This window comes from Jaculus jaculus, chromosome 15 (assembly GCF_020740685.1).
Source record: "Jaculus jaculus isolate mJacJac1 chromosome 15, mJacJac1.mat.Y.cur, whole genome shotgun sequence".
Taxonomy (NCBI): domain Eukaryota; kingdom Metazoa; phylum Chordata; class Mammalia; order Rodentia; family Dipodidae; genus Jaculus; species Jaculus jaculus.
This window is the reverse complement of record NC_059116.1, coordinates 10,827,352-10,899,440: the sequence shown is the minus strand read 5'-3', so window position 1 is coordinate 10,899,440 and position 72,089 is coordinate 10,827,352. Positions and strand designations below refer to the sequence as shown.

Genomic DNA, 72,089 nt, shown 5'->3' with positions numbered 1-72,089 from the left:
GTGCAAGTTATAAATCTTATTTTATAATTAAATTACCTTTTATGGAAGATAACTGGTTATAATTAGTTATATTTTTATTTGGTTCTAATCCTATAGTACATTGTATTTCATTTTCTTCACATTGAATTGGAAAACATTTTGAAACTCACAGGTTGAAAAATATACATAAAGAACTATCTAGTTTTTAATATATATATATATATATATATACATATATATATATATATATATATTTTTTTTTTTTTTGAGCGGGAGAAAGAAAGAGGAAAAGAGAAAGAGAGAGAGAGAGGATGTGCCATGGCCTCCAGCCACAGTAAACAAACTCCAGATGCATGCACCTCCTTGTGCATCTGGCTTATATGGTTCCTGGGGAATTAAACCAGGGTCCTTTGGCTTTGCAGGCAAACACATTAACTGTTAAACCATCTTCTTCAGCCTAAGAACTATCTAGTTTTGAAAATCTTAAATATACCCTTTGCAACATAATCTCAGCTGCCTTTATGACCTTTAATACAGACTCATGTATGACTTTTGAAAATCACAAAATCATAGTATTATTATAACTCAGTCCAATGATAGGAAACCAAAAGTCAGTTTATCTTCTGGAAAAAATAACTTTATATTAAATATTATATTAATAACTTTATATTAAAATAACTACTTATTAGACAATGTAAAAATAATACATAGCATTTTACAAGATTAATTGCAGGTTTTAAAATCAATATATGGAGCTGGGTGTGGTGGCGCATGCCTTTAATCCCAGAACTTGGGAGGCAGAGGTAGGAGGATCACCTTGAGTTTGAGGCCACCCTGAGACTACACTGTGAATTCCAGGTCAGCCTGGACTAGAGTGAGACCCTACCTCTAGAAACTAAAATAAACAAATAAATAAATAAATAAAATATTAATAATAGGGACATGCTGTAAATGAGTTGAGATATTCCTTATCTGGGTATTAGAAGCAGTACAATCAAAACCGACCTATTAATTTTAGTTGATTCCATTGCAACACAGGGCACATGCATGTAAACAGCAGTTACTGCTGGAGTTGCCTTCTGCTTATAACCAAATGCAACACCCCATACCTTGTGTTGTAAAAGACACACATCATTTCATCGGTTGCTGCCATAAGGAAGGCAGGTTTGGTTTCGTTGGGTCCCTGCTTTACAGCAGGCATCTCACAATCTGCTGGTGAGGTTTGGGTGAGCAAGAGAAATGTATACAAATCCATGATCCACATGTCAACAGGTTGATTGCTTGTAAGCAGAAAGCTGCTCTCTGCTTACAACATGGTGCCTGGCAGCTACGTCTCCTGAAGGAAGATACTTTTTCCTCCATGGCAAGATGGAGAGGTTAATTTGGCCCTCACATCCCTTTATATAATACAGTTTTTATTTCATGAAGGGATAGCCTTTTTATACTTAGTCAATCTCTGTAAGGCTTACGTCTTCATACGACTGCTGTAGCAAGTACCTTTCCACATGAAGTTTTGAGAGAGCACCCATAGGTTTTATCTGAAGGGTTGTAAAGGGAAGTCCCCTATCAAAGGCTACTTCTAGGTAATTTAACAACAAACTTAGGGAAAAATGCTAATTGCCATCATGATTGCAGCACATGATTGTAGGTGGGCTTCCTGTTCTCTAGGAGCACTGGCTGAAGACAGTCAACCTTGCTTATTGGTCATGGATTTGTACGTTCCTAAATTTTTATAACTGATTTTAAGATCCTAGGCTTCACGGTTCACGTCAGTGGATTAAGGCTGTGACAGTAGCTAATGAGGTAGGAACCACCCCCAAGGATGAGACTCCTTTTGAGATCTCAGAGAACATCTGCAGGCGAGTAAACCTAAGAACAGTTATAATAGTTGAATTAAGTAAGAATTTAAATCTGAGTTAACATACACCACTCTGTAATCTTGGTTATGCAACTTGTTAAAAGTGGATAAATATATATCTGTGACATGACAGGGTTTGTACATTTATTGAAACAAAAAGTCAACACTGAGTGTGTGCAGATAGGCATATGTTAAGTGCTTGACAATTGATTATTATTAGCATTGTTCCATTGGTCTGTTTTTAAATTACCTAGAGTTTGGAGATTAATGCCCACCCCTGTGAAACTGAGCAAGGCTTGATTACACAGGTGTGATGTGGCTACAACTGGTTCTAGTTAAGAAGAAACAACATAAGAAATTCAGATAAATAAATAAATATATGTGTGTGTGTGTGTGTGTGTGTGTGTGTGTGTCAGTAAGAGATGGGCAGAGAAAGGGGCGGGGAAAAGAATGACTGGGTGTGCTAGGGTCCCCAGCTACTTCAAATGAACTACAGCTGCAGGCGCCTCTTTGTGCCTTGGGTTTTACATGGTACTGAAGAATCGAACCTGGTTTGTTAGACTTTACTAGCAAGTGCCTTAATGGCTGGGCCATTTCTCCAACATCCTCTTCCATTTCAAAAATAAATCTAAGCCCCGTTTTTTTAAGCCTCTCTCTTATGAACAGAAGACTAATTTGGTCTGAAAATACTGTGAAACTTACAAAGCCAATTAGCATAAAAGGAGAGTGAGACCACTGTGACCATTGTTTAGTAATAGAGCTTCAAGTTTATATTGATTTTCTCATTTATCAAGTTAGACCCTGAGTACTTTTGAGTCATGTTTTAGTAGAATTTCTTGGCATGCACTGCCATCTTGGATTACTCTACAGGGAACAGTCTGTTTTGGATCTATTTCAGCTGTCATAAAGCAAGAAGGGAGGCACTTGGCAGGTTCCCTGTTAGCGACCCAAAGGTGTGAATGGGTGACCCTTTATCGAATCCTGGTGTCTCTTCTGTGGAGCACTTCTTGTTTGCACGTGCCTTAAATCAAAATGTCTGCGCTGTGCTTCCTTCAACTTGTTTATTGGTTTGTGAATTGGATGGCTTTTGCTAGGTTTTCTCTCTGTAAGGTTCGGGAGTGATTTGGACTACGCAAACCACTCTGAGGCACCAATGAAAGCTTTTATTCAGGAAAAGCACCACGCAGGGCTGACTCATGAGAGAGGAGCACAACCCCCCTGAGAGTTCAGGCAGTGGACAATATAGCTATACAGGTTTTTTTGTTTGCTTTTTGTTGTTGTTGTTGTTGTTTTCAGTTTGAGAAAGGTGAGGAAGGGGAAAATAAAAACTCATTTGCTAAGTTGCATAGAAAAGTTACTTTAGGGGAGATCATTACACTGACCATTTAAAATATCTAAGGCATAACAGCCAAACACTTACCAGGTGACTGTCCCTTGCCCATCAGGGGACAGGAAACCATGACCTGGGGCACTGTTAAGCACGGAGGGGATAATGACTGGGTGGCCTTTTGAAGAAGGTGGGCAGTACATTTCCCCATGCCTCTGTCAGCATGCTGCTGACCATGATGACTCCATCTTGGGAGCCTGTCCTAACTGCCTAACATACTCTCTCTCTATTTCTGTTTTAACCTCCAAAGGTCACACTCACGATCGTTTACCACCAACATAAGACAGTACATTTTCCCCTACCTTTGCTTTGTGATTCTTTTGTATGAAAAATATTTTTCGTGATAGCAAACAAGAAAATATGAAGATGCCTTTTAGGGGTAAAGCAGATTAATTTGGGGATAGGTAGATGGGCTAAAAATTACTGATGGAAGCCACTTATTGACTATAAAAACTACTTTTCAAACTGTGAGGGTTTGAGGCTGGAGCAATGGCTTAGTGGTTAAGGCATTTGCCTGCAAAGCCAAATGACCCAGTTTTGAATCCCCAGGACCCATGTAAGCCAGATGCATGAGGCGCTCACATGCATCTGGAGTTCATTTGCAATGGCTAGAGACCCTGGCACACCGAGTCTCTCTCTGTCTCTCTCTCTCTCTCTCTGCTTCTCTCTCTCTCTCTTTCTCTACCTGCCTCTCTCTCTCTCTCTTTCTCAAATAAATAAACATAAAATATATATTTTTAAAAAACATGAGGTTTTAGGGCCTGGCTATGATTTCACACATAAATGTGTTTGCAGAAAGCATGAAAGCCTGAGAGAGCCTGAACTCACCTCAGTTCATTTTCCCAGAACCCATGTAAATAGGGGTATGTGGCCACATTGTGGGGAGCAGAGTCCAGAGACTCAGTAAGGCAGCATTAAGAGAAACTCTTTCTTGAAGAACTGTGTGGATGAGGGATAGAATAAGGCACCTGATTTTGTCTTTGTACCTCTGCTCACCTGTGAGTGAAACTGCATATGACCACAACACACACCCACACACTCATCACACCACACACAAAGAAACTATGTGTGACTAAAATTAAAGATTCCAAAATCTTAGTAGCACTAGTTGAAGTAAATGTGTCTGTCTGTAAGTTGTTTACACATGAGTGTTGAATTTCAGGGTATAGTTTGTTTAGGAACATTTTATTTTATTTTATTTTTTTAATTTATTTATTTAAGAGCGACAGACACAGAGAGAAAGGCAGATAGAGGGAGAGAGAGGGAATGGGCGCGCCAGGGCTTCCAGCCTCTGCAAACGAACTCCAGATGCGTGCGCCCCCTTGTGCGGCTGGCTAATGTGGGACCTGAGTCCCGGGCCTCGAACCGGGGTCCTTAGGCTTCACAGGCAAGCGCTTAACCGCTAAGCCATCTCTCCAGCCCTCCTTTCTCTATTTTATTTTTCTTTTCAAGGTAGGGTCTAACTCTAGCCCAGGCTGGCCTGAAATTCACAATGTAGTCTCAGGGTGGCCTTGAACTCACAGTAATTCTCCTGAGTGCTGGGATTAAAGGTGTGGACCCACCACGCCTGTCTCCTTTCTCTATTTAATGGAAACAAAAGTATGCTTTAATATGAGAAAAATAAAAGAAACAATAAGCTATAAAATAAAATCTGTGATTTTAATCTTGTTTACGTTAAAATTCTTTGTTGACTGCTGAAGTCCATTTTGACCATCATGTGTTTTGAATGTCTCAAGTCTTAAGAAATTCTATAATATTTATATGCACTTCAGAATTAGTAAGATGAGTTAGTTTAATAATACAGGGTGTTTTAAACTAATTATATACATGTTTCCTAGATTAAAATTTCCATTATTAAACCACTAGGGGACTATTCCATATGCTTAGGTAACCTTAAGCAATCCATTGTTAAGAAAACAAAGAAAAGAGAAACAGGAATTCTTACCTTTTTCCATTATGTTAGTCAGATAATATTTAATTCTCTCTCTCTTTTTTTTTCCAACTGCTACTCTTGGTAAGTTGCGTGAAGTGGAAAAATGCAAACCGTTAAAGACAAACAAATTAAAATACAAATAGTTCTTCCATCCATACTCTATTATTCACAAAAGTGGTGTGTTTGAACATATGATTTGTCAACATGAAATATATATGTATATATACCTGTTCAGAGTAATCATGCTTTGAGCATTCTTACCATTTTCTGAGCCCTGATAAGTGAAGCTTTTTATTCATTTTTATTTATTGCTCTTGTACAAATATTGAATATCCGCCTGAGCTACTTGTATTGGCCCTTCTATTTGCCCTAAGGACAAAAAGGGGGATGTACATTAGGAAATATCATACAATGGCAATTGTAGAATCTTCATGCTCTGTTATTTATTTTTTTCTTTTCTTTTGGCATAGCCCTTTCTCTCAAACAGTTGTAAATGATATGTTCATAGACCAAAGAGTTAAAATAAATAAACATTGCATTCATGCATATATGCATATGAATATTAGAGCTGCCTCCCAGTGACCGGCAGCCCAGGAGCTCTAATCTTAGAGCTCTTGTGCTGAGGGCATAGACAGAGAAACCCTACAACAGCCTGTCTCTCACCATTAGCACACAGGGTGAGGGTTGTTATTTAAAGCCAAAGATGGCATTCAGATCCGAGTGTAGCCTGGAAGAGCACTTATTACCATTACTTTTATGAATATTACATAAACTCCATGTGGCACAGATATGTGTATCTTGATTTATGTTCATCTCATGATTTAAGAAAGTAATTAATTGAAGGTGTAACACCTGTGCCTATCTCCACTCACATTTCTGACTACTTTTTACCACTTCCTGAAATTTACACACATACACAATTCATGTCTGTGTGTGTACTCATGTATAATGCAATTATGAAGTATAAGAACCAGTGCTATTTTCTTTAGTCCTGTTAATTAGTTCAATGACTCACTACCGGCATGGGGGTGTAGATATTTCTTCCTTCAATATATTTAAGACACTAATTTCATTACTTTTAAATAATACCCAGTATTGGGTCTGTAAGATACCATGGTAGCTATATTTAAATTTTAAAACGTATTTTTGAGATACCACCATACTGTTATCCATAATGGCTCTGCTAACTCATACTGCATCCACTGGTGCCCAGACATCTCCCTTCCTCACCCTTCTTTCCTACAGTCTTTTTCCTTGTTTATTTATTTATTTATTTATTTATTTATTTATTTATTTATTTATTTATTTTAGAACGACAGAGAGAGAAAGAGGCAGAAAGAGAGAGAGAGAGAATGGGTGTGAGGGCCCCCAGCCACTGCAAATGAACTCCAGATGTGTACTCCCCCTTGTGCACCTGGCTAACGTGGGTCCTGGGGAATCAAGCCTCGAACCAGAGTCCTTAGGCTTTACAGACAAGTGCTTAACAGCTAAGCCATCTCTCCAGCCTCTCCTATAGGCTTTTTGATAATAGCATTCATATAGACATCAGGTGATATATCATTTTCGCTTTGCTTAGCAATTTATTGATGATCACTGATGTTGTGTGTGGTAGTTTGAATGTATGGCCCCATAGTCAGGCTCTTAATTAAAATTAGCCCCTACCAGCTGTATCACTGCTGCTTGGGGTGGCTCCTTGAATCCTGCTCTAAGTTGCCTTAGGGGGCAGATCCTGAGCCCACCCCTAAGGGGCTGGACAGCAGTTGAAGCTGCAGCTGTTCACGTTTGCGGTGTTTGCTGATTGAGGGATCACCAGCTTCTCCCAGCATTGACAGCATTGCCCCGGATGTGGAAGCCTGAAATAAACTCCCTTTTTCCCCATAACCTGTTTCTGGTGCATGCTCATCCCAGCAATGAAGAGCTAATTATGACACCGAGAAATTCTTTTTTTTTTTTTCTGTCCTTTTGGTTGAACACATATTCATGAATTAGCATTGTTAAAATGTGTTTATTACCCAAAGTATCTCAAACACTTAATGTCAATTCAGTAAAAAAAAAACCTCAATAATATTTCTAAGAGAAGAAGAAGAGATTCTAAAATCTACACAGATTCTTAGGAGGCTTCAAACAGTGAAAACATGAGCCAAAGACCAGTGCTGGGGGAGTCATACTACTACCTGACGTTTATGTCTATCCCAAAGCTATACTTATAAAATCTGTATGAGGCTGGCTTAAAGGCTGTCTCAAAAGGTGGCATTTAAACCAATGGAACAAAATACAATCCAGAGACAAATCCATGTATGTATAGTCCATTGATTTTTGATAAAGAGGCCAACATCACAAACCGTAGAATGAAAATGCCACGTACAAATGTTGTTGTGAAAATTAGACATTTGTTTAAAGAACAAATATATTAGACTTTCATTTTATAAAAATATAAATGTAAAGTATAATTTATTTCTGGATCATGGACTGAATAATAGTTGAAAATATATTTTGGCATATCTAGTTGTACATTGGATCTAAATATATATTTATTTGTTTAAGATATGCTCTTCGCTTTTCTACCTGGTGCTATTGTCAACAAGAATCATTGGAAATTATTATTTGGTAGTGACAGTAATTGTTAAGTAAATTCTGGGAAAATAGACATGGGTGAAGTATAACATACTTTTATAAGAATTTAAGTATTTTTAAAATTCTTAGAATCATGTCCATTACATGCTTTACAACAGGGGCATTTATTCTATTAATTTATGTATTGTCAGTAGAATTATATCTTGCTTAAGTCAAACAACATGATCCCTTAAATGCTGTTTCCCAGGACAATATCTCTTCACAGAACAGAAATTACATATATATATATATATATATATATATATGTGTGTGTGTGTGTGTGTGTGTGTGTGTGTGTGTGTGTGTGTGCGTGTGTGTGTGTGTGTGTGTGTAACTGCTACAGCTAGATAGGAAATATAAGTATATAAATACAATATGAAATATTGCCATAATTGACAGACTATTTTTCACCATGAGTCCATATTTTGTGATTTTGAGGAAAAAAGTGTTTTGCCTTTGTTGGAATTATATGTCTGTTCTGGTGTTTGTTGTTTATACTATTGTTATAAATTTCATTGAATTTCCACTATTTATAGTTGTGATGAATGTTTATAGGTGAAAAACAAGATAATACAGTAAGCTCAACAATTAGAAAATAATAAGATCTAAATGTATACCAAAAATATATTATTCTGCCACTCTTTTATAAACTCTTTTTGAAACATCTATTTTCCTATAAGTTGAATAAATTCATTTTCCATACTGCTGGCTAGAATTTCATTGCCTATATATACCACATTTCTATCTGACAAGGGAAATAAGCTGACTCAAATTCTTACATATTATAGTTAGAAAAGCAATACAGTTAGATGTACAGCTATCTCTGTAGAAGAATGTGGAGCACTGAAGATATATATCCTGGAGTGATACAGCTGTATCTTAAGGCAGCTCTATTTCTAATCCATTGAGAACCCAATGAATGGATTAGGGCATTTGCTACTGAGGCATGGGTAGAACTTTATTAAGTAAAGTGACACAAACTCAGAAAGATCAAAAAACTCTATGTACCCAACTTCTCATAGCTTGTGATATGTTTATGTATTTATGTAAAGGGGATAAATATGAGTAGAACAGGACTGTCTTGAATGGTAACTGTCACAGTCAGCTACATGTTGCTGAGATGAGCTTCCAAACCAGACAGAGTTTATATGAGAAAGGGTTTGCTCAAAGCCTACAGATCCAGGGGAAGTCTCATAATGGCAGAAGAAGCTTGTCCCTTTACACAGATCCAAGCAGAGAGAAAGACCATCACCAGCACCCCAAGCAACCACACTCCAGGAAGCTCAGACAGAGCTCAAGCACTGTGCTTTCTTTAAGCTGGAATTCACATCCACTCCTAGTAACACTTCAAGGAAGAATCCCTGCATTTGCCCATAGAGACATGTCCTCCAGTGAGGTCTGCAGATCGAAGTTATAAGCTTTAATAAACTCCTCAGTCTATTGGGGGACATCCATTCAAAGTAGCACAGCAACCAAGAGTGTTATGAATGATGACTAGGGAGAGGATGAGGGTGTACAGAAGGGGGGGGGGTACACTGGGACCAGACTGGGGAGGAAGGGTAGGTGCAAGTAGGATAATTAAATAAAACAAACTGAACTGGAAAATGCCAAAAGAGTTTTAAAACTGTGTAATAACTAAAACACAGTGTAACACAATAAAAATAATAATAATAATATAAATTAAAAGTAAAAACTATTTTGTAAATATGTATAGAAAGCTGTGTTAGTTAACAAAAATTTTTACCTTCTTCATCATGACTCAGGGGTAAGAGTATGTTTCTCTACTAACTAATTCTTACCCCAAGATTCAAGGATGGATTAGAGTTTACAATGACAGCTTTATAGCTAGAACTTGCTAATACAAAAGCGAATAGTCATTTTAATCAATAAGTCAAAAACAAAATGGGTCTTAATTTTGATGGGGAGAAAGTCACTCACTTAAAAAGAATAGGAAGAGGGATAAGAGAGGTGGCTTAGCCAATAAGGTGCTTGCCTGTGAAACCTAAGGACTCATGCTCAATTCTCCAGGTCTTGTATAAGCCAGATGCACAGTGAATGAAACAAGTGTACAATGCCGCACATGCACCAAAGGGGGCACATGTGTCTGGAGTTTGCTTGCAATGGCTGAAGGCCCTGGCATCATGCCCATTCTCTCTCTGTCTCTCAGTTTCTCTCTCTCTCTCTCTCTCTCTCACACACACACACACACACACTCATTCTCTCTCAAATTAACAATTAAAAAAGAGAACCTGTAACACTGTTTACCTGATGAAGAATGATGCCCCTTATCAGTTGATTTCCTGATGAAGTAATATCAGACAGCTATTATATCTTTAAAATTACTATACTACTGTGAACTCCAAGCTAAGACCTTAGATCTTAGATTCCATCAACTTGATCAATGCTGACTAGGGCATGTCTCAGTATGTGATTGAAGGCATCCAGACTATGTGTGTAAGGAAGTGTGTACATGCGAGATTAGGCTTTCAAGGCATGTGCTAGAAACTGGAATGACTTTTCTCTCTCCACTGTGCATGCTAGAACAGTTCTGAACTGTTTGTCAACTTTGCCACTAGATGTACATTCCTTAATTACCTGTTTTGCAAAACAAATTGGTCCTGCTTTGGGGTGTTGATTCATTGTGAAATGTTAATCCAATTTTTAAAATTAGATTAGCTTGAAATCTTGGCTACTGAGGCATGAAGGCGCTCCCTCCATCTGCTGGTGAGTAATATTTGTGCAATTCCCAACTCCACGTGAAAGCTGCAGCATTTGCTAGAATGCTCTCTGTGGTTACGAAACACTGCTCAGGAAGTGTCTAACCTGTCTCGTGTATATTCCATGGTGCAGTGGCCCGCAATCTCCTCCGAGGTGTAGTTATGGTTCTCATATGGACAGTTAGTCACACGCTCTCCATTGAAACATCCTCAAATTCTATTATTCAGTTATATTTCCTCACTAACTAGGAAAAACATACATCTTCTTATTCTCTTGATTTGAGCTAGAGACATCCAATGTCCATGCCGTTGTTCCACTCCAGTAAAACCATCTGCATTTTAGCCTACTGACCACTTATCTTTGGTCCTCTTTTAGGAAAGGAAATATTGATTAAATCTCTTAATGCTAAGTTAAAATTTCTTTAATCTTCATATTTAATACTACAGTCCTGATCACATTTCTATGTGATATTACAATAGCTAGTGCAGGAAATGCTGACCCTAACTGTTCCCTTATACCTTAACATAAGCCTTGGAGACATGTTGAATGTGTTCTGGAAAGTCATAATTGTAATCTAAGGTCAACTGGGTGGTGCATCCATATCAAGGTAAAATACAGCATTTGTTACATTTTTTTTATATTTCTACTTAAACTCTGTAATACATAATAAAGCTTCAAAAATATTTAAAGAGATTCTGCACACAGGGATTCCAGTGTTTATTCCTGCTTTAAAAATGTAAATGATGAAGAAAATATCTAATCTTTCCTTTGGCATTGTTAATAAAATGTCTTGTCCTTTCCTATTCACGGATGTCCTTAACCTTGAATGAAAATCCTCTAGCATGAGCTTTTTCTACAATATCACGTTGTTGTTTCAGGATCTCTTCCTCCATATCTTCTCTCCGAGTTGCTGTACAAAGTTTTGCATCTTCATCTTCATAATACTCATAGCCTCCTAGGACCTGCAGTTCCAAGTGAATTTGTATTTGTGTGCATGTGGTGGTGGGGCGGGGGGGCGGATGGAGGCAGTCTGCTGACTAAGTAAGTTTTATTCCTTTTGTCTTCAACAAATAAAAGTGCAAGAAGAAGATGGAATGGACTGACCATATTACCAATATTTGGAAGACAGAAAAGTGGTTTGATTCCTACCTTAATAAAACCATTTATTACACAGGTAAAATGATAAATAGAGTTTCCATGAAAACAAAGGTGTGGATACGAACCAAAATAAACAAATAGAAAATGTCATCAGACAAATATTCAAGTTAAAAGTAAGACAAAAATTGCAGTTTTTTTTTTTTAACACTCCAAAGTTAATTAAGGGCCTATTTTCAGATAAAAAACAAATTACACTGAATTTGTTCTGGATTACAACCATCTGTAGAAGTCATATTTGTTAATCAGTGTGGTTGGTGAATGTAGTCTCAATAAGAAAAAAAAAAAAAAAAACCAGACACTGAAATAGATGAAGTTTTAAGTAAATGTCAAAATTAATAAATTTCTGCCTCTGTATTAGGTGTTTTCTACCTGCCTCATAATACACAAACACATATATTATAACCATGGATTATTCTCTCATCCCATACCAGAAAAAGAAAAATTCTCTTTTCTCCATTTGATAGTCAATACAGAAAATCATAACAGGTCAAGTGCTGAAAATAATTGATGAGTGTTTGAGCTTGAATTAGGTCGCCCATCATCCTGTGCAGCTCTCAGGGATCTTTCCAGAAGATGGGCTGCTAAGCAAAGCTGCAGGAAGGGAAGAGGCCTGTGGAATAATCATTCAGACATGGTGAGACCCCTGCTATCTTCACCTCATGCCAGGTCTGTTTATCTTCACAACACATCCACATCGTGAAACCTAACGAGCTTTAGACAAATAGTAAGTAACAAATTTGGAATGTTTTGCATTTGTGCCTTGGATATCTATGAAGCAGTCACGTGATTTCTCTGGCTTCATAGGCTATTAGCTATAATCTATTCTTTTTGTTTTTGTCCATTTCTTGTTAATGATTTAGAAAAATAGATCTGCCTATAGCCCAAATTTTGTATGATACAAAACTATTGCAGCCTGACTTCTTAGAAAAATTTTATATTCCAATTTCAGAATAGTTTCATCATTATAATTTGTGGTTAAAATAAAGATACTGCTTACATTATTTTAGCTTTACTCTTGTTTGATTAAAAATATTTTTTTAAAAAAAAAAATAATTATTTATTTGAGAGCGATAGAGGGTGGCAGAGGATGGCGGGGGAGAGTAGGTGCTCCAGGGCTTCCAGCATGTGCGAACGAACTCCAGGTGCCTGCGTCCCCTTGTGCATCTGGCTAACGTGGGTCCTGGGGAATCGAGCCTCGAAAGGTGGTCCTTAGGCTTCACAGGCAAGGGCTTAACCGCTAAGCCATCTCTACAGCCCTGATTAAAAATAATTTTGAACTTAAAGAATTGTAGGAAACATCCTGGAGATATATTTTATAATTAAATTTAAAGGACCTTCATAAGGAAATCTAATAATGAACATAATTAACTAGTAAATATGTTTATTCAATAAATAACCAAAGGGAAATAGAATTTATTATAATTTGGACCCTGGTCTCTCATGTATTTACTTGTTTCCTGAGTAGAAATGACTGAGTTGCAAATTAAAAAGCAGCCAGGGAGTCTAGAAACAGTAAAGGTCTTTTCTCCTAGTAACATGTATGCTGTTTAAAATTGATCATTTGTTTCCTAGGGTAATTCCCAAGCAGGGAACATGTCCTATATACTTACAGAACGAATTTTCTTACATTGGTTCCTCCCTTGTCACCTCAAGTTACTATTTTCTTGTTGTTAGGAAGAAGGAAAAAACAAGGAGCAGTGTAAGGAACTACAGGGAGGAAGGAAAAAATGGGGAGAAGGAAGAGAGAAAGAGAGAGAGAGAGAGAGAGAGACAGAGAGAAGGAAAAGTAAGGGGAAAAGAAACAAAGAAAGAGAAAAGGAAAGAAGATATGGAAAGAGAAAAAGCATGGAAAGAAAAGAAAAAAGAAAAGATAGGAAAAGAAAAGAGGAAAGGACAGGAGAAAGACAAGCACCCACTCACTGCTGGCATAGCTGTCTCCATTTCAATCTCAGCCTGAAGGAGCACAGAGAGCGGTGATGATGTTCACACAAAGGCTCACTGTTCCTGCCTCCACTGCAGCACCCAAAATAGCACTGAACACGCAATGACATGCTGACCGGGTTGTGGTCCTAAACAGTGTCTGAGACTCTGAGAGATGCTGTGCATGGGGAGTTTGCTGAGGGGCCTGTGAAACAAAACGACCTTCTTCCCGCTCTTCTCAAGAGCTGGTCTGAAGTTAGAACTTCAGTTTCAGCATACGTCCTGGAATTTGAAGCTGGAAGATAAGACACATGTATGGATGTTTGCAGTAAGTCATGCCTTTTTCTTTTCTTTACTTTCTTTTCTCTCTTTCTTTCTTTCTTTCTCTCTCTCTCTCTCTCTCTCTCTCTTTCTTTCTTTACAACTTGCATTGGTTTGGTGTAAGGTGGAGAAAGAAGGAGGTTACTGTCTTTTAAATGATAGAATGTGTTTAATTGCAAAATAAGTATTTCAATGTAATAATTTATTTCCTGTTGAATGTTTTTCAGAATGGAGTCTCCCACATATCTGAAAAGTGCCATTTCCTTAAAGACAGTTACAGAATGTAGCATTTATTTTACTTCCTTCTTCCAGAACTTTTGAGCTATAACTGAATTCTACATTCCCTAAAAATTCTTAAAAGCAATAAAGACTGCAATAAAAATAAAATCTGAACATCATTTTTAATATTATGATGCACAATTATAAGTTTACATTCAGACAAGTGTATTGTTTTGATTATATATTATGAAAAGGATATTCCTTAATTTTGAATTATTTAAAATTTAAATTAAGAATACAAATGTGACATTATATTTTGCTCTAACTTATAATAATTAGTGCTCCTTGGATAGCTAATATTGATAAAATATTCTGAAGTGAGATTGCCAAAAGACATATTAAATATAGAATATAGAAAAGCACAGGATATGTTCAGCAACAAAATATTTATGTCAAATAGAAAATAGTCTCCTTATATTAATGTAGGAGTTATCTGTATAAATTCATTTTGGATACATATATATATACATACACACACACACATATACATACATATATATGCAAGGAAGACATTATTTAGATAAAATATTCCATGCAAGTGATATATTAATATTTTGTATGTATTAATAATTGCATGAAAACTTTATATAACAAATCCATTCATATTTACAAAATTCACTTACATCCATATTTAAATTATGATAAGCATGCATAATGTTTTAATTTGAAAAATATATTTTATTACATATATTTATAATTATTGAATTCAATAATAAGTGAAAGTGCATCTTAATAAGATAAACAATTTTTATCACTTGTCTATTATTATTCATAAAATTTGAGTAACTAGGCCATGTAATATAGAAATCAATGAACTCCTTGTTCCTGACATGTGTTCTCTACTAAGACAATCGTAAGAACTAAGAAAATATCATAATATGAATGATCTCTGCAATTTATGGCTCCGTATTTTGGTAATCTATTATTCTTGTTGGTTTCATTTCCAATTAAAAGAAATTTTAAAGCAAGTTTTCAGGGTTTCTTTTCGTTAATTTTCAGTTAGAAATTTCCTGTGGTCATTATCCATAGGAATACTTTAAATGAATGTGGTCATTTCATCATAAACTAAAGAAGCACGAGGATGACATGGATTTTACTGCTTTTCAACAGAGAGAAATGTTTATGGGAAGTAGATGATTGTCTCCTCATTTCCTTTAGTAGCTATGATCATCCAACATATCTGTCTTCAATTTGGCATTACGAGGTGAGGCCAGGTTAAAGTGAAGTGTAGATCATACCACTATAAGCATTGTTTTGGTGCTGCCAAGGACAGTGCATAGACCTAATGAGATAACCGTTCCACATTGGTCTAAAAGATGTTTGATGTGTTAAAACAAACAGGACATCATGCGAGATTTTCTTATCCCTGTTCTCCAGCCTCAACTGATAAGGTATACTCTTGAAAAAAATCTTTTGGAAATTTATTAGAAAACTATATTATTTTCAAATTTCACACACCCACTTAAATATGCTGAAATTGTCCCTTAAGATAATGTCAGTCTCATTTTAAATAAGGCCCTTGAATTAATGATGCATGTTTGATTTTTTTGTCATATTATCTCATAAATTATTCAATGATGGAATCATAAATCTATGTCTGAAATGAAGAGTATATATAAATTTCAGAAATTCTACTTTAGAATATGGATTTGAACTTAACAATAATACTTAAATACAATGACTCAGCATAGAAGATCACTACATCAACCTTTCTTCCATCCTTAATGCAATGAGGACATAGGATATATGAAATCTGTGCTTTTGCAGAACAGTGTAAGGGAAAGACTTCAGAACACCACTTAACTTACAACACTCAAGGCAATTTTAACTGTGAAAATTTTAAAAATGACTTGCACTTTGAAATGAGTAAACTATGCATACACGGAAGAAAAAAATGGCACCAATTTTCTGCCTTCATGTAAAATAGTAGCCAAATCAATTTGAAGATTTTGCTATATTTTCTTAAAAATTAGTTTGAGGACTTTTTAATAAAAAAAGATGACACAGCAAAAATGTGCAAACATGGAATTCAACTGAAGGATAAATTTAATATAAAGAAAACTTAAAAACACATCTATGGATGGATTTTGAGCAGAGTTTTATTATTAGTACGGAAGTATATATTTTGCAATACTTGAAACTTTTCTTGAATTGTTAATGGAAAGTTTAGACTACCATGTAGTATATAATAAGAAGAAAACAGGCAATAATATATCTCTTCTAAATTATACTTTTGGGCTACATACAATATGGGTTGTCTTTATTTTATTTGCTTTTACCTAACGAATATAAAATGCAATAATTTTACCTGTTTATAAAATTTATTGAGTAAATAGGTTAGTATATATATCTATACACACACAAACACATATATACCTATTTGTAATGTCTATATATTTGACTACAGAGCGATCATGTAAAATCTGTATTTATAATCCTTTGATGATATTTTTACATAAGCTATTATTTAAATTTATATTAAAATTCCATACTATTTATAAAATATGGATTTAACAAAGCTGCTTAAATTAAATTTAGTTTAAGTTATATTTTAAATGTATATGAAGTTATAATTCTATTGTAACTACGCATGTGCATGCACACGTGTATCTATGAAATTGTTTTCAGGGCATTGTTTAAGCAAATACTATGAAATTCGTAATGTATCATCACATTGTTACTAGAGTATATTCATTGTATAAGGCAATAGATTCCTCCCCTTCTCACTTGTCCTTTCTATATACAAAGTCAACTTTTTCTTTTCTTTTTTTTTAATTGTCTTGGTTTAATTTTATTTATTTATTTGGGAGTTACACACACAGAGAAAAAGAGGCAGATAGATACAAAGAGAATGGGCAAACCAGAGCCTCCAGCCACTGCAACAAACTCCAGATGCATGCGCCACCTTGTACATTTCGCTTATGTGGGTTCTAGGGAATCAAGCCTCGAACCAGGGTCCTTAGGCTTCATATGCAAGTGCTTAACTGCTAAACCATCTCTCCAGCACAACTTTTTCTTTTTTGAGGTAGGATAGGATTACACCTTAGCCCACGCTGATATGGAACTCACTCGGTAGTCCCAGGCTGCTCTTGAACTCACAGCGATCCTTCTAAGTATGCTTCCTCAGTATTGGGATTAAAGTCATGCACTACCACATCTAGCTCCAAGTCAGATTTTTAACTTCAGTGTCTTTATTCTGAATTCCACACATGAAAGAAAACATGTGATACTTGAATTACTGAGTGTCTTGTTTCACTTAGCATGACTTAACATGAGCTCTGCTCCATCCATTCTTCTACAAATCCTACACACACACACATACACACACACACACACACACACACACACACACACACACACACACACTCACACACATAGTCATGGCTATGGAAGCTTGTGTTGTAGGTCCCACTGAGTCTAATATAAGGGGACAGCATTTTGAATGCTGGTTTTCATGGAAGGAACTCAGTTCAATTCCCAGCACCCAAAGAAAAAAAAATGAGTTACGGGTAAATGTATGAAGTTGTGCTGATATTATTGCTCTACTTCATTCTTTTTCATTTATATTTTGAAAGCAATTATTAAATACTTCATATGTCTTAGATATGAATCATATATGTATGCATATTCTAAGGGTTCCTCCTCAGTGTCATTGTAACAGCCGTTCAAGAAAGGAAAAAGAAAATCTGCTGTTAAATTAAACATGGACAACAATCATATAGACACATGACTTAATTTTATATAATTTAATATAAATATGTAACTTAATTTTCAAAATGATTTTCAAAGCTAGCAAGCTTGTCCTATCTCTAACTCTGGTCCTGAGCTCTGTAATTACATACAAGTGCCGTCATGTATGTAAGTGGTGGCTATTTCAATTGAGGTTCTCATGTCTGCATGCCATCAGTATTACTGACTGAACCATCTCACCAGCTCCTTCCATTAGCATTGTACTACATATTATACTAAACTAAACAAAATATGGTAAACGCCAACAAGGCTTTTGGTTATTTGTTTTGTTTCTGAGGCAGCGTTTTGCTCTAGTCCAGGCTGACCTGGAATTCACTATCTAGTCTGAGAGAATTTAAACTTGTGCTAGACCTCATGGACACACTTTCATAAACACAAGTGGAACAAAGAGCAAATTGTATCGCATATTACTGCATTCACTAAGGAGTATGTTTTCATTTAACACTTATTTATATTATGCCATTAAATAACAATCTATTTCTCACCAATTGAAAGTACTTTTTAACTATTTATTTTGAGGGGAGAATAAATTTACTGATACTATGGTTATGACAATGTGTAGTGAAGAGTGAGATTTAGAGCTAGGAAAAGAAGAATTTGGATGTTGTATTTGATTTGGTATTGTACATCACAGTCATCAGCAATAAAAAGTGTTAAACACAATTGTCTATTCCTCATGTATGTCAGTTTGGCTAAAAACGTATTTATACCAATAAAAGTTGAAACAATACATTTTTAAATAGAAAGTAAGAATTTAAAAAGTAAATAATTGGGCTGGAGAGATGGCTTAGCAGGTAAACACTTGTCTGTGAAGCCTAAGGACCCCAGTTCAAAGCTCAATTACCCAGTAGCCATGGAAGCCAGATGCACAAGAGTGCACATGCATCTGGAGTTTGTTTGCACAGGCTAGAGGCCCTGGTGTATCCATTCTCTCTCTCTTTTTCTATCTCTATCTTTCTCTCTCCCTCTTTATCTCTCTGTCTGTCGCTCTCACCAAAAAAAGTAAATAATTAAAGAATTCCTTGGGACAATCAAATATATTGTTTTTAAGTAAAAATTCCATTTATATTGTTTATATAATGTGTATGCCTGTGTAAGATTTGACCAATAGTATTTATAGGATGAAAAGTTTAATTGCTCAAACTTATTTTAGATTAAACTTACTAATTTGGCTTATTCTATGATTATTAAATTTTCTATACTTTACATAGTAATGAGTGATTTGGGAAAATAACCATGATGTATTTGATGGCTTTTTAAATCTTCAAGACTATCTTATCCATCTTTCTATTTGAGATTTCTTTTTTCATTTTCAGTGGAAGTAGAGATCATTATTTATTGATTCTGCAATATGTGAAAGCTTTTAATTCATTAGGCATTGGCAGATAATTAAAGAGGAAATAAAGAGATGTAGCATTTCTGTAATTGTTGGTTCAAGAGTTTCCTGTGAGTATACCTCATTGGTCACGTGAAGCTGGATGAATGATTGCACAAGCTTACACACTGCACACAGACACACAGCACACATGTGTGTATGAACATACAGATAAACAATGTCCTTATTGATGAATATCTGTGTGTGTAATGAATATTTTCTCATATCTGTTCAGAACAGATTTTTTATTTTTTTGGTTTTTCAAGGTAGCATCTCACTCTAGTCCAGGCTGACCTGGAATTAACTCTGTAGTCTCAGGGTGGCCTTGAACTCACAGCGATCCTCCTACCTCTGCCTCCTAAGTGCTGGGATTAAAGGTGTGCACCACCATGCCCAGCAGAACAGATTTTTGATGCTTGATGTTAACCTGATGGTGATTTATTATACACTGGCCCAGCCTCACCTTCTTCTGCCTGGAAATATTTACTCTGTGCCATTATATGTTGAATGTATGCAACTTTTTTTTGTTTGTTTGTTTTGGTAATATCAGACTTAAATTTAAGAGATAGTCTTGAATCTCTGATGAGATTTGGGACTTTGGAACAGTCTTAAAGTTCGCAAAGACTAGGGAGACCTTTGGATTTGGACTGAAATGCAATTTGAAGTGTAAGATGTTTATGAGTCTTTAGAGGCCAAAGATGAAATGTGGTCATTTAAATACATGTCTGTCATAGACTCAGATACTTTATAAAAGCTTGTCACTTGGGTCTGCAGCCTCCTGGCTGGAGAAGGTGTCACTGAGGGTAGATCCTGATGTCCAGCTTAGGGGTGTGTTCAGGGAAAGGATGTGCATTCTCACCTATAGTGTGCAGAGAACTTTAGGCTCTGGGGTCCTGTTTGCTGCAGGTTCATGCTTGGTGGTAGTTTCTCTCTCTGTGGTAGTTTCTCTCTCTGCTTGGATTTATGAATGGCAGCCAGCTTCTTCTACCATTGATGTAACTTACCCTGGATCTACAAGTGTGACACAGTGCCCTTCCTCTCATAAAACTGTGTCTGGCTGGATGTTCTTCCCAGCGATGTTGCAACTATGTACTTTAATAAGAAAAAGGTGGTGGGAACCCAAAATTAATTCATACAGAATATTTCAGAAGGGAATTCAATTCCATTTACCTAATATATTTCTCTAGTATTATCATCCTGGTTTCTATGTTTAAGTGTATATATGAGAGTTTAAAAATGGGAATATAGAAAACATTTCTTTGAAATGAATATTGAAGTAATATTTATATCTTTAATAAATAGACTGAGGTTTATAATGAGACTTGCAGCCACGAGCCATCCACATGGCTGTTCATAAAAGTATTATATAGGTTGCTTGAAACAAAGGATGCATAAAAAGATGTTCCATAGCCTCTGTTTTTCTTTTTGGAAACATTTTCCCAAGTGAGAAAGAAACACTGCTGACACGTCTTGTTTCTATGACTCATGTCCATGAAAGACTTTATACTGTTTCACACAGGATGCGCAGCCTTTCCCCACAGGCCATGTTTAGATCACAACACCAGTTAGGTGCTTCTGTAAATTAGAGAAAGACTTTTCACTGCATTTTAGCACTGTTTTAGAACCCTATATTTTAAGAATTCTTCTTGTTTTACAAAGCTGTAGGATTTCCTGGTCAACATGAATTATAAGTCTTATGATCCATCATTTGACCAAGCCTACTCACTAACTTCCTAAAGATGGAGACATTACCCTAATGGCCATCTGCTTTGCTCCATGAGCTCAGTGGCATTCAGCGTTTCTGTGTTCCGCCAGCCTATATTTTTTGTAAGTTTTCACAGATGGAATAATTATCTTTATGTAACCAAGAAGAGGTCATAGAAAAGACAGTTTCTAATTAGATTCAGTATGAAATTGTGTAAGTGCATAGATGATAATATTTTTCACCCTTAAAGTCATAATTGGTCTTTTTTGCAAACATAATTGTTCTGAGTCACAGTGGGATCATTTTCAGCTAATATATGTCCAGGCAGTGCCATGGAGTGGTTCATGCCTGACAATGCTTATGTGTCATAGTCACTTAACCATGCTTAGTGAAAAGTACTGACATTCAAGCATTCTAAACTCTCTCTCTCTCTCTCTCTCTCTCTCTCTCTCTCTCTCTCTCTCTCTATTTTAGGCAAACACAAAAGTTTTTTTTTTTTTTTTTTTTTGCCAGAGGGAAAGAGAGAGAAGAAAACTGACATGTGCCTCCTTGTGAGATATGTGATCTTGCATACTTGCACTTCTGTATGTCTGGCTTACATGGGCTCCCAAGAGTCAAATATGAGTCCTTAGACTTCGTAGGCAAGCGCCTTAAGCACTAAGCCCTCTCTCCAGCCCTAAACGCCATTTTTTTTTTTTTTTCGAGGTAGGGTCGCACTCTGGTCTACGCTGGCCTAGAATTAACTATGTAGTCTCAGAGTGGCCTCAAACTCTCTGCAATCCTCCTACCTCTGCCTCCCGAGTGCTGGGATTAAAGGTGTGTGGCACCACCCCTAGCCTAAACACCATTTTTTAAGGGGAATTTATGAAGATGCTATGTGCAGTGGTTTGCAAATAAGGAACAAGATGAATAAAGGGGAAGAGTGGACAGAAAGAACATAAGAGGTGCCAAAGGCAGGGAGGAATTCTCTGGGGTACTGTCTTCCCAATAAGAACTGACTGGTACACTGGTGACCCTATAGTGGTTGCCTATACCCACAGCAGACTAACAAATATTTTGACATGAAAAATAAAGAAAGATGAAAGAAATGAGAGAAAATACAGAGGAGGTACTATGCAGAGAGAAGGGAGACCTCTGGAGGATGCAGGGATGGGGAGGTGACAAAAATCATGTGCTAGGCACAATGCTCTGTGCACCACCTCAGGTCACAGGAGCACAGTCCTCTCCTTGCTACACACGTGCCCTTTGCACTCTTAGCTCTGCAGAGCGATCTTGGGAAACGTGTTTTTACCTCAGTGTAGTTAGACAAGAATTATAATATAGAGAGCAGAACATAAAATTATATCATACTTTTCTTAGTTTCAGCTGGGGCCCTTTTGAGGTAAGAATAATTGGCGAAACAAGCAAGGGTGCTGTTTTCTTGGTGAACAGGGTACCAGCACACAGTTGAAGGAGATCAACACAGAGAATAATCAACTCTTCCCAAATCAGATATGCAGAGACACAGAGGCTCCCAAAACCTCATCATTGAAGCAGGCCCCAAATGAACCCAACTTGGCTCAGGGAAATTTTGTGGAAGAGGAGGCAGAAAGAATGTCAGAGCCACATGTTGGGTCATGATACACAGATTCATTTATCCTACCCATAGCTGTGGGCTAACTCCACAATGCATGACCCATATACGTCAACAAGGAGGGGCCAAGAGGAGGCAATAGGGCATGGGCGAGCCTAGCAATAGTACCAACTTGACTGTATTCACTGAGTACAAAACTAATTAATAATATATATATATATATATATATATATATATATATATATATATATATATAATTTGTTATGACAAATGTATAAATATATAACCTGAACATTTATTGAAACTTATAAATAGCCACAGGAAAATTTCAATCAATTTTATTTCTACAAATCAAAGATAATTTCCACTTGGATTTTAGGTTACAGTGATGCACCCCTTTCCTGAGTTTACGTACAATATTTTCTCCTAAAATCAAAACATCACTTTGTCCATACTCAACTGTTTTCATTATAGACACAAAATGACTTTCCAGTGCCTAACTTAATGACTGCTTAACATATTAATAGAAATTTTGAGTATTTTATTCATTCCCTCCCAATTATGCGACCCCTAATATCTATGTTTATAAATGTGTAGAGGAACATTTATGAATAAATGCAGGGTATTGATATACATATATATCACCGTATACATAGTATTGTGTGTATATGTGTGTGTGTGTGTGTGTAGCTTGTGAAAAGAATGAAAAAGAAATAGAATATATTTAATAAAATGAAATGTCATAAGTTTGAATTTCATCATCTGGAATCTGTCTTTTGATACTAGGCATTTTTCATGCTCAATATTGTCAAAGCTTATTGATGAAAGCATGGTGGTCATTAATCTATAGTCCTGCTCCATGTCTAAGTAACTCAGTTTTTAAATTCCAGAGCAGCAATAGAAAAGTACCTGTCAGTCCATAATGCTGAAAGGAAATAGTATTCAATGAGAAAAGGAGCATCACATCCCCAGTGAGGTTATTTTGAGCCTGCATTGTTTAGCAGAGACAAAGGCTGTTCCAGAGAAACAACTGTAAAATATATTCTTAATTAGAATTCAATAATCTGACATAAAGATTCTTCATTCTTTAGCTCTGTTGAGGAAGTGATTTTAGAGGGAGATTTGGCACACAGTTAATTACAAGTTTTGCTTGGAAAATATCATTTCCATTTCCATTATGTAAGCAAGATCTTTCAACAAGCATTTCTTCTGCCATTTCTTCCTACTGGTCCTGTCAAAACTATTTTATAGACTATGTACAGGGCCTCCATAAAGCTGCCGAGTTTCCCTTCATTTTTAAGAGGTCACAAATAGGATTGAGTTTCTATATTAAACCCATCTCTCACCCCCTGCCCCAGCTTTATCTTCCCCCACACAGCCACCAAATCCATATTTTTTTTCTTTTCTTTATTTAATTTCAATACTTCATAGCCAGAGGCAGAAAGGTATCTTAAAAGGAGATAAAAGAAAATATTTTACTATATCTGCTTTCAAGTTTTGCCCAAAGGTTAAAATTGACTTTTATAGATTTTTATTCAATGTAAACAAGGTGAGACATCCCTGGCAGAGGCTAGATAGTTAAACATCTGCCTGCCCTTACATTTGGTCAATAAAATTGAGAAATTATTTTCATACTAGGTATGATTATGAACAAAGAGTTTATTTTATTCTAGACCCCAAATTTCTGATACCAAACCCTTTCCTATGTCCTATAACACATTGGGTGTAATGACCCTTTTGATAGTAAAAAGCATATGGTTCTAGTTGAATACAATATATGATAGCACTTATGATAAATGTCCACACATAAACATAATTATTCTATTAATTAATAGTGTACCAGCATGAGTTTCATTTTATTTTTATGTGTTTTATATTATGGGATATGTTGTTCTATGAAAAGTCTTTAAGAAATAGTAGTATGTCTACACATTAACAATAAGATAATAAATTCACTAGCACTTAAATACAGTATAAGTGATGACTTCTGTAGTAGTTTTAATAGATGGCCCCTAATATATTCAGTTTTTTATTGTTTGTAGTTTGCATCTGCAGCCACCTGGCTGGAGGCAGTGTCACTGGGTGGATCTTAAGGTATGGTGGTGGGTTTCAGGTTACAATATAAAGATAGGCAAAGTGTGCCTAGCTGGATTTCCTGAAGTGTGCTGTGTGGCTTTTGGCTTTTTGACTTGTACTTCTCTCTCTCTCTGCATGGTCCTTTGAAGGTAGGCCAGCTTCTTCTGCCTGGATTTGGAACTTCCCCTGGATCTGTAAGCTTCAATAAATATCCCTTCCTCCATAACTGTGCCTGGTCTGAAAGTTCATCTCAGTGAACCTGAAGCTGTCTGCTACAGAACTTGGTACAGAGGAGTGGACTGAGATGAACCTCACCATGTGGATGTTAATCTTTTGGAACCTTTGTTTTGAAGGAGTAGGCATGGACTTGGTGCTTGCAAATGAAGATGAATTCTGAAGTGGTAAGCTAATTTTTATGGACTATTCTGATGAGAGTTTGAGAATTCTAAGTGCAGACAATACTGAACTTCAAGTCTTGGCTTATGAGCTTTCAAAGGGGAAGGAAAGACTGCAGAGGACTTTGTTGGAACTGGGCTACTGGCATAAGGGCTGGCTGTGTCCTACTGCCCAGGCCCAGAGTTTATTCAAGATTAAATTTGTAATGGACTGATATGCTTGGTTAGAGATATTGGACTGAGAGATTTAAGATTTTAAGCTGGAAAACCTCAAGCAAGTTAAAATTACAGGCACTAAGACTGGTTTTAGGTTACTGAATCTGCTATAGTCAAACACATTAGCAATCTTAAGGGAAGGTAGTCCAGTTGCTTTACCTTGGAAGGGATGCCTGAGGAAAGACTATTGTAGAAATGCAAATACTTTTGGAATGAGTTGACTGGGGAAGGAACCTGCTTTTCCAGTTTATTATTTATTTTGTCTGTGAATTAAGAATATGGCTGTGTCCTGAACTCCTGGTATTGGTTTCAGAAGAATAAAAAATGGAAGCAGTTGTTGTGAATTGCATATGGTTCCAGTAGCTGCCACTGAGATGCCACATGAGGTAGGGCCTGATGCCCTGATAGGCTGAAAGAGCCTTTGGGAGATGGACTGTGGTTTGCATGAAGAACTGAGGAAGTTTTATATATACCTGGACAATACAAGGGCTACCATACAGTGCACTGTTGGCCTAAGATGAAAGTGTTCCCTGGCTACTCTGCCCAGCTGGAGGGGCAGAATTGTAAAATCTGGAGATTGTCAGTCCCTGGTTGTATTGAACTTAAACTGCAGAAGTTTGATGGTGGTTGAGTTTGCATTGTTTTAGTCTTTCCTTGCTATGCTTTTTATGAGTTGAAAATGTTTACTCTGTGCCTTTAAATGTTAGAAATGTTTAACTTGTTTGATTTTACAGGTCTTAATATCTTAAATTGATCAAGACTGTGGGGACCTTTGAAATTGAACTGAGTACAATTTACAATGTGTAATGGTTATAAATCTATTGGGGGCCGGGGTGGAATGAGGTAGTTTGAATAGAAGGCCTCCAATATATTCAGTTCTTTAATATTTGTAGTTTGCATCTGCAGCCACCTGGCTGGAGGCAGTGTCACTGGGTGGATCTTAAGGTGTGGTGGTGGGTTTCAGATTACAATATAAAGATATGCAAATTGTGCCTAGTGGGATTTCCTGAAGTGTTCTGTGTGGCTTTTGGTTTTTTAGCTTGTACTTCTCTCTGGAATTTCCCCTGGATCTGTAAGCTTCAATAAATATCCCTTCCTCCATAACTGTGCCTGGTCTGAAAGTTCATCTCAGTGAACCTGAAGCTGTCTGCTACAACTTCCTATGTTAAAATTTATCTATATAAATGCATGCTTGATGGTCTCACCCAAATGCCCCATTGCGTGGATTCTGCCTAGAGTGTCTCTCAGTCTATCACTGGTGACAACCTTCATCATGTTCAATTACAAGTAGACTGTATTTAAAGAGATATTTTCCCTTCTTCTGAAATACATGGCAACTATAGAAAAAAATTTAACATGGTGGATGGAGCAAAGATATTTCACAACTCAAGGATAGTTTGCTATGATTACAGTCATTATTCTTACACATACATGTAAATTAAGAGGTGAAAATGGAAGACAATTCATATCTCCTTTGTTTTAATATAGAATTATAAAGTGATGTCACTTTTACTTACAATTTTAAAGTAAAAAAATATTTAACTTATAAAATTTAACTGAAGATTTGTCATGTACCAGTAATTTTTTTTCATAGTTAATGATAATTTGATATATGTTATTTATTTATATGTTTCTTTATGGTTCTTTTGAGACAGAATTTTTCTGTGTGGCACAAAATGGATTAAATCTGTGATCATTCTTTTGCCTCTAGACATATATATAACCATACCTGACCACATATATTTTGGATTACTTTTAGAGAGGGAGGGCCATGTATATTTTGAAATTCTAACTTTAAAACAAGTTCCCTTCCCATTATCATGGAAATTTCTAGAATACATTCTTTCTGTCCGTTTTCTGCTTTCAGTTTTCAACAGTAGGATGAAAACATGAACTGATTTGGATATTTCAGGTTGATTTTAAAATATAGGCATTATTATGTTCATTGCCTTTTAACGCAAATATTTTAGACAAATGAAAATGAAAATAATAAAATATCATAATATTTGTGACACAATTTAATCAATTTAAAGCTTTTGTGAAAAATTTTCTCATCCTGGTATTTCTATGTAAAACATGTGAAGAAACGTTTAGACAACATTTTATTTTTAACACCAATTTGCTTTAATATGCATGACTGAAAATATAGCATGATTGTAGAAATTACCAGAGTTTCTGTTAAAAAAAAAAGATGCCGTCCATACCAAGTACTATGCCATACAGCACTCATGCAGTTCTCACAGCTCTACTAAGTATAATAAGTAGAAAATAAACTTGTACAATCATGATCCAAATGTTCTCATCTATCTGCAGTTCTTTCTTCCTAGACTCTTTGAACCAAAGTAGTGCCTTTTCTATACTCTGTTTTTGTTTTCTCAGCAACATATTTAAGCTCTGTATCTGTTTTGTCATAGACCAGAGTCACTCTGAATCCTTTGTGTATGTACAGCTTACTGGTAGACTGATAAAATGTGTATGTGTGTGTGCGTGTGCGAGTGCGTGTGCATGTGTGTACATGCATGTGTGTGTGTGTGTGTGTGTGTGTGTGTGTGTGTATATGTGTGTGCGTGCCACATTTGAGCATGTGAAGAATCTCTACATACCACATGGAGTTGGTAGTCTACAGGTTGTGCAGTGGACAACAAGGATTGAGAAAGTCTCAATATTTTGACCTATTTCATTATGTACTATACCTTCATTTACCTCATTCTTACATATCAGATTCACTTCTTACAATACTGAAAGTGTCTTTGTACATTGTTGGTAACAATCATTTATTGTTTTCAATATTTTACATTGGAGTAATCATACTCATTCCTGTCTGTTGTGCAAAAGAATGGCTTCATTTATTATTATAGATTTTGAAAAGTTATAATGTTAAAGGAATTAATGAGGCACAATTGGCAAACTTACATCTATACTCAAACTGAGGATTGGTGTTTTTTTTTTTTTTTAACTTTCTAAATTAACTTTTTTGTTGTTGTTGTTTCTTTGTTTGTTTTTTGAGGTAGGGTCTTGCTCTAGCCCAGGCTGACCTGGAATTCACTATGTAGTCTCAGGGTGGCCTCAAACTCACGGCAATACTCCTACCTCTGCCTCCCGAGTGCTGGGGTTAAAGGCACATGCCACCATGCCCAGCCCTCTAAATTAACTTTTTCACTATTTCAGCTGATCTCTTTAAAACAAGTGTTTCTATCAGCTGAAAATTAATTATTAGTACACCACTTTTTTTTTCTTTTTTCCATTCAGTATGTTACAAAGCACATTGACTTCTAGTTTTTATTATGTGGCATGAGATATTCACTATCTTCTCTTCTCTTCTGTTCTACCCATACACACATCATTTTCTTGTACCTATGACTGAAATCCTTTTTTTTTTTAATATATTTTTTTTATTTAAGAGACAGAAAGAGGCAGAAAGAGAGAAGGGGCACTCCAGGGCCTTCAGCCACTGAAAGCAAACCCCTGCTGCATCTGGCTTACATGGGTCCTCGAGAGTCTAGCAGGCATCCTCTGGCCTTGCAGCTAAACACCTTACCTTGATAAACCATCTCTCCAGCCTGATATGCTCTTTTTATTAATGGTTTTGTGCGATTAGGATACAATGTAGCTTGGTGTAATATTTTTCATAACTGTTTAATCTTATTTACCCTGTTGTCCTGCTGTTAGAGGCATGGATGATTCTATTGATTGGATGCTAGACATTAGGAATTTTTCCTTCCCTGATATCAGTGGATCAGTATTTTGTTTGGGGGGGGTTGGGGAGAAGAGATAATTTATTTGGAAGCTCTGACCCTTTAGGTTTAACTTTTATCTTTTCCTGGAGAAACCAGTGCATTAAACTTTCTAGAAGAAAAAAAAAATCTGCTTAAAATATTAAGCATTCTTTTGTAGTACAAGCGAACTGTGGTTCTTCTAATACACTGTGGATAATTAAGATCCCAATTTCTGTGTGGTCTAAGGACTACACCCTATAGTGCATTCAGGTGGCCCTACCTCAGATGGGTTGACTTTCCTCCCATGCACAATCCAACTAAGTATCAATCACTTGAGTACTGAGCGGGACCATGCTGATCCAAAGTTCTCTGGCTAAATTCAGCTATCTCACTTCTCCTATTCCCAGTGTAAACTGAAGGTACCTAGGTGCACCACATTTCCAGGACCATCACACACAAGGGCACTGGAAAATTATGCCCAGATGCCATATATCCTCTAATATATAGATGTTATTTATTTGATATGACATTCTAAAATTACTGGTTATTACATATAATTTGTTTAAAAGCTGTGTTTTGTTTGGCAATCCCATTTAAGCATATTTTATGCGATAGGGTATTTTATTGAATATATAAATTGCCTTTATTTTAAAAACCTATTTTCTATTGTTCTCTTTATCACTATAATTCAGTTTAATCAGATCCTATCCATTCTTTTTAAATACATTATTATCTTCCACAGTTTCAACTTGTAACAACATCCCATTTTTTTAAGGATTGTCTTATTAATCTCTAAGGATTTTATTTCTTTCTTTTGATTTGGGTTTGTTCATGATGTTTTATTGAGGGATCACTGTAATATTCAACTTAGGAAGAGATCATCCACATATATAGTAAAATTTTAAAAGAAATTTTACTAGAAAACTCTTAATTATTCCACTTCCAATACATGAAACCACATATAAATCTTAAAATAAAAATATCCTACCACAATACTTAAAGAAAAAAAATATGAAAAGCATAGATGATTTAAGGCTCAGTGTGTTATCCATGGGAACTATCATCAGTCATGATTATTTTTGAAAAATAAATATTTTAAATTGCACATCAATCATGCTGTAGTAATTTATATGAAGTATATATGGTAAACAAATGCATCAAGTCTCACCACAGGGACACTGCCAGCAAAATCCAGAATGCAGGAAACACTGCAGGAACAAATGACTTATTTATTCATCACATAAACTGAGAGGACAGAAAGTGACACATCTCACTGTATGAACATATATCAATCTTGATTCCATGATGTTTGAAGATATTATATTTGAACACTGGATGCATACTTGATTTAAGAAAGATTGATTTTTGATTTTCAGTGGTATTTTGACTTTTAAAAGTACATGCTCCACCCCTCTCTCTCATGTACAAATGAATAAAAAAAAAATTAAAGCTGGGAAGATGGTTCATTCAGTGGTTAAATTTACTTGCTACCAAGTTTGCTTGCTGGCGTTCAATTCCCCAATATGCATGGAAAGCCAGAAGCATTATGCAGTGCCTGAGTCTGGAGTTTGTTTGCAGGCCCAACATATCCCTTTATCTACCTTTCCATACCTATCTCTCTCTTTCCCTCTCTTCATTTTTCAAAAATAAAGAGAATTACAAAAATATGCATGTATTCATAAAAAGCACATATGCTGTGTGTGTTAAATAGTTAAATTGTTAAATGATTATGTTTTAAATTTCATTCACTCTTAAAAATGGCACCTATTTATAGGTAACAAAATATTAGCATTGTATTAGTGTTTAAGATGGTCATGGTGAATTGGTGTGAATGAGAATAGGCTTGCTGTTTTTTGTTGTTGTTGTTGTTGTTGTACATTTTTATTTATTTATTTGAGAGTGACACAGAGAGAGAGAGAGGCAAATAGAGAAAGAGAGAGAGAGAGAATGGGCGCGCCAGGGCCTCCAGCCATTGCAAACGAACTCCAGACACATGCGCCCCCTTGTGCATCTGGCTAACGTGGGTCCTGGGGAATCGAGCCTCGAACCAGGGTCCTCAGGCTTCATAGGCAAGCGCTTAACCTCTAAGCCATCTCTCCAGCTCAAGTCTTGCTGTTTGAGACACGAAAAATCAGAATATAAAGTTAACAGATAAAACAGTTGTTAATTCTGAAATTCTAATTATTTCATCATTAATATACTTCAAAAGTGCAACAAAATGTCTTATGCATTATGCACAAGACATTGCACTTTTTCCAAATATAATTCATGGGAAGTCAAAAAATTCACAGCATTGGCACAGATGCACACACAGAAACACACGCCTATTTAGTGGCTTGACGATGTAGCTGTATGGTTTACTGCAGTATGCTTACATGTGTTATGTTCAAAGCTTTGATTCAGGCTCCAGCATGGGTATTAGTGTGTATGTATATATATATCAGTCATACTGGTACATATATACATATATAATACGTACTTATATTCCAAACAGTATAGTATGTAAATATAAAATCTCTAATCCATGGCTGAAATTCACACTGTTTCATCCCAGCTGAATTTTTTCATTGACCTTCATTAAGTAAACTCATAATAAAGAATGTACTTCCTTCCTTGAAGGAAACTAGAGATGAAACAGAATCCCTGTGCTCTTTCTTAATTAAGTGTTTTGTATCAACCCTTCCTAACAAGATTCAAAGACCTAAACATTTTCTCAGGAGCTGTTCAAAATTGCAAGCCGAATATTGAAAACAAGGTCATGAGTAAAACCTTCTAACCTGGGATGCGGTGGCTTTTCTGAAAATGACCTTATTAGTATTTGGGGATTTCACTTGATTGCTTTATAAGAGGGAAATGAAATCAAATTTGGTGGAATGGGGACAGAGGAGAGAAGAGTAGCAGCACATGGTTGATTTACACAGTTTCTACTTAATAAAAACAAAAACATAAAAGAAATATTTACTGGAAAGTACCCTTTCTGTCCCATTTTCATCTTATAAACATCGAACCATTTCTATCCATGCATTATCAGTTTGTATGTTTTAAAATCTTTTATTTCTTCCTTAAGCTGGAGATGGCTTTATCTGATATTGCCTTTCATATTTGAAAACATAAGCATTCTTGTTAGAGGATTTTAAAGCATTCATAAAACTGATTATTAAATCTCTCAGGTTTAAATAGAATTGTTATTCTGTCTATTTGATTAACTACATAAAATATCATAACTTGAGAGATTGGAAGTGAAAGCCCATCTCCATTAGATAAGTAGAGGAGAAATACATGATGTTTTACTCTCTCCTGGTTTGACTGCTGTTTTAATCAATTAGCATTTTTTTTTTTTTTTTTTGGAAACAGAGATAGGAGAAAAGCAAATTAAATAGTAATAAAATTGAATCTATCTCAGTGTCAACTATCAATCAAGGAGATTGTTACAGGAACTTCCAACTCTCAGGGAGATTGATGAATGCTGTTGAAGACAAATGATGCCTGAACAGAAAAAAATTATAATATTCCAACCAAATAATTGCTGAGCAACAAAATACAATTAACTAGCTTAATTGGAAGATAAATAGAATGTCAGTGTTCTTCCACTTTCCCATGTTGTAAAAGTTGTAACCTGTCTTTAGTAATTATGACTTAAAAATGTTATGTTTTAAATGCTAAAATTTTGTTTTGTTCTCTCTTTTTATGAATAAAAAAAGTCATTCAAGAGTGGGAAAGATTGTCAAGGAGCATAAAATTTTTGCTAGCAACATTGTTTTCCTCAGAAGAGTTAAGAGTTGGAATCCAAACAACATCAAGATGACGTCCCTTGTCATGAAATGCTGGCTGCTGGTGGCTCCTGTTTGGTGGCCTTGCCTGGCGGTCACAGAGACTTTGAAAGCGAAGGCTGAGTATGAAACAGGCTCTCACCTGAGAGCAAAGCGCGGCTGGGTGTGGAACCAATTTTCTGTCCCAGAGGAAATGGACCCTCATCTTCATGTAGGGCGGGTAATTATTTTCAAGCCTTTCTTTTCATTTTTTTTAAAATTTTTGTTTATTTATTTGAGAGAGACAGAGAGAGAGAGAAAGAGAGAGAGAGAGAGAGAGAGAATGGGTGCACCAGGGCCTCCAGCCACTGCAAACGAACTCCAGAAGCGTGCACCCCCTTGTGCATCTGGCTAACGTGGGTCCTGGAGAATCGAGCCTTGAACCGGGGTCCTTAGGCTTCACAGGCAAGCGCTTAACCACTAAGCCATCTCTCCAGCCCCTCTTTTCATTTTTTAGTGTATTTATTTATCTATTAATTTTAATTTCAGAGAGAGAGAGAGAGAGAGAGAGAGAGAGAGAGAGAGAGAGAGAGGTAATGAGCATGCCAAAATCCCTAGCCAATGCAAACAAACTTCTGATGCAGGCGCCCCCTTGTGCATCTGGCTTAGGTCTGTACTAGGAAGTCCAACCTGGATCCTTAGGCTTTGCAGGCAAGCGCCTTAACCTCTAAACCATCTCTTCAGCCCATTTTCAGGCATCTCTCCAGTCCAGGACTTCATAATGAAGTTGATGACTTTATGAGAGTGTGATATGAATGAGTTAAGAATGTTCTGGTCAGTGAAGAGGCCCATACTCTATAAGGAAATCACTAGAAAGGTTTAAATTTCTGTGTTTAGAATTTCCCTTTTCCGTATGAAAGTGCACCAGCGCCTTAGAAGTGAAATGGTGCTGCATTTGGATATGCATCAAAGGAACCAAAAGAACCAATACTATTCACCAACAATGTTTAGCCTCGTTTTGTCTTTTTAATAGGTGTTGACTTACTCCTCATTCATTTTTAATGAAACACATAAATACCATCTCTTTTTACAGTCTAGGAACTCGAGGTGCCTACATACTCCATTTGATTATTGACATTGGCATACAAATCATAATTATGTTCAGTTTCTTAGGAGAATATATTTTAAGGAATTTTCCTTAATAGGACAGAACATCTTCAATTTATGTTGGTTGGGTTTTATTGTTAGTTGGTTTCCTTTAAACACAGGTAATTACAATAGTGTGTCCTTCCCCTTAAGTCTCTTTCTCTAGATGAATGTACTGAAATAAGTTTAGCCGCTCATTAACTGGCAGTAAAATTTAATTGGGCCCAGAGGGTGATGCACTCAGAATTCATTAGCTGTCTTTACCTACTCCATCCAAGAGAGCTGCAGGGTTAGCATGGAATTAGGATTCCACGAAAAGTGCACACACACATTCCATCAGCCACATATGCATGTGTACATTCAATGCTTATTTTGGAATCATTAAAAAAAAAAATTAAACCAGTGGTGGAGAGATGGACTAGTGGTTAAGGTGCTTGCCTGCAAAGCTAAGTGACCAAGTTTCAGTTCCCCAGTAACCACATAAGCCAGATGCACAAGGTGACACATGTATCTGGAATTCATTTGCAGTGGATAGAGACCCTGGTGTGCCTATTTTCTCTGTCTCTCATCTATATGTCTACCTTACTCTCTCTCAAATGAATATATATCTGTCTCTCAAATAAATAAAATAATTAGCCATGTTTGTGTACCTGCTACAAATAAAATATATCATTTTCTAGGATGAAGTCAGGTAAATCAAAAGAATAGATAGAGTGGTTTTGTCAATTATTTCATTTTATGAAATTCTTCCTGAATTTTCTATATTGACCCATACTTAACAATTTAACACAGAATATATAACGTACCAATAACTATTTTTACAGAGAATGACACTGGATTTTTGGTGCTTGTAATTAAATAAATAACGAAGATAGACTGCAGATAAGGTCTCCCAAATATGACGTATTCATTAAGAGAGATTTAAATGAGTAAATACAATTAAGCAAACATTTAGTGATATTGGCCTACCGACTTGAGAATAGTATAATATTGAGAAAATATAGTAGTAAAAATATAGCAAATTTTCACATGTATACTAGAACTCAATAGAAAAATATTTTACCTGTGTGTGTGTGTACATTCTATGGCAATCAGTCAAACACTTAGAAGATTTATTCACCTTAAGGCCTATAATTTTAAAAATAACAAGGATGAAATGGGGTGATGGCTTAGCAGTTATGAGCACTTGGCACTCACGGAGTGCTCCGGGGTTGTGAGACCACTAGTGTTCAAGTTCCCACTACAAATATGGACAAGGTAAGCGTGAGTATGCATGTTTGTAACCCCAATCCATAGGGGTTAGGATGGATCACTGAGCTTTAGTGATAGAAATTCGGGTGTTAGGGTGATCCTTTCATAAGGAAGTACAGGTGTGAAGGAATACAGAAGGGAATTCATATTCCTCCTATGGCTCCTGTTTGCACATGGAATATGCATCTGAACACATATGTGCATATTCCACATCACACACACTGCACACACACAGAAAACACAAAGTTTGTTAGTCATTGAAAATTGTCCCAGTGTATACTTGGAATACATTTACTTACTTAATAAAGGTTCTTTATTTAATTCTTATATTGAACAAATTCTCAAGCTAAATAAAATTAAACCATCTAAAATGGTCTATTCTTTACTCATTTGACACTCTGAGTGGAAAAATAAAGTCTATTTTCATTAATTTCTTAGCATCATGAGCTAGCAAATTCTATTCACATTACGAGAAAATAAAAACTATCAAGGTAAAGGTGACATAGAATGAAAAGTGAGCTTGGGTGCTAGTTTTCTAGTTTTTATTTATTTTATTTTTTATGAGAGAGAAAGAGAGAGGGAGAGAGAATTGGTATTCTAGGGCCTCCAGCAACTGCAATTGATCTCCAAATACATTCTTCACCTTGTGTGCATGTGCATCCTTGTGCACCTGTGTCACCTCATGGGTCTGGCCTACTTAGGACCTGGAGTGTCAAACAGTGCTCCTTAGGCTTCACAGGCAAAGACTTTAACCTCTACTCCATCTCTCCAGCCCTAGTTTTATTTATTACATACTATTGGATGATATTGAAATATTTATTTAAACAATACAATAGTTAATTTAGATATGTCTTAACTTCCTTCACAGTAGCATAAAATGTTATTAATTAAAGTAGAATAATAGTGTACAACTTAATCTATCAGATATGCTATAAATTTGCTTAACCTTGTATTTGCTGGCCAATGGGCTTTCGGAGGAGGCATTAATTGAAGAAGGGGATATTTATGAACATGAATATATATGTGCACACATAAACACCTATATACTTAAGACGGGGTGTAGTAACAGTAATGATAGCATTGTTGTGTGAAAATACAGTGATCTCTTTATGTAGCATAAATGTTATGGAAAATTATGAAGGCACTTCAACTATAAACAACACTTGCATTTTCCATATATTTTTTAAAAAAAATTATTTATTTATTTGAGAGCGACAGACAGAGGGAGAAAGAGGCACAGAGAAAAAGAGAGAGAGAGAGAGAGAATGGGTGCACCAGGGCCTCCAGCCACTGCAAATGAACTCCAGACACACGCAACCCCTTGTGCATCTGGCTAACATGGGTCCTGGGGAATCAAATCTCGAACCAGGGTCCTTAGGCTTCACAGGCAAGTGCTTAACCACTAAGCCATCTCTCCAGTCCCATATAATTTTTAACTCCAAGCTTCTTATTAAGTACTGTGAATGCTGATCACATTTTTTTTCTATATCACATGACAATATGTGCACAGGGAGCAAAAGCACACTTGAAAATATGAAGTACAATGTGATGCAGAGAGTGATTATATTTTTTTAAAAAAATATTGGCAACTTCCATAATTATAGACAATAAACTATCATAATTCCCGCCCCCCATGTTTTCCCTTCACAATTCCACTCTCTGTCATATCCTCTCCCCTGCTCAGTCATTCTCTCTTTTAGTTCGATGTCATCATCTTGTCCTCCTGTTATGCGGGTCTTCTGAAAGTAGTCCCAGGCAAAGCAAGGTCATGGATATCCAGGTCATTCTGTGCCTGGAAGAGTGCATTGTAAGGAGTTGTACCCTTCCTTTGGCTCTTACATTCTTTATGCCTCCTCTTCTGCAATGGACCCTGAGCCACAGACTTATTTCAAGAGATAAGTCTGTGTTATGTAGTTTTCATATTGACAGGATCTAACAATTCATAGGTCTGTGGTCTAAGTCAGAAATCTTCAAGATATTAAACATAAAACTTTTGTATAGTTGCATTTTTGCAGCATTTTCTTTTCTATAGAAAGGATTCATCTCAATGATGGTATCAATTACTGTTATATTTATTTATTAAAAACAATATGTTAAATGTATGTAATAAATATGATAGGTTATTGAGATATCATCATATTTTCATTATGTTCCTTAATTCCTTTCATAATATTTCCATTTCTTCTACATATTTTCAGCCGAAGGCAAGAACACTTCTATTTAAGCATAACTAGGTACTTATTATGTTAGATTCATCTTGGTTCTAAGCTACTTAAATATTTGTGAGTATGGTTAACAGACTAAGTATGTTAATTTAAACCAACTGTCTTGTGCCCAGTGAGTAAGATTATATTTCTTTTATTTTTCATGCTTTCTAATTAGATTTTTTTGTTTTGAATAATAAAGCTTTGGAAGTGCTTTGTGCTGCCAATTAAGACTCCTTTCCTGACATAGAAGTTTCTTTGGAAATTTAATATTTTACCTCGCTTAATATGACATACTTATGGAGCGTTATTAACTTGGGGAAGGGTTGAATACACTTAAATTTTAAAAGCTGACTCGTCCTTTCCTGCATTTCTGGCCACCTCATTTCTTATCTTTATCCTTACAGCTAAGATCTGATTTAGACAATGGCAACAACTCTTTCCAGTATAAGCTTTTGGGAACTGGAGCTGGAAGGTTTAGCATTGATGAAACTACAGGTGACATATACGCCATACAGAAGCTTGATAGAGAAGAAAGATCCTTCTACACCCTGAGAGCCCAGGTAATCGACACCTCTACTGGAAAGGCTGTGGAACCCGAGTCTGAGTTTGTCATCAGAGTGTCGGATGTCAATGACAATGAGCCAAAATTCCTAGATGGACCTTATGAGGCCATGGTACCAGAGATGTCTCCAGAAGGTATTGCCTATTAATTTACATCAGAACTTTCTTAACAATGACAACAGATTTAACAATATGAGCATATGTTTTGGTAGTACCATGCTATAAGTTCTACACTCATGGTTTCTTCTACAAACCTGTTTAAGTAAAGCTCTTGATTAGGCAACAATGAATCATTTTATAAGAAACTGCATGACTATGCTTTAACAAAACGTGCCTTATTATAATCTCATTTTAGTCTATCAAATGATGTAAAGCTTAGAGGCACTTTCTTTAATTAATTCATAAAACTCTGCAAAGTATGCATGTAGAAATAGAGAAAAATATAAGCTATGGCAGGCATCAAAACCTGGATTATAAAGAATAAAAATAAAATAATGTGTCTGAAACCCTTCGTGTAGCTGTGCTCACTTCCAGTTCCTCTTCAAATCCAATGACTTCTGTGTTAAAGTCTTAAATTTGATGTATGTAGAACAGAGCAGTTCTAATTCCAGCTCTATCATTTGCCCTATTAAACACAGTTTAATATGTTTGCACTAAGTTCTGTTCCAGATTGAAAAGCAGAATTGTTCAACATATCCCACAAAAAGCAGTGATCTATTTCCAGGTGGTTATGGTCAGAACCAATAAAAATAATGGATTAAAATATTGCGTTGAGATGGGAAATAGTGAATTTGCATTTGTTTCCCAAGTTTCACTTAAGTTTCTAGTTTATGAAGTATTTCCATCTTATGTATAAATACAAGTATGGGTAATTTAAAATACTTTGTTTGAGTGAGAGTAAAGAAGAAGGAGAGGGAAAAAAAAATAGGAGAGAAAAGGAGGAGTGTGGGTGTAACAGTCCCTTCTCCCTCCGCAGACAATCTTCACATGCATATACTACATTTTACACATCTTTCTTTACATGGACACTGGGGAATTGAGCCCAGGCCATCAGGCTTTGTAAGCTAGTACATGGAACTGTTGAATCTTCTCTCCATCCCAGGTTGGATCAATATGACCTAATAAATAACCGTCTTCATAATAATAACTTCAGTTCCCTGTGTAAAAATGTAAGCAGCGGCTTTGGTAAAACATTTACTTTAGTGAATTTGATTACCCAATGGGCTAGATCAACTTTTATCAATTTCATTTTACTAAAATTACTAATTTAAGGACAATTATAAAAATAATTTGATACAGCTGGGCTTGGTGATACACACCTTTAATCCCAGCACTTGGGAGGCAAAGGTAGGAGGATCACTGTGAGTTCCAGGCCACCCTGAGACTACATAATGAATTCCAGCTCAGCCTGGGCTAGAGTGAGGACCTACCTCAAAAAACAAAACAAAACAAAAAATGATAGTGTGATACAATATACAATGTTCTAAAGTTTTGCATTGTACAAATCAACATATCAGTGGATTTAGTATGAATAAGCTACATTTTCAGTAACTTTTTTACTACATGATTTATTCTTCCTTTTAAAGAAACCCTGTCTTAAACCAACAAAATATCACATACTAAAATATATGAGTCATTTTGAAATCTATTGCTTGAATCTCAGCATTTAAATGGTAAAATAAACTCTGCAGACGTGTACTTATTTTAGTGCTCAGTAGTAAATGTTAACTTTAATTACTGTGTCCTTGCCACAGGTTGCCAAACACCTTGCTGCCTACGTGAAATCTGAATTTCTGTGCATGTAAAAATTTATCACACTCTCATGTGTTTTTTTTTTTTTTTTCCTTGCTGATTGTCTGTTATAATCACGAGAGGACAAAACATTCCCTGTGTGGAGAGCCACCACTATCCCATAAAACCTTCTACTCGTGTGAAACTTCGCATTCAGATGGCAGTTATTCAGTCTTCTTTAAAACTCCTGGTTGATAGTAAATGTCAGATAAATCAACACTGACAGAGTCAATTTTTTTCCTACACTATGTTTTGCTCAGTGACTACAAAACACTTTAGTGTTGAGATTGACATCTATTTATGTCACAAATGATCCTAGTTTTCAGAAATTTTTATGGAGCTTTATACAAACTCTCAGTTAATAATGTAATATCAAAATGTGATTTTTATGACTTTGCACATATAGTATATGTAATGTTCTAATCTATGTCAGCAAAAACAATTCTCCAAGTTAACTATGATGCGTGACAGAGGAAGAAGAGCAGAGTGAGAGGAATGAAAACAATACTTGAACATGTCAGAATAAGGGGTAGAGACAAAGCTCAGAGGTTAAGGACTTTAAAGCCTAACGACCCAAGTTAAATTCCCAGTACCCATGTGTTACTATTGCTGGCAGAACACACCCAACATAGAGCAGCTTATGGGGAAAGAAGAAAAAAGTTTATTTTGGCTTACAGACTCAGGGGAGTATCCACGATAACAGGGGAAAACGATGACATAAGCAGAGAGTGGACATCACCTCCTCACCAACATCTGGAGGACAACAGTAACAGGAAAGTGTGCCAAATAGTGGCAAGGAGAAACTGGCTATAACACCCATAAGCTTGCTCCCAACAATACAATGCCTCAAGGAGGTGATAATTCCCAAATCTCCATCAGCTGGGAACCTAGCATTCAGAACACTTAAGTTTATGGGGAACAGCTGAATCAAACCATCATACCATGTAAAGCCAGATGCACAAGGTGGCATATGCATCTGGAGTTCATTTGCAGTGGCTGGAGGCCCTGGTGTGCCCATTCTCACTTTCCCTCTCTATCTACATCTTTCTCTTTCTCACTCTCTTTCAAATAAATAATACGTAAATAAAACATTTTTAAAAGGTCCGAATGAATGATACTAAGATCTCTATGCATAATTAAAATTAAATATACAAAATAATACAAATTAAACTGTACGACACCTTCCCTCTGAAGCACTTAATACAACTTTATATCCTGTGTCACCCACAAAGCAAATCTATGCCAATAATGAGACATAAAATAGATGGTTTCAAATAGCATGTGATGCATTTTCACAAAGAGGTTTGGTGATTGTTATAAAGATTTACATGTTAACTGGGGAAACTTAACTAGTAACTCAATGTTCACTTATGCAAAATTCTCTTAGGATTTATGTACTCAGATACTGCTAATATATTGATATAAAATTGTTCTTGGGGCTATTTCACTCACTGTACTTTACGTAAACTAATGGATGAGCTGTTATTATAACATCCTTCTGTAAGAAATATTTTCTTTCCAATTCATACTTTTTAAAGTTTAGCAGGATAGATACATGTTGACTTAAGAGGATGTTTTTTGCTATAAGAGTCCAGTCAACTTGGTTCTTTGGAGTTTTAATTATTCCAGCATTCTCTGTCCACACTATAGTTCCTACCTTACATAGAGAGATGTATGCTGAACTAAAAAAAAAAAAAAAAAAAAAAAAACCTTCAGTCACAAAGAAGAGGATGGTCCCATACCCTGCATCCTTGACAATTTGATTTAAATGATTTTTTTCAATTTAAATTTTTAGGTTTCCATCAGCCATGTAACTCTGTTTACAAGATGATCTCTTGAAGTAGGAAATTAGTCATGAAAACTGTAGTGACTCAATATCAATTCTGAGGTTTTTAAGACCTAGGTAAATCTCTTAGTTTGATGGTTTTGGTAAGTAGTTTAATATACATATCAATTACCTTATAATAAAATTCTGTCATCATTTCTTCATAAAACCTTATCATTATTATCACTGGAAACTGGAAGCAATAGGCAAAGTGTTTATTTTTCATTGTTTTTATTACTTTTGCTTTGGACCATATGAATGTTTTGTCTATTTTAATTACATTAATGAAAGGCACTGTAAAATATGCTGTATTATATTAAATGACAAAATGCTAAGGCAAATAGGAACAAAAACATAGCATGCAGGAATCATAGTTACAACTTTCACTAACTAATGAAAAACAGTAAGGATTCCTTCTGTTATTGTGTCTCAGTTCATAAAAATTAGGATGTAGAAAGAAAATTCATGAGGCTCTTGGTAAGTTAAAACAGCAAGGATAATTTGATTGATTGTCATTCTCAATGACACAGAATAGAGTATTTCAACATAGAAACAATTTTAAAAATAAGTGTGTGTGTGTGTGTGTGTGTGTGTGTGTGTGTGTGTGTGTGTGTGTGTAGTAACATGGGTTATACGTGTTGGTGTATGCATATGTTTTAACAGATGCACATCTCATATGAATATGTTCAGAGGACCAAGGATAAAGTACACTGTCCTGCTCTATGTCCTTCTTTATGGTGTCTCCAAGACAGAGTCCCTCATTGACCCATGAGGTCTTGGTTTTTCCATTATACTGGCTAACAGGGAGTCCCATGATCTTCCTATCTCTGTCTCACTGGGGTTACAGGCATTCTCTGCCATGCCAGGTCTCATGCAGGCACTGTGACTGGACTTCAGACCCTCCTTTATGTGCAATGAAATCTTTCATCTCCTAAATAAATGTTTTCCTTAAATATAGCATGTATACTTGATGGACAAATAAATATTTGGCATGGTAGTGTATTTTGATACTGAATTAAAAAAAAATATTTCTTTGAGAGTGAGAAAAAGAGGCAGACAGAGAAAGACAGAGAGAAAGAGATAGGGTGAAAGAATGGGCACACCAGTGAATCCAGCCACTTGCAAACCAACTCCAGACACATGTTCCACTTTGGGCATCTGGCTTATGTGGGTACTGAGGAATCAGACCTGGGTATTTGGGCTTCCCAAGCAAGTGTCTTAACTGCTGAGCCGTCTCTCTAGCACTTGATACTGAATTTCAATAAGAATGTTTATCTCATCAGTAAATGCTAGATTTAAATTTGCATGTTTTTGTTTTATGATTCAATTCAAGCAGGTATATAGGAAAGGAATTAAACAGATGTATTCATTAGATTTATCTTTACCTGGATTCTCTTTCAGTCTCATTTCAACAATTTTTCAAATACATGGAACTATTTGTACTTTGTGGGAAACTAATTTTTTTTTATTTTTTTTATTACTTAATTTTGTATTTGGCAAATACAGTCAGTTTGGTACCATTATTAGGATCATCCATGACCTACCCCCTCCCCATTGGCCCCTCCTTATTGAGGTATATGGGTCTTGCATTGTGGAGTTAGCCCTCAGTTATGGGTAAAATAAATGTCTCTGCATATCATGGCCAACATGTGGCTCTGACATTCTTTCTACCCTCTCTTCTGCAAAATTTCCCTGAGCCATGTTGGGTTCATTTTGGGTCTGCTTCAGTGATGAGGTTTTGGGGGCCTGTGAGGCTCTGGCTCTCTGATTTGGTAGGAGTTGATTTTTCTCTGTGTTGGTCTCCTTCCCCTTGTGCTGGTATCCAGTTCATCGGGAAAACAGCACCCTTGCTTGTTTCGCCAATTTTTCTTAGTTTCAGTTGGGGCCCTTTTGAGGTGTGATGGGGTGGCTCTCTCCTTACGATCTGCATCCATGATGAAAATTCTATCTAAGATTTTTGAGATTCCTCTACTGATTAAATATCTCAGAAATATTACAAATACTATGTGACAATGAATTACTTAATAATTTTATTTCATCTTTATGATTTTTTGCATTTAATAACCTTTTTACATGGACAAATTATGCCTGGCTTATAGCTATGTTCTCTTATCTGTCTAAAAATATTATTTTTATAATTCAAAAATGGCAAGCAAATTAGGATTTTGTTTTATATCCTCATCTTTCCTTCTGGGTATTTTACACAGCAGAATTTTAAAGACCAACATCTAAGTGTCCTATTAATGTTTTATTTTAATTTTACTTTTTATTTTTTCTCCTCAGGAACATTTGTTATCCAAGTGACAGCAACTGATGCAGATGACCCTGCAAGTGGCTACAATGCTCGTCTCCTCTATAGTTTGACAAAAGGCCAAGCATATTTTTCTGTTGAACCAACTACAGGTATTTGTGAAGCAAACCAAATACAGTCCTTCCTGATTTTTTTTTAAGTTGGAAAATTTTGGCTTACAAATGTATGTTACAGCAGACATGATGTCTTCATAATAAGTTAGAATTCATAAATATTTAGTAGGAGTTAGTCTGTAAATTGTTTGTCTAAGATTCATTATATTGGGTTTTGCATATGACTTCACATGCATAGACCATGTGTGAGGATTAATATGAATAAATTAGAGAAAGTCAGGCAATCTAATTTAAAGATATGAGGAAAACACATTACCCAGAATGTTTGAAATAGGACAGCATATAAAAAGCTGTCCATTTCATGACTCAGCCATGGGGAAATGCAAATTAAAACCATAGTAAGATATGCCAGCATGCCCAACCTGACAATCCCTCAGTCTGGGGTCAAGATCAGGAGGACATTAGGAGTATGAATCAATAGGAATGCTCTGCATGGTACACATTTTTTAAAATTTATATTTACATCTGGATTTTTATCATTGCCTTGCCAGTTTATATTAATTAGCTAACTTTCTTATACAACAAGTCAAAAGCATATTTTTTCTGTTTTGTTTTAAACATATTGAGATACTTAATTATTTTTTTCTAAGAACTCTACCAGGACCTTGTACCCACTAGGCAAGAGCTCTACACACCCAGTCCTAAACATGTTGACTTGATGCCTAGGATTTACATGTCACTGACCCAGACACAAGTGTGGATTTTTGTGTTCAGATCAAAGGTGGAGCCTTGAAGCAACTTCCCTGCAGCACCTTGCACCCATCACATTTGGGAATCCCTCACTAAATGTTAAACTTGGAAGCAACCAAAAGTAATATTTTCTGATTATTATTGAGAGGGATATGCTACTTCCAATTTGGTGGCACGAAAGGCTTAAAGAAGTAAAACATAGATACTTAAGTGTGTCTTCTGTGTTTCTTCATTTAGCAAATACTACATCTTTGTTCTAATCCAGGGTTTCTTGAGGTAATAAGGCTCCAATGTAATATGATTAAACATGTTAATAAATTGGAGGAGAAGTAGACAAAGTTTAAACTACAAAAACTAGAAAGGAAACGAGGTGAATGTAAAGAGTGCAGCTTAGGAATGGAGGGGAGGCTGAAAGTTCACAAGGGCAATAACAGCACAATGAAGGTGTGGAGGAAGAAAATTGGAAGATGGGAAGGGCAGGGAGACACACCAGTTTTGTCCAAAAATCTATTAGTGATATCTCATACTTTGTATGGAAATGAAAAACATAATTCTGAAAGAGCTACCAGTGGTTATGAGTTGGACGGTTAAATCCACAGTTCTCTCATGGAGTCTGTTTATATTCTGTTAGTCAACTTGAAGAGGTGGTGCCCTAAAGCATCAGGCTGTAATGCCTTCGCACAATCCCCTTTGGACAAGATAGGCTGTATACCCGGCATTATAGCATGAGGTGGATTTTTCAAGTGTGGCTCTGAAACATTTAAACTAATAATAATAAGAAAATCATTAACCTGAACTTGCTTGAATTACAGTGTCCAGGTGGGTATTAAATATGTCAATATAAGTAAATTGACACATATGTTTGTAACTATAGCGTGAAACCAAAACAGGTTGAGTAGGAGAAATAAAGTGAGAGCAATTTTAAAAAGTCTATTCAAGCCAGAGAGCACTAAGTCTAGAATGCTGAGCCCATGTGGGCTTAAGGGAGTGGCACGATGCAATAGCATTCCCAGTTAAGGCAGGAACACATTGAGACTTGAGATATTTAGATGCCATATTTTGTAATGCTTTATTAACAATCAACCTGTGTTCTTAGTAATTTGGTAGCTAGTTCAGGAGATTTCAATCTTGTGTGAAGATATACTGGCAACCATTTCCATAAAGTAGGCAAAATTTGTGTTTATTATTAGTATTGAACTCCAAGTCAATTCCTAGGACATTGTAGGGAATTAATCTATCAAAAAAAAAAAAGAAAGAAAAAAAAAGGATGGCTATACGCTAGGATCTTTAAGAAATTACCTGTGACATTATCATGGTCAATTATGAAATTATCATGGCAGTCTTATTATCATTTAAAGGAGTTATAAGAATATCTTCTGAAATGGACAGAGAGCTTCAAGATGAGTACTTGGTCATTATTCAAGCCAAAGACATGATTGGTCAGCCTGGAGCCCTGTCTGCATCTGCAAGTGTATTAATTAAACTTTCAGATATTAACGACAATAAGCCCATATTTAAAGAAAGTAAGTAAAAAGTAGCTTGGCTTTTCATTTTAGCCTCTCTTTGCTGAATGTGCACATATGTTAAAGTTTGCAGTCTAAGAGGACTATAGAATATAGTAAGAATTATATGAATTAATGTGACATTTTCTAGGTTGTAATTGTCTTTATTGATAGTGAAAAGTCAAATGGAAATGTAAAAGGGACATGGTGTTCTATTGTACTGTAACAAGATGTCACAAATGCTTATAGCTCAAAACATATTAACTAGCTTTAGGGTTTAATATTTATTAACCAGGATGTCTCCAGGACTGAATTTCAGCACAATATTCATAAGAATCCATTTCCTTCTCCGTGTGAGTGCTGGTGGAATCGGTTTTTATGTCTGCAAAATTGGTGTCTGTTTCCTTGATAGTGGATACTCTTCAGTCCTGAAGGCCCCTGCTGGTTCTTATTTAGAATACACATCCACATAGAAAACAGAGGAATCAATTATAGCTTATACTGACATCACTTTTGCCTATTTTTCTACATCTAATCAACATTTTTTGCCTCATTTTTTTACATTGAAGGACTTATATGATTAGAGAGGTGCTTCAGAATTATTCAGGATAAACTCTGCTCTAACTTGAATTTGTAACTTGACTTCCATCTGCAATCTTACTTTCCTATGTAAAGGTCATACATTCGTAAAACCAAGGAGAATAAGACGTGGATACCTTTGTGGAATAATTCTTTCTCAAACAGAAGATAATGATGTATTTTTAATTTTTTCAATTTTGTGAAAGATTAGGTGACACTTGCTTATAAATTAGTTAATAATTCTAGGAGAGATACGAAAGAGGTGGGTTTTAGGAGTTAGGGCACTTACCTGCGAAGCCTAAGGACAATGGTTCGTTTCTGCAGTACCCACGTAAGCCAGAGCACATGGTGGCACATGTGTCTTGAGTTCTGTTTGTAGTGATTAAATATTATGGCACACCTCTCTTTCTCTCCCTCTCTCTCTCTCTCTCTCTCTCTCTCTCTCTCTCTCTCTCTCTCTCTCTCTCTCTCTGTGTGTGTGTGTGTGTGTGTGTGTGTGTGTGTGTGTGTGTCTTTTTCTCTCTCCCTCTTCCTCCCTGACTCTCTCAAATAAATAAATAGATAAATGAAAATAATTCCAGGGTAGATCACATGAGATTTCTAGTTCAGGAGATTTCAATCTTGTGTGAAGATATACTGGCAACCATTTCCATAAAGTAGGATCCATTATCATAGCAAAGGATATGTGGTGTAGCATGGAGGGAGAAATTAGCAGATCACGCATACATACAAACACAGATATCATGCACGTTACATCACTCCACTGATTTATTTTATCTCTTATCTGAACTCATTCATGGCTTTGTTTGATATTAATTACAGATCCACAGAAATACAATGGTGAATATTATTTACATTGTTTTCCCCTGGAAAAGCACCACTGTCCCCCTTTGCATTTAAATATTCTCTGCATATATCTAGCTTGTGAGCAAAGTTTACAGCCACCCCCACAATCCAGGCATCATTCTCACGTGTTTCCTCCTATGTAAAAATATAGCTGCTGTGGGCTGGGTCTCCTCAATGAACATCCAAAACATTGGGACCTCTTTCTTCACTCAGCTTGGAAACAAAACAAATGTTTGATTGACTTCACTATTACACTTCATTAACAATGTCTTCTTCTTATTATTATTATTATTTCCTATTTAGGAAAATGTCTTATAACATGTGATTACTACTCTCCTCAGTCCATTGGGGTTCCATACATGCCTCTCATTAACCAGAACTAATTATGTCCGTTGTCTAGTCTTACTTTTACTATTGCATTTCTCAGTGTCATTTGGCACAATGACCATACCTTACATGAATCAACATAATGTTCTCATCACCTTTCACTCATATTGTTCTGATCTTTTTCTCTTTCTTTATGGTATCTTCTGTTTGCATGCTTTAGACTAGAACGTTTTTATGGGTTCCAGACTTTGGTCTTATGTCCACACTTTTGTCTTCTTAACTGCTCCTTAATCCGACCCAGCAATATGGCTTTAAACATGATCTGTGTGTGGAAAATCTCCCAGCATATGTCTCTGTTATCCACTGCTTTCATAAATTGAACAGATGTTTTCCACTGCTTTCATAAACTCAACAGATGTACATCCAACTTCCTATGCATTTTGCACATTTAAAACTTGCCACACACGTTGTTGAGCTCTTGCCTTAGCCTTCCCCATGCTCCCCATCTTCGGCGCTTAAGGACTCTCCATTTTCAGTTGTTAACAGATTCATGCTTCCTTTTGGCCATGTAGATATACTTACTCAGTTAAAACAACAAATGCAAAGAATTAGTCATCCCTCTTGGATTGAACTGGATCAATTAAAGATAAGTATATATACATTTTTTTTCTCTAATTCAGAATTGATGGTCAGTTCAGCAAATTTCCTGATACTTCTGGTTTTCAATGGTCTATGAGCAAACACACACCCACACACTGACAGTGGAAAACATCTTTGCTAATGGTTTGATAATTCTTTATTATCAAATTTTCTTTCTTAGGTTAAAAAAATGGGCATAGTGGTACACTACCAAAATTCAGAAGGTAGAAGTAGGTGGATCACTGTGAGTTTGAGCCAGCCTGGGACTACATACTGAGTTTCAGTTCAGCATGAGCTAGTGTGAGACCCTACCTCAATAAATAAAATAAAACAACAACAACAACAAATTTTCTTTCTTAGATGAAAATTTTAGTAGTCTAAAATTGCACTGCTTTTTCAAAAAAAAAAAAAAAATCCAAGAACTTCCCACCACTTCTGTTCCTACCACCTTGTCACATGGTAGCAGCTACAAATATTGTAATAGTCTCTCTTATCTTTCTGCTTAACATCACTCTTATGTCCCTTATTTAAACAGAGCTGTGATAACATTCATGGCAGATTTGATTACCCCAGTGGCCCATCACACTTAGGAAAAGGATCAAAATTCTTAGAATACTATAATTGCTTCTAATGTTTCTAAAACATCTGTTCCCAGAACATTCCACATTGGCTTCTGGCCTGTCTGATATGTTACTTCTTTAGTTTATACCCAAAACTCATTTCCACAGTGAATGTTTTCTACCATGTCGAAAATGTAAAACCATGCCCTCAGTATCACAATGCCTTGGTGCTTGTGAGTGTGAATTCCCAACTTCCGTCCAAGAACATGAGCTAAGGGGTGTGTCTCTCTATATGCTTCTCCTTGTTTTGTCCTCTACCTCTAGGCTAGGACGCTGAAAAATCTAGGTTGAAAAACAGAAAAGGTTTGTGAATATATAGGGAACTTCACAGATGATGTTTGGATTGAGTGGGAAGTTATCTTTCTAATTTTGAAAGCCGGTGTCTGCCAGGAATCCCTGAACATCCAATAGGAAGAATCCTCTCCAGTTTTGTGATAGTGATACTGGTGCTTCCAGATTGCTTGATGACTGTCATTCTATGCACTCACATCAATTATTTTCCAATAAGGAAAGATGTGAATAAATTGTTCACGATCATTCTAAAACTTACACAGTATTATATTAGTAACACTTAAAGAATGATATAGAAAATAGCATAAACTCACAAATTTAAAACAAATAGTAAAAATCACCTGGTATAGTCATTGAAGTTCTTAAAGTAAATTCTACAGGAACTGAACATAGGTTCATTTATTCTACTATAGTTTTTTTCTTTTTCAACCTGAAGAATTATCTTTTTTTAAAATATCAACATGTAAAGCCAGGCCTGGTGGAGCATGCCTTTAATCCCAGCACTCAGGAGGTAGAGGTAGGAGGATTGTAGTGAGTTTGAGGCCACCCTGAGACTACATAGTTAATTCCAGATTAGCATGAGCTAGAGTGAGTCACTACCTTGAAAAACAAAACAAAAATAACATGTATGATGCTTTCCTTCATCTCTGCCTAATTATACAATTATATATAATACCTTGACAGTTGTGCTGATCTTTACTAAATGAATGTTACTTCTGGAAAAGATCATAGAAAATATAAAGTTAAATATTCTGTAATTAAAATATGTATTCAGTCTGCATTATTTTCTCAAGAATAAATCAACAAGTTCATCTTGAGCTCCAAAGTGATTTCCCTTCTACATGCACTTCCCAATCTTCTGGCTTCACCTTTCTTTGCTTGTCTACCTTGGACAATCTATTTCATGCTCACAACTTCAGAATCAAATGATTATACTCCTCTCTCAATTGTTTTAACATGCACTTGCAGCATTGGTAAAGAGAGATGTCAGGAAATGTTCAAATTTTGAAACTCTAGCAATTTGTTTTGGGGTGACTGTAGGACACAAAAAATATTAATCCATAGTGTTGGAAGCATATAAGGTTGGAGTTCTGCATACTAGTAATAAGATTTAGTTGAGAGAAACTAAACACAAACACACATATCAGTATATACACAGTCTGCAAGGGAAACAGTTTTTGGTATTTAGGACAAGTAACTAGAAGGTCATATACTAATTTTTTATACATATCAAAGCTAAAACATCCTATAATTTGGACTTTCTAACTATGTTAAGTATTTGTCAAAAACACCTGGAATTTTGTTTTCAAAGGTTTCTACCGCTTTTCTGTCTCTGAGTCTTCACCTCCTGGAACCATGATAGGAACAATTTTGGCCTATGATGACGACATAGGAGAGAATGCAGAAATGGACTACAGCCTTGAAGAGGATGACTACCAGGCATTTGACATCATCACAAACAATGAGACTCAGGAAGGAATGGTTATACTGAAGAAGGTACATACGTTAGATATGTTACATATTTCTTTGATTTGAAGAATAATACAAAAATAAATACATGTGACTAGTTTTTACATTTGATTGCATTTTTGTTTCACTGATAAGTGAAAGAAATTTTGGGATTTATAATATGGAAAGAAATTTAGCAATAAGAAAGGTATTTTTGAGAGAATGACTTGCATTACATGCACAACAGTTTAGAAATATTTTCAAAATCAGGTTGCTTTAGGAAAAAAAAAAACCCTTTCAAACAGATTTAGTTCCAATTCATAATACCTGATGGTTATACAAATATTAAAAGTAAGCCAACTGGAAAAATTAATAAGACATTGACGGTGAAAAATTTTCCCCCAATCATAATATTGGTGACTGATGTCATTTCCTCTACACACACTGCATTTCTTTCTAGAAAGTGGATTTTGAGCACCAAAGCCATTATGGAATTAGAGCCCAAGTCCGAAACCGCCATGTGGATGAGCATCTAATGCCTAACCATGCTGATGCCTCCACCACTTTCATTAAAGTTCAAGTGGAAGATGAAGACGAGCCTCCCGTCTTCCTTCTCCCGTATTATGTGTTTGACATTGACGAAGGAAGGCCACCTGGGTCATTTGTCGGGACAGTGTCTGCCGTAGATCCAGATCAGAGAAAATCTCCCATAAGGTAAGTGTTTAGAATTATATTAATTTTGCACTCATCACTGAAAAAACAACATATTAACATGAAAACCATGCTCCTTGAAGCTATATAGGTATATATGACTCCTATTTAATTTATTTAAAAGCTGTAAATAAATAAGTTGAAATAAAGATTCTAAATATTGACTAATACTGGGGATTGTCAAAAGTGCATAAGAAATAAGCAATCCCCAGTTAAAATTCATTGCAAGTCACTCCATCTTATTAGAAGAATACAAGTAATGTAAAAGAAACCTTTGTTTATAACAAGTCAGATGGATGCACATTGATATTTACTCATTTAAATACTATTTCATTGAAATAATGTTCAATAATTTGGAAAATTCTTGAAGCAAAGCTAGTAAAATTGCAATGAGCAGGGTGGAATAAATTTCTATGTCTTTTTAGTTAAACACGTACTTGCTAGTTATTAAAAAATTACTTTTATTTCTATGTTGTGATTCTTTTCTTTCCAAAAGAGGAGTATAATTGAATGCAACTCAATTTTAAAATAGTTTTATTCAACTTCCTTCTCCCACCTTATTTTACAACCCTCAAGGCAGTGAATGTTTGAAACATGTACCTGTTGATTGAAGCAGAGCACTGCTTTGCACCTCCGATACACAAGAATGCTCTTTTCTTTCCATTAATATCTTCCTTCAGATAACACTGCCTTTCAAAATATGAGCTTAGTTCTAGTTTATGGATAATGATTTTAATTCTATTGTGTTTGAGTGCCTATGGGCATCAAAACACTACAAATAATTTTATATTTTAATAATTATATCTACTACCCTATAAATTGTTATTCTGAGACTATTAGTCTAAAATTTATAATATTTTTGCTAATTTGTATATTCAACATGTTATGAATTTTGATAATAAAGTAAAGAAAACTAAAATTCTGGATATATATATATATATATAATGTACATATGAAAACGAGTTATGAATGGTTAATGGAATTTAAAAAGTTAAGATTTTAGGGCTGCTGATATAGCTCAGCAGTTAAGATACTTGCTTGCAAAGCATAACAATCCAGGTCTGATTCCTCAGTGCCCACATAAAGCCCAATGCACAAAGTGGTACATGCACCTAGAATTTATTTGTAGTGGCTAGAAACCATGACACACCTATTCCCTCACCCCCCCCCCCCCCCGCTGTCTCTCTCTGTCTGTGTGTGTGTCTAAGTTAGGATTGTCTATGCTTGTAAGGACCACTAGGTGATTTGTCATAAGAATAATTAACTAATATGAGATTAATGATTCATTCATATTTGACCTTGTTACTATGTTATGTATTCCCCCTAACAATGGAACATACTTAGTGATAACATATAATGTCCTGAAATATGATTTTCTGTTGTTTAACCATAGACTATAGAGTACAACATATTTTCAAATTAAAGCAACAACTGGGCACATTTAATTTTTAACATTTAAATATTTTCTAGATGCTCTAGTGGATATTTACACATTTCTGATTTTCCTTCATGATATATTCTGTATATTTGCTAGATTAAGCATCTCATATACAACAAAGCATCAAAAACAAAATTTTCTGTGTCCTTAGTTATTATATGTAGTAAAAGCAATCATTTGATAGGCATTTGTAAGTGAGAGAACATTTGTCCATGTTTGGGCAGTGGGTAATGTGATAAACTGTTTACCACACAAGCACTGCATTTGGATCCTCAAAAGGCACATAAAATGCTGAACATGGCTGCATATGCCTGTAATCCTGGCACTGGAAAGGGGAAGACAAAAGGATCCCTATGACTTGCTGCTTAGCTAGTATAGATGGGTAAGTGAGTTGTAGGTTCTGTGAGAAACTCTTTCTTAGAAAACATGCTGAAGAGTAAATAAGGAAGACCCCCAACATCAATTATCTGGCCTCCACCAGCACATGTACACAAAGCTACATACATACATGTACCACACACATGTGGACATATCTATAGGCATAAAAAACACTCACAGATACACATTCAAAAAGAAAACAGCGGAAAATTCAAAAACAGGGGAGCGGAGAGATGGATTAGCAGTTAAGATGCTTGACGACAAAGCAAAAGGACCCAATTTTGACTCCCCAATACCCACATAAGCCAGATGCACAAAGTGGCACATGCGTATAGAGTTCTGTTTGCAGTGACTAGATCTTGGTGTGCCCATTCTCTCTCTGTCAGCTATTGCTCCACCCCCATCAAATTAATAAATAAGTGAAACATTTTTAAAAGCCTTAAAATGTCTTTGCTTAAAAAAAAACAAGCAAGGTCTGGAGAGATGGCTAAGTGATTAAGGTGCTTGTCTGTGAACTAAAAGACATAGGTACGACTCCCAGGACCCACATAAGCCAGATGCAAAAAGTGGCACACATACCTGACATTCCTCTGCAGCAGCTAGGGATCCTGGTATGCTTATTTTCTCTCTGTCTCTCTATCTGTCCCCTCTTATAAATAAATAAATAGATATTCTATTTACATTTTGCTGATTTTTAAAAAAATATTTTAGTGTGATCACTAAATTACTTATATTTTGTTTCAAAAAAGGAAAGTGGACATATGTGTAATCACTATAAAAAGTGAAGTTGTTCAGTATCATACTAAATTCTAATTCTTTTTCTGATAATTTAATTACATTTTCATTTAGTGATTATTAATCCTAAATGTGTGTTTAAATGCATTTGATGACTTTTGTCTAAGTGTTGTATGTGTTTGCATGTCTTCTTTATAATTCATGCAAGCATTTATGACAGAATAATTCCAATTCCAACATTTATGTAAATAATAATATATTATTGTCAACACATGATACATGACAGAATTCAAAGATCCTTTTCTATATAAAATCATTTTAGTATTATATGCCATATTGTCAAAGAAAATAAAGTTTCTAGGGCTTTGATAAACAAATAAAATTCATGTAACACTGTTTAAAGCCAATTCACAAAATATCTATAAGTATCTTATCAATGTATGAAAGTTTTGTGAACAGAAGTAAACATCTATAAGAAAGTACATATTACACTGAATGACAACATGCTATTAACTGGAAATGAAGTCTGGATATATCCTTTCTATTGTCCAATAAAACTTAATAATGGAAATCATAGACCATATGATAAGATAAAAACATCCATGTGGAAAGAGATGTTTTCCTTGTTTTCACATTTGTTGCCTTTCCACATGTCTAATTTCAAAATTTAAAAATCTGCCTGATTGGGTTCATCAAAATAGAAAAATACACAATTGTTATAAATTTCGCATGCACTTACCAGACATTCAGAAATTCTCATTTACCTATGCTTACAGCCTACAATAATTATGACTTTATTGGGTAAAAATCGACATATAAAGATCATGTGATGCCAGGAATGATGTGCCTTAGTCAAATAAGACCAATGCCATGAAGAAACAACAACAACAACAACAAAAATAGAGAAGACAACATTCAGTAGTGAAATCAAATCACAAAATGATTCATCAATAACCCAAAGTATTACAAAGATGGCCACTAGACACCAGAATTAGTGGAGGCAAATGAAATGTTTTTAAATACAGTTCATGGATGAAGGTGGAGCCTAGTTACTCTGGCAGTTTTTGCTACAGCATGTAAGATTATGAGGAAATACATGTGTTATTGATGACACCCCTTTTTTCTTATAGGAAGCCTATAAAACATGAGTTTGTGTCCACATGAAAACATGCATGATGTAGTTTATAGCAGTCATACACATTATAACCAAACATAGAAATCATCATTTCAGTCATACAGAAAACCCAAGAGGGAATGGATTTCCAACCAAACTGCACAACCAAAGACTACCCCTGTGATGATTACATTGTAATACAAAGAAACTGGACTGGTGTGTAACAATGTTCAGAAGTATTAATGAGGTGTTAGACATGTGACTAATCAATTGTCCAATACAGAGGATTCTATCTAAGGAGAGAATATTTGTCCATTTTTCAAAAGTTATCAAATATGTCAGGCATGGTGGCACATGTCTTTAATCCCAATTTTTGGAAAGCAGAGGTAGGAGGATTGCTGTGATTTCAAGGCCACCCTGAGGCTACATAGTGAATTCCAGGTCACCATGAACTAGAGCAAGATCCTACTTCAAAAACAAAACAAGAATATAATCAAGTACATATTGAAAGATCCTCTGAAGTGTCATGTCAGCCAGTGTAAGTCTACGGTACCATAATACAGAAATGAAGTGCAACCAAAATGAATAAATTTCAAAGGACACACAAACAACTGATTGGGGGAAGCTATTAAATCATAAATCTACAAAAAACAAAGCATCCTCAGGGCTTATGATGTTGGTAGGATTGAGCTGGCATAATCTACACAAAAAGTTAGGTTTCATCTTCAGTGTAGAATAAAACCAAGTATAGTATTAGATGCCTACAATTGTCGTCATTGGGAGGTATTGGCAATGGAATCACAAGTTCAAAGTTATCCTCCACAAGATGATGAGATCAAACCCTTGGCTCCAGGAGATTTTGTCTCAAAATCAAGTAAGAAAGAAAGGAAGGAAGGAAGGAAGGAAGGAAGGGAGGGAGGGAGGGAGGAGGGGAGAGGAGGGGAGGGGAGGGAAGGGAAGACGAAAGAAAGGAGAAAGAACAAAAGGAAAAGAAAGAAGGGAAAGACAGAAAGGTCCATGAGTAATGTACTATCCATACAGCATTTTAGTCATAGCTGTACTTTTATAATTGAGTAGTATTCTACCAATATACTCGTATGCTCGTATGCGGTCAATAAATTGTTAAAAAAAAAAAAAAGGTCAATGTTATTTCTAAGCAGGTATCACAAGCCTTTCGGGAGTCTTAATTGAAGGCTGTGTTGTTGGAAGTGAGACCTCAGTTGCAAGAAAGCTGTGACGGTGACAGACCTAGTCAAAAGACCTCATTGCTTAACTATTGAGTCATTTCCTGGCAATTGACTTCTAAAGTTTCATACTAAAGCAATGGAAGTTGTGATGGCTCATTCCTACAACGTCAGCACTTGGGAGGCTGAGGCAGGAGGATTCGCATCACTTTGACAGTCTGGGAAACAGTGAATTCCAGGCCATTCTGGAAAACAGATTGAGGCCATGTCTAAAAGGAGAAGAAGAAAAGACCTGTGATTATATTTACCACTTACATCAAAGTAATAAAACTGAGTAAATTTCAACTCTTGGAAGTATTAGAAGTTAGAGAGAAAGGGGGGGGGAGGGAGAGAGAGAGAGGGAGAAAGCATTTGTATGATCAGAATTTATGGTTCTAGGAGGTATTACGATACTAAGCCAGGTGTGGTGGTGAAAACCTTTAATCCCAGCACTTGGGAGGCAAAGGTAGGTGGATTGCCTTGAGTTTGAGGCCACCCTGAGACTATATAGTGAATTCTATGTCAGCCTTGGCTACAGTGAGACCCTACCACGAAAAACGAAACCAAAACAAACAAACAAAAACAAAGAAATATAACATGCATTGCTTATCTTTGCTTACTAAGCCATTCTTTCTACAAGACTACATCTGGGTTTATTTCTAGTTTAGTTTTCCAGTACGATGCAGGTCTATTTATGTAGCATTGGCTTTTCCTACTAATTCTAACAGATGCTTTTGTTTAATAATCTGAAAACCCATAATTTCTCATCAAGCTTTTAATGGGTTGTTTTTTGGAAAGGATTTTTTTACAGAAACATGATTAGATGTTAAATACAAAATAGCATATATTCAAGTACTTTTCAATTCTGTCAACAAATCTATTTAGTGGGAAAAGCAACTACTTGTGGATATTAAATAATACACTTCAAAGTGCTTCAAATTTTTAATAAATCTAAAGCTGAATTCTCCTAAAGCTCCAGTGTCTCTAATTCCTATTTGAACCTCTTGATCACCAAGCTACAGATTAGAATAATATACTTAGAAACCTGTCAACTTCAGATTAAAACACTCTCATCTTTGCCACATAATTATGACCAGTCTCATTGATATGTCATGAAAGTGTTCCAGAACATGTGTACAATGAGGCGCTTCCCTGAGCCCCAGGTATTATTCCTCTGTGATTTATACTATCAATCATTTTCAAGCTGAGGAAACACACAAAAACCTCCAAGACTTCTTTCTTGGCAGACGTGAGACTATTTTTTGCAGACATTCACATTAGGGATTTCCTATTTGAGCTACATTTCATGCATGCTGTGCATAAGAAAAATATGCATATTCAAAAGGGATAGTAGATCTAAAATATTTTTATGAGCTGAAAGTTACTTCTTGAAATAATTATGCACTAATATTCCATGTAAATTGTTTTATCATATGCCATGATATTGTTGATTGAAACAAAATAATCAAGCATTTCACATATATGACAATAAATAATCATACAAGTGTAATACAATATATTGAGCAGCAATATACAGTGATATAGAACTGAGATCCGAAGTGGGCAAGGCCGAAGAAATATTTTCTTTGTTTCAAAGGAAAAGAATCAAAGATTCATTTGTGTGTATCATTACAACTGACTATTTGGACTTTGGTTTATTCAAAAATGACTTTTGCTGTTTCATTTTAACCAGGGCCTTGACCCATTAGATTCCTTCCCAGAGAAGTTACACACAGAGTTCCTCAGTTACGACCTAAATTCTCTATAGCTTCTCCCTCTCTTTTTTAACAGTCTTCTGTCCTTCATCTTGACTCTACTAAATTTGTTTTATCACTTCACTAATTAGCTAAGTATGATATTTATCTTATTATTTATCTTCTAGCTTCTGCAAAGAATGCTATGCCATTGCTATATAGAAAAAAAAAAACCAGTAATATTAATTTTTCCCTCTTTGGTGCAGATATTCTATTTCCAGAAGCAAAGTGTTCCATATCAATGGTAATGGCACAATAAGTACCAGTAAACTGCTTGACAGGGAGGCCAATGAGTGGTTCAACCTGAGTGTTACAGCCACAGAAACATGTAAGTGTTCACGATACCCCATCTCTCTTCATGTTTCTTCAACCATTGCAGAGCTTATATAATGGGCATAGAGCTGCTTATAAAGATTTTGGGCAGCTGGAGGGATGACTTGCTAGTTAGCACATTTGCCTGCAAAGCCAAAGGACTCAGGTTCGATTCCACAGGACCCATCTTACACATATGCACAAGGGGGAGCACATGTCTGGAGTTCATTTGCAGTGGCCCAAGGCCCTGATGTGCCCATTCAATTCTCTTTTATATATTTTTTCTCTCTTTCTCCATCTTTCTCTGTCAAATAAATAAATAAATAAAAATAAAATATTTAATGTTGATGGAAATGTGTGTATGTGTGTGTGTGTGTGTGTATATATATATATATATATATATATATATATATATATATATATATATGCATATATGTGTGTGTGAATATATATGTATATATACATAAACTTCATGTACATGTTTATTTTTATTATAAGTTATCTTGTCCCAAGATATAAGTATAAACAAAGTATAAGTATAAAAAATATATGTTTTAATGCAAAAATATAAAAGAAAACATAAGGTAAAAATAAAAAGTCAGGGGGCTGGAGAGATGGCTTAGCGGTTAAGCGCTTGCCTGTGAAGCCTACGGACCCCGGTTCGAGGCTCGGTTCCCCAGGTCCCATGTTAGCCAGATGCACAAGGGGGGCGCACGCGTCTGGAGTTCGTTTGCAGAGGCTGGAAGCCCTGGCGCGCCCATTCTCTCTCTCTCCCTCTATCTGTCTTTCTCTCTGTGTCTGTCGCTCTCAAATAAATAAATAAAAAGTTAAAAAAATTATTAAAAAAAAAATAAAAAATAAAAAGTCATCTGAAAGCCTAAAATGCATTTAACATATAATCATACAATTTTACTATAATTTTCATGGACATATGGTCATATTGACAAATTAAAATTACATATATATTTTGATATGCATTTTGTAAAATTTTAAAATGTATTCTCTATTGGTTTCATTTTAATACCATTTAAATAAAATTTTTATTCTATCCAAAAATAAATATATGTGATAGATCATTATCATGTGGATTACGTAAGAATTCCTTCATAGTTTCTCACTCTAAAGACATCATGTCTTAATTTTTGTATTATGCTTATTCCTTTCCAAAATGGCTAAGTGGAATTTAAATTTGCCTGATTAAATCAATCATGTAAGAGTGATTTATCATTTATAAAACAGATACACCTAGAACTTAATCTTTATTAGTATAGGACATTTGAATTTAACTTGATATTAGTAAGGAAGCACATTTTTGTCAAAATCATTCCTTATTATTATCTTTCATGAAGTAAGGGAATAATGTTCACTGCTGGATTGTACATCACAAATGCAGTAACTCATTAATTGACTTTGCCACTCCAGGTAGGCAGGAAATCAAATCTCAATCAGAATTCATCATTATTTGTATTTTTTTTTCTGTTGCTTTCAGAAATACTCAGATTATTTCAATCTTACGTTGTAAAAGTATATTCAATACTAGTTTGTTGCTTAAATATTGTCATTTACATTATATAAATCAACCTTTGAATAAATAACATTGTTTACCAGAATAAATGTATTACAAGTGCTTTCACAATAATTACCATTATTTGTGAGTGTCTGGTGCATACTGATGTGTGTTCTATGAATTCTCTCATACTGACGCCAGAGGAAGATACCAAGCGTCTTCCTCACTTGCTTTTCCATCCGCTCAAGACAGGGGCTGGCACTGAGCCTGCAGGTGCTGTCTTTCAGTCAGACTAAACCCAGAGAGACCAGATGTCCTCTGTCTCTGCTCCCCTCATCACAGACATTATAGGCATGTGATGGCCATGACCAGGTTTTGATTAAGTGCTAATGATTGAGTATAGGTTCTCCTGCTTCATACATTTAAGGATGCTGGAATATATCCATCTTACTCTTTACTATTTGGACAGTTGGGCAATATGGCACAGTAAATTGTATGTTTCACTTTTTATTGGCAGTATGTTGAATAGTTATATGGAATTGTAGCAGGAAGACTAGCTTCTGAATTTTGAAATTTCTAACTAAAAAATAATGAAAAAGAAAATTTTGTAATAGAACAGAAAAAAAATTAAAAAAAAAACAACAAAAAAACAAGGGCTGGTGGAGAAGATGGCTTAGCTGTTAAGCCGTTTGCCGGCAAAGCCAAAAGATCCAGATCCCATTCCCCAGGACCCACGTTAGCCAGATGCAAAAGGGGGCACATGCATCTGGAGTTAGTTTGCAGTGGCTGGAGACCCTGGCATGCCCAATCTCTCTCTCTGTCTTTCTCTCTCTTTCTCCCTCTTTCTCTGTCAAATAAATAAATAAATTTTAAAACACGAAACAACAACAACAAAACTAACAAACACACACACACACAAACCCTGCCAGACTCTAAGAAATGCCAAGGCTTCCATTCAGGAAACATTAAGACACTTATTGTCGGAAGACTAAACTTGTATTCATTGTGCATTTCTACAAATAAATTACAGGTAATGTCATTTTTCATGAAACCATTGTGATAAACAATCCAAATCAGGTAAGGAAAGAATATCTTTAAAAATCTATCTTCTAATCTGGGCGTGGTGGCACATGCCTTTAATCCCAGCATTTGGGAGGCAGAGGTAGGAGGATAGCCATGAGTTCAAGGCTACCCTGAGACTACACAGTGAATTCCATGTCAGCCTGGACTAGTGAAACTCCAAAAAAATACACACACACACACACACACACACACACACACACAAAACTCTCTTAATATATAAGGGGAAGTTATTTGTTTCTATATATTTGATAAATTTTGATTCCTTAACAATAAAATAAAATTATTTCACAGAAGATATATATATATATATATAAGCCATATATATATATATATATATATATATATATATATATATAAGCCATCTCTCCAGCCCACAAATAATTTTTAATAACTCCATCTTAAACATTGAAAATTATCTCTACATTCTAAATGTTTTACTCACACAATTTTATAAATGTAACAAGATAGAGAAGTTTCTCCTAAAATAAAGTTTTCAGCTTTTTTCAAAATGGAGAAATAAACTCTTCAGTAGTACTTTGCAACTAAATGTTGATATAAAAATATCCCTAGACTTTATCATAATCACTTTATGTAATATATCATGTTTCATTCCACATTAATTTTTATCTCTTGAAAGTTGTCCTTTACTTATCAGTTTAAAATTACTGGGCTGGAGAGATGGCTTAGCGGTTAAGTACTTGCCTGTGAAGCCTAAGGACCCCGGTTCGAGGCTTGGTTCCCCAGGTCCCACGTTAGCCAGATGCACAAGGGGGCGCACGCGTCTGGAGTTCATTTGCAGAGGCTGGAAGCCCTGGCGCGCCCATTCTCTCTCTCTCCCTCTACCTGTCTTTCTCTCTCTGTCTGTCGCTCTCAAATAACTAACTAAATAAAAATATTTAAAATAAAATAAAATAAAATAAAATAAAATAAAATAAAATAAAATTACTATCTGCTATGTTCTTATAAGTGATTTTTCAGTTCATTTATGCATTTAAGCAATTGTAACCAGTAAGTGTTTTCTCAATGTTTTTATGAGTAGGATCAGTGAGGATAACAATGTCCATGTTCACTAAAATTCAAAAATAATTGAATTAATACAAGTAAATTTAGTACATTCTGGATTTCAGCAAATTGGACATAGATGCATTTTTTCCTCATTCCATAACATAGTCCAAAGCAGGTTAAGAGATAGGCTTTGAGTGAAGTTTGGTTTGTTTTTCTTGGCTATAATATTGATAAATAAAGATAAAGTCTGTATTTTTTCTCAAGTAGAAATAACAATATTCCAGGTAGTCTCTTTTGGAAATATTTCATGATGTTTAAGACAATACTGTTTTATTCTGTATATTCAATTTTCAGACAATATACAACATACTGCTTCAGTCCCTGTGTATGTACAAGTTCTTAATATTAATGACCATGCTCCTCAGTTATCTCCATACCATGATAATACTTATGTTTGTGAAAATGCCAACTTTGGTCAGGTAAGAAATCATTCTAAATAATTCAAGCCTGAGTAATTGCATAATATTAAAAAGATATGAATTTTACTGTAATACATTAGTAAATTATTAAAATTATATTACAAATGAATGGGAAGAGTAAGGAATGAAAATCTATTAAAACTGATTGTATTTGAAAATGAAAGAATGATATTCTTTATGACTGAAACTTTATGTTAATGTAAAAGTTTATTTTTATAAAGAAGAAACTAGAGGAAAAAATTAGTAATTATATACTAGCCATGATGATATTATTAAATTATTTTTCATAAAGAATAATAATAGTAGTAATAATTTTAATGAGTCCTTTCAATAATCATTGGAATCTATCTTTAAATTGTTCTAGATAATTCATACAATCAGGGCAATAGATAAAGATGAATCCAGAGAAGATGAGCATTTTTACTTTAATCTCTCAACTGAAGACAACTCAAGTTTTATACTCATCGATAATCAAGGTAATGCCACTCAGCTATAATATATGGCATGCATTTGTTTAAACTAGAAATAATTTTAAAAGCAATCACTGGTGGGGTACTAGTCCTGGTTTCCATCCTTATCCCTACAAGAATGCCCCCCCACACACACACATGAAGAGAGAGAGGAAGAGAGAGATCATCATTAGAGATTGCAAGCTGTTTTAAAGTCTGAGTGGATCTGACATCATAAATGTAGTTCTCACATTACAACTCCTTCCAAATCTTCATCTATCTTCCTCATCCAAGTCAGAGGAAAGTAAAATGATCTATATTTAACTATAGTGGCATTAGGCATTAGCTTGATTAAACTTCAGACATTTGCATCTCTAAACATATAAAACTCAAGTCTATTCTTTACATTCTAAACAAAAATTGAAGATTAAATTATTCTGAAAGTAGTATTGTTTTATGATAAAGACAGAATTTCTACTCTTGTATAGAAATAGATAAACTGGACAAACACATTTAATTAGTTTTTTTATTTGCTTCAGGATGATATTTTTATTTAGCATATTAAAATATATTTTATGTATTTATTCATTTGAGAGAAAGAAAAAGAGGCCTAGAGAGAGAGAGGGAGGGAGAGAATGGGCATGCCAGGGCCTCGGGTCACTGCAAACAAACTCCAGATGTGTGCACTCCCTTGTGCATCTGGCTTATTTGTGTCCTGGAGTGTCGAACCGGGATCCTGTGGCTTTATAGGCAGCCACCTTAACCACAAAGCCATTTCTTCAGCCCTATTTAACTTTATAATATTTTTATTTTAATATTTTTGACATCTCATACATATGAATTAATCTATTGTCTGTATCCAAAAAAAATGTTTTTGACCTTTACACTTGAGATTAACTTCAGGCTGAGAAACCATTGTGGAAAAACACAAGCTAATTTCTCTCTATTTTTACTATAGCCAAATTTCCCCATGAAGTTAATTCAGATATTCTTTGGATAAAGAACATAAATACCCAAGTACCAATAAAAGTAAATCATAGCATTGATATCTTTATACTGAAATAATAATGTATGGAGAGAAAATAATATACTAAAAACAATAAGGGGATTTGATTTATTGATAATGTTTGCAAGTAATTTGACAGAATAACATATTGACAAAATGTGAACTGTTTGTTGTTTCTTAAATCCTCATAGTAAATACTTTTTCAGAGTATGGAAAGATGGAAAAACGCTCCGAATGAAATAAAAACACTGAAGGAAAACTCAATTTGCGACACAACAATTTACATGTTAAAAGTCATTCTGAGTACGGTGGGATTCACAGAAGGATGATCTCATATGTTATCATACATACTGTCCATTTCCACTGATACCTTAAATGACTTCTCTAGCATGATCCTCTAGTTGAATGGACCAGTATGACAGATTAAGTAGTCTTTGAATTTTGAAAATAAGGTAACAAATTCAAAGTAAAATATCTCATCCTAATTGCATATATCTACCAAAATAAATGATGTCTTTTTTAAATTAAAAAATGTTATTCAAGATCACATACCATAGTAATTATAGAACTGAAAATATGGTATATTTCCAATATTTTTATGAAAATAATGAGTTTATGTCTCAGAATAAAAGGAGTGGCAGTTATAATTCACACAAATAAAACTTAGCTCAGTAGCATGATTTCCATGCTTGTGGCATGTGCTGGTATCTTGTTTTAACACTTTTATTTTCTATAAACTTCTATATTTGTCAAGGCAAATTGGAACTGATAGGAATAGTTATGCAATTACATCATTAGCACTTAGACAATATCAAAGTCATGAATGTGGACTGGATATTATAATTGTCTTCTCAGAATTTTTTTTTTACTGTAAATGAACTGATATAATAATATCTATCAACATGCCATGTCTATAATGAACAAACTTATTTCATGCTGTTGAAACATTCATGCACCTGGGGTTTTTCTTTTTAGATAACACAGCTGTGATTATGGCTAATAGAACTGGATTTAACCTTGAAGAAGAGCCTGTCTTCTACATAATCATCCTCATTGCTGACAATGGAACTCCACCTCTTTCAAGTACTAACACCCTTACTGTGTCTGTCTGTGACTGTGGAGATGATGGAAGTACAGAGACGTGCGCCAGCAACGGACTCGTCATGGGTATCAGGATAGAAGTAGTAATTGCAGTTCTGATGTGCATTATGGTGTTATTTGGTAAGCAGTGCTGAATTGAACATATCTTTATGATTGAAGAAATAAGATGCATATCTGTATTGGACATGCATAAAATTATTTACTGTAGGTGTTTCCTGTTCCATAAAAAAATTCAGATTTTTATAACAAATAAGGTGAAGCAAAGAATGGATGCACGTAATTTCAAGCTATCTAACACTTATCTTAAAATAGCATGGAGAAGATATTTGTACAGATTTGTTTAGGAATGTTTTATATATGAACATTGCAGCAAATGTGAGAAATATATAAACTATGCTCATTGTACTCCATGAGCTGATCTTTAGTGCTATGTGATAATTATGTACGTTGATCTTCACAATAACCTTATAAAATCATATTAATGAAGAAAGTGAAACTTAGCTCAGTTGGATGAAGAAACTGAAATGCATACTTTAATATGCTCTGTTAAGTTTCATGCAGTAAAAGTGGTGAGCTGAGATGCCGCAGCCTAAGTACACAACCAGGTAGCCCTGCCCTGCCCCGCACTGCCACCATGAAGGAATTTACTCTTTTAGCATAACCAAGAGGAAATCTTGAGGTCACAAGTATACAGCACAACTCTTATTTATGCTCACCATGGTGTACAAGAAATCTCAACCTCATTCCTAACGACCTACTGAAGGTTTTATATATCCATTGACACCCATATTCAGACAGTAATAATTATCACCCTACTCTATGCTTCTATGAATTTTTTTATTTATTTTAATGAGTTTAAAAGAGCAAAGATTGTTTTAAAGTAAAAAAAAAAATAATAATAAGTAAAGGAAACAGAGGGCACAGACTCTTCATGGAGGAGGGGATCCCACAGCATAATTTTGAATCTCTGAGTATCTCTACATTACACATAAGTGTAAGATCACTGGGCATGGGTCTTCTGTTACTGCTTCATGCTACTTAACATAGTGGCTCCTGCCATTGTCCATGTTGCGGCAAATTACAATATTCCCTTCATCTGTAACGCAAATAAGTTTGTACTGTGGATGATATTGTTACCACATAAAGTTTCAGGAACTCATTTATTTCTGCACTTTCCAATTTCCTGGCAAGTAACTACTCTTAGTGATCCAGTATCTCTATAGTTAGCATTATCATTTGCAATATCCTCTTTTTATTCAAATTTTGTTTGAGACTTCTTTTTTACATGAAATAATCCCCAATGCACATTTTTTGTGATAATTAATTATGAGTCAAAAAAGGTCTGGCAATTCTTGACACAGATGCACACTCATAAACACCCAGGAGCAAACAATTGTTTTAGAACAATGTCTGAGATATATTTTTCAGTCAATATTAACTTAGAAAATTATCAAACTGAGTTTTGTCTCAACAAGGAAGAGCAAACGATTCTCTTCTGAGTTCTATTAACATGGATCATTGGTCAGTAATATTGCCAAGTAAATTCACATTGGAAAACAACCCATTAGTCTACTTTGTTCTATTTAATATTGAAGAGAAAAAATAAATTCAATTCTGAATTTTAAATTATGATCCACAACAGTTCACACTGCTTTATTGCATATTCCTCTAAGTCATTAGCAAAAAAAAAAAAAAAAAAAAAAAAAGAACTTCTATATTGTACTCTAGATATCATGTTGCTAGCCTTATTTACTTATTTATTTTGTCAAGTTTTGCCATGAGCTTGTAGCAAAGGCTGGGGTGGGAAAGTCCACGTGTATGTTACATGTTAATCTATAGTCTTGTATCTCCAACAGCGCTTATTTTTTTGATGTTGGTTCTCAAACAACAGCGAGGAAAACAGACTCCGTTACCCGAGAAAGGGGAAGACTTCAGGGAGAATATATTCCGATATGATGACGAGGGCGGAGGGGAAGACGACACGGAGGCCTTCGACATAGCGCAGCTCCGGAGCGCGGCGGGGATGCGCGGGAGCTCTGTGCGCGCCCGGAGCGCGCGCGCCGACCCCGACCCGGGGAGCCTGCGCCCGCGGTCGCTGCAGGTGGGCCCCGACAGCGCGGTCTTCCGAAAGTTCATCCTGGACAAGCTGGACGAGGCCGACGGCGACCCTAGCGCCCCGCCCTTCGACTCGCTCCAGACCTTCGCCTTCGAGGGAACCGGGTCTTTGGCCGGTTCTCTGAGCTCCTTGGGCTCAGCGGTCCTGGAGCAGGAGGATGATTTCGATTACCTGAAGGACCTGGGGCCTCGCTTCCAAAGATTAGCTTGCATGTTTGGCTCTGCAGGGCAATCAAAAAGTTAGGGATGCCTATCAGCCAAATACTAAAGTGTGCTTAGGGTGAGGGGGGCGGGGGATAGGTAAGGTTTTTGATGCAGGGTTTTTTATTACCTTCCTTTGTGGTGAGAAGCCATCCATGATTTATGGTTTGCCGGCGTTTTTCGGGTAAATATTTGTTTATTTTAACCCACCCATACGGTATTCTGGAGGGCGCAAGGGGTGCTAGCGATCTGATGTGAGATGGCAGTTCAAGCCAGCCCGAGCCCACCCCTTCAGACAGGCATCTAGAAGTTTTTCGTATCCAATGAAAATTCTCGAAAAATTCCCATGCCACTAAATGAAGCCATTTCCGTATTACTTCGTTACTTGCTGTTTTAAAAAGTTAAGAATAGGGCAGGAGAGATGGCCTAGCGAAAAAATAAAAAAATAAAATAAAATAAAATAAAAAAAACGTAAGAATAAGCTGTCTATGTGTGCAAAGTCCCAAATACTAAACAGGGATAAGCCTTAGAAAAAAATGTAGGTGATCACGTAAAAACGAAGACATTTTCTTTATATGAGGAAACGGTGTCCTTTATTTTTTTTTCAGATTCTGTGAATCATTTTAGTCATAAATATTATAATCTTAGCAAAGATGACTCTTTTAAACTCAATTCAGATTTGAGTAAGTATATAGCACATTTGAATTAGTCAATTATTTAGTACGAATAGGTGTTGCTTTAGATAATATTAAGAAGGGAATATCAGGAAAGGAATAGGGCAAGATGCTGTTTTTCCAAGAATATTTTCATATACCACCCAAAACACACTTTCTTCCGTGTTAAAATGCAATGGCAAAATGCATTTCAACATTTCCCGATGACTGAATTTAAATTGTATAAATCTGATGGAAAGGGTGGATGCTTTAAAATAGATCTTTATTTCTACAGGAAAAAAAAAATCTGAATAGATAAATGACGTGAGCACTGTATTTAAGCTTGAATTACTATTTATTGTTAAAATGAGCAATTGCACTGACCTTCAGTCTTTGTATAAATAAAACATGATGCAATTTTCAGCATTTCCAAGTCTATTAGGAGCTTAGCATATAACCTATTGCTCAATGCCACTTTTCATCATTGGATATGAAATTAGCTGCAATGGCTACTTTTATTATAGCTCAATGAAAATAGTAAATGATGGGCTGTTGGACTTAAAGCTTTGGGACAAAATAGCCTAAAATAATTTCTATAAAGAAAAGAGAAGATGCTACCTTTAATTTGCTTTTTTATAATTTATGTCATTTATGTCCAAATGAAAATGGACATCAACATTTATATTTTAGATAAAAAAATACAACAGTAAATCCATTATTAGTCAAGTTGGTTTGTGTGACCATTTCTGCCTATATTGGAACCTACAGCAAATCCTATGAACTACACAAGTTTAGATAAAATATTTTGATTTTTTGTGGAGTAGGATGGTTGAATAATTAAAATATTTTTTTTCTTTTTTTAAGTTCTTTTTTTATTTATTTATTTGAGAGTGACAGAGAAAGAGGGAGAGAGAGAGAGAGAGAGAGAGAGAGGGAGGGAGGGAGAGGGAGAGAATGGGCACGCCAGGGCTTCCAGCCACTGCAGACGAATTCCAGATGTGTGCGCCCCCTTGTGCATCTGGCTAATGTGGGTCCTGGGGAATCGAGCCTTGAACCGGGGTCCTTAGGCTTCACAGGCAAGTGCTTAACTGCTAAGCCATCTCTCCAGCCCTACTTTTTTTTTTCTTTTTGAAGCCTCAGTATTTATATCACATAATAAAGAGAAAACTATGCATATTAGCTGGGAATCATTTTGTTGGTGACACACATGTAACCGTGAGAAAAATCATGTTTGAAATGCAGCAGTCAGGAAGATATTAAAAGTTGATGGTTGTAAGCTACATTAAATTATCATTCATTAGTGTCATTATTCTCTTGAAATAAAAACATAAAAATACTAAGCAGAAATATCTTTAAACTTAAAAACTTGACATTCATCTAGAAATGAGCTGAAAAATGGTTATTCTTCTTTTCATGTTAATGTAAAAATCCCAACTCTATGGTGGAAATTATAATGGAAATTACTTTGTGAACATTCGTGTACTATATTTGAAAAGTACTGTAACATCATCTTGGTGGAAGAGCTAGGAAGCATATAAATAGCAGATTAGTCAATCTATGGAAATCAGTAATAAATTGTGCTCTAGGGCTCAGATCAGGTTCTGTCACGGATAAAAGGAATGAACATTTGGGTATGAAACAAAAAACTTAAGGTAATATTTGCAACCATAGGTTTAATGTTTATGTTTTGTGAATCTAAACACATTTGTTAAAAATTGATAGTTACTTACCTTAGTATAAGATTGTCAGTCTTAGGATATATTGGGAAACTGCATTCATAGTTACATATGAATTTATTTGTCAAGCCACTCTTGGAACAATATCAGAAATGCTCTCTATTAGGACAAGAGATATTATAAATTTCTAGAAATGTAAATTGCTAATATTTCAATGATTTTTATACTTTCCATGATTGCTTGGATATTGTAATAACATAGTCAATAACAAGGTTATATGTATTCATTTTTTTTGAATATTTTACCAAAGTGTAAATTAATGGAAATGTTTAAGAAAAATAGCCCAAGTTCGTAATAATAATGCCTTCACCAGAGTCAAGATTTTATAGGTGAGCATTAAAGTGTTAATGATTAAAATTTTAAAAAGTTATTTTTAGGAATCAAAAATATTAGCAATGATAATAGTTTGCTTAGCCCAAGTGATTAAATCTCCCAGTATGAGCTTAAACTTGATCCCTATGATTTAAATTATGGTGTGGACTTTGTGTCATCCCTATGATATACCTTGTTTTTCTAGACACCAATTTGTAATCTATAAAATAAAGTCATTGACTTCATGTGATTATAATGGACAAAAAATAAGATATAATCAACCAAGAAAAGTAGAGCACAACAAAACATAAGGTGTGAGTAAATGACAGTGAGATTATCATGTTTGCTGTGATAAAAGGCCTTCCTTACTTGGTACTGGGTGGCTCACATGACACCAGATTATCTGAAAAAAATAAATAAAAGAGCTTTTTCTCTGAATTAAACATCAGTTATAATCCTGTTCCACTTGTTTCTGGGTGAATTCTTCTTCCTTCTAGCTGAGTTAACTCAGTCTGGTGATTTCATGTTCAGTGTCACACCTTTCTCAAAACACTTCCATGTTTTGTTCATTCTGCTTTCAGGTAGTTGCTCTGTAGTGACTTCCTCAAAAATACCTAACTCTATTCACACCAGTGGAATTTGCCTCGGCCCCAACTTTTATTTTTATTTATCTTTAAATAATATCATTGAGACATTTGGAATGACTAATGGTATAAAATAACCAATATGTTCTAATTTCATAGGTGACTTGTTAGGTTTTCACTTTGTTATTAAACTATTGGTTGGCTAGAAGTTATCAGTGCTGTTCTTTTTGATACCCATACTGTGGTTTCTTGACTTGAACACTACGTGGATGGATGTAATGATGAACTCAACTCTACTTCATTTAGTCATATAAAGAATTTCTATTTATTTTTATATCTTAGAATATCAAAATGGAATATATATGTTATTCAAAATAGGGTAGTTCAGGATAAGTTTTCAGTATAGCAATTATTTTCCAAAATCTATCTGGAAGTGACTTGAGTTTGTCATTTTAGTTTGTTCAGGTTCATATATATTAAAACAGTTGGGGGAGTGGTTATAAAGTTAAGCTGTTTTGTCAACACAACTGTGTTGCTGATCTGTAATATTCAATGCCAGGAACAAGACTTCATGTAAAATAAAATAAAATGTGAAAATATTACCCATGCATTCAAATCCTACTTCATACTATCGAGCTCAATTTGATTTAAAAAAAATGCAACATAAACCAGACATGGTTGCACATGCCTTTAATCCCAGCACTTGGGAGGCAGAGGGAGGAGGATCACCATGAGATCAAGGCCACTCTGAGACTACATAGTGAATTCCAGGTTAGCCTGAGCAAGAGTGAGGCCCTACCTCAAAATAATAATAATAATAATAATAATAATAATAATAATAATAATAATGATGATGATGATGCAGTGTAAGGTGCATAGTATTTCTTGATGATTTCCTTTTGTTATAAATAAGGAAATGCAATTTTATTTTATTTTATTTTTTAATTATTTATTTATTTATTTGAGAGCAGCAGACACAGAGAGAAAGACAGATAGAGGGAGAGAGAGAGAATGGGCGCGCCAGGGCTTCCAGCCTCTGCAAATGAACTCCAGACGCATGCGCCTCCTGGTACATCTGGCTAACGTGGGACCTGGGGAACCGAGCCTCGAACCGGGGTCCTTAGGCTTCACAGGCAAGCGCCTAACTGCTAAGCCATCTCTCCAGCCCGATGATTTCCTTTTAAGTTCAGTTTAATAAATAACCTGAATATGTTAGCATATTTTATTATTATTCACTATAGTTCCAATAATAATTTTAAATTTCACCTTTTTCTAATGTAAAATAAAATAAAATTTGTCAATATAATCTATGGTGCTCTTAAAA

The 72,089-nt window shown here is 35.4% G+C and overlaps 1 protein-coding gene across 1 annotated transcript; it reads left to right on the top strand.

The window, feature by feature from the left end:
* Positions 1-13,808: 13,808 nt before the first annotated feature.
* Positions 13,809-67,584, top strand: Cdh19 (cadherin 19). Its single transcript, XM_004654636.2, has 12 exons — positions 13,809-13,894; positions 32,674-32,962; positions 37,730-38,021; positions 43,786-43,905; positions 45,975-46,139; positions 50,733-50,917; positions 51,330-51,583; positions 58,429-58,550; positions 62,484-62,608; positions 62,973-63,084; positions 65,039-65,284; positions 67,021-67,584. Exons 1-12 carry the CDS (start codon positions 13,878-13,880, stop codon positions 67,521-67,523), a joined length of 2,430 nt encoding a protein of 809 aa, XP_004654693.2. The 5' UTR covers positions 13,809-13,877; the 3' UTR covers positions 67,524-67,584.
* The last annotated feature ends 4,505 nt before the right edge of the window (positions 67,585-72,089 follow it).

Coding starts and splice junctions, on each gene's coding strand:
- Cdh19 (XM_004654636.2), top strand. Junction 58,551..62,483: donor TGTTACAGCCACAGAAACAT/GTAAGTGTTCAC, acceptor TTCAATTTTCAG/ACAATATACAACATACTGCT. Junction 65,285..67,020: donor GTGCATTATGGTGTTATTTG/GTAAGCAGTGCT, acceptor TATCTCCAACAG/CGCTTATTTTTTTGATGTTG.